Here is a 64563-nt window from a genome sequence, read left to right as displayed (position 1 = left end):
CCATTCTGTGGGCTGTCCTTTCACCATTTGTTTATTTAAATATTTTATTTGTTTGTTTGTTTATTTATTTATTTATTTACGTTGTGCTGGGTCTTAGTTGCTGCACTTGGGGATCTTCTTTGTGGCACGTGGGATCTTTGTTGTGGCATGTGGGATGTTTTAGTTGCGGCATGCATGCAGGGTCTAGTTCCCTGACCAAGGATCGAACCCAGGTCCCCTGCATTGGGAGCACTGCGTCTTAACCACTGGACCACCAGGGAAGTCCCCCAGCACCATTTATTGAAAAGACTATTCCTTCCCCCATTAAATGGTCTTGACACTCTTTTTTTTAAAAATTAATTAATTTATTTATTCATTACTTTTGGCTGCGTTGGGTCTTCGTTGCTGTGCGCGGGCTTTCTCTAGTTGCGGTGAGCGGGGTCTACTCTTCATTGTGGTGCGCGGGCTCCTCGTTGCAGTGGCTTCTCTTGTTACGGAGCATGGGCTCTAGGCGCGCGGCCTTCAGTACTTGTAGCATGCGGGCTTGGTAGTTGTGGTTCGCGGGCTTGGTAGTTGTGGTTCGCGGGCCCTAGAGCGCAGGCTCAGTAGTTGTGGTGCATGGGCTTAGTTGCTCCGCGGCATGTGGGATCTTCCCAGACCAGGGCTCAAACCCCTGTCCCCTGCATTGGCAGGCGGATTCTTAACCACTGCGCCACCAGGTAAGTCCCGTCTTGACACTCTTGTTGAAAATCAATTAACGTAAAGGTGAGATAATTTCTAGTTCTTATTCAACTTTTTGTTTTCCCCTAAGTTTATAATTACCTCTTTTTCAAAATATAATTTTCTATGTATCTAGCTCTAATTTTTTCCGCACATCGCATCAGACTTGAAAAGTACTTGTTCATATTCTTTTTCAAATATTTAAACATGTCAGATGCTTTACAGGTTTTTTCCCCCCCTCTGGAGACTGTCCTGCAGTTTCCTCCTTCTCCTACTTCAGTCAGGACAGGTTGTTTCTGGGTCTGTGGTGTAGCTTTCATTCCAAAGATTTCCTTCACCAGTTTTGTGTGTGGATCCAGCATTCCATTCCCTAGCTCTGCTGCCTTTCTCTTTCCTGCTTACCAGAGCACATCTTATAGTAGCCTACTTGGAAAGAGAAGTAAAAATGTTCACTCCTTGCATATCTGAAAGATGTCTATATTTATCTTATATTGGTACGTATTGGTCTTATATTCGTTTGGCTGGTATAGAATTCTAGGTAATGATCATGTTTCTTCAGAATTTTAAAGGCACTGTCACATCATCTATCTTTTAATACTGTATTGAGTTGCCATTCTCATTCCTGTTCCTTTCTCTCTCTCTCTCTCTTTTTTGGGGGGCCACGTCATGTGGCACGCAGGATCTTATTTCCTGACCAGGGATCCACCAGGGAAGTCCCTTTCTCTCTTTTTGAAATCTTTTTGGATCTTCTCTTTTCCCCTAATATTCTGAGATTTTACAAAGATGTGTCTTGACGTGATTCTTTTTCTTTCACTGTGCTAGGCACATAGTGTACTATGTAATCCAGAAAGACTTGTTCGGTTCAGAAAATTTTTCTTGTATTTCGTTTGTAATCTTGCTCTCTCATACTTTTCTCTCTTTTTAGAACTCCTATTAATCAGATATTGAACTATTTGGCTTGATTTTCTAATTTTCTTACTTCCTATTTCCATCTTTGCTGGCTCTTGCTCCTGGCTCTTTGCTCCTTATTTGTTTCCCATTTTTGACAAAATCTATTTTTCTTGGAACCGTATCTGTGGAAATTCCCCAAGGCCTAGATTGAAGATCAGCTCATCCAGAGATGATCTGCATTGTTTCGGCTGGTGCTTGGTGGCACTGTCAACCTGGAACCATTTTAAATTCTTGCTATTTTGTTTTTCGGACCAACAAGGCATTCGGGCAGAAAAGTCACAGCTTTGATGATAAATTATCTGCATATATTTAAAAGAAAAAAGAAAAGATCTCTAGTAGGCACTTAGATTCCAGATGAGCAAATTTTCTATGCAGTCCCCTAGGGGCAGTTCAGGTGTTAGCATATTTTAAATCCACTCTTACATGAGGATATAGTCTTCTGGGGTTCTGGTGTTATAGTGGGGGCCTTCTATTAGATTTCCAACCCTATGCAGGCCCTGGGTTCTGTCTCCTATGCCACAGTGGCACCCTATGAGGTCACCATGCCTAAATTCAACTTTTAAGCAAACGCCCTCAAGGCAAAACAAGCTTCAGTGCTCAATTTACCTCTCCAGGTACCAGCTTTCACTTAGTTTTTTGGTCCTTAAATAGTCTATTTTCTTGCCAGTTTACACAAATGCATTTTTTAAATGATCTATTAGGCAAAGGACCTAGAATAGCTAAACCCATTTTGAAAAAGAACAATAAAGTGGGAAAAATAATTCTACCTTATATTAAGGTTTACCATAGCCACAGTAATTAAGATAGCATGTTATTGGCAGAAGGACAGACACATAGGTCATGGATCTGAATAGAAAACCCGGAAACAGACCTGCACAAATATGCCCAACTAATTTTTGACAAAAATGCAAAACAATTCAATGGAGGAAGGATTGCTTTTTCAACAAACAGTCCTGGAGCAATTGAACATCCATTGACAAAAAAAAGGAACCCCGACCTAAACGTCACACCTCATACAACAATTAACTCAAGATGGATTATGGACTTACATATGAAACAAAACTGTACAACTCTTAGAAAATAAAATAGAAGAAAATTATGAGACTCTAGGGCTAGGCAAAGTGTGACATCAAAAGTGATGCATTAAAGGACAAGTTGATAAATTGGATCTTAAAATTAAGAACGTTTCCTCTACAAAAGATTCAGTTAAGAGGATGAAAAGACAAAAGACAGACTGGGAGAAACCACTTATCTGACAAAGTACTTTATCTAGAATATTTAAGGAATTGTTAAAACTCAAAGGTAAAAGAAATGAACAAGCCAATTAGAAAATGGGCAAAAGACATGAACAGATCTTTCACCAAAGAGGATATATAGATGGCAAATAAACACATTAAAATATGTTCAACATCATTAGCCATCAGGGAAAAACAAAAATTAAATCCACAATGATATATCACTAAATAACTATCAGGATGATTAAAATTTTTTTTAAAAAAGTGACAACAACAAATGCTGGTGAGGATGTGGAAAAACTGGATTCCTCATGTGTTGCTGGTGGGAATCTAAAATGGTGCCGTCATTCTGGAAAAGAGTTCGGCAATTTCTTATAAAACTAAATATGCAAAATTACCTTATTACCCGGTAATTGAACTCTTGGGCATTTATTCTAGAGAAATGAAAATTTATGTTCATGCAGAACTGTACATAAATGTTCATAGCAGCTTTAATTTGTAATAAGCCCAAACTGGAATCAGCCCAAATGTCTTTTAAGCAGGTAAATGGTTAAACAAATTGTGGTATATCTGTACCACGGAAATACTACTCAGCAATGAAAATTATTTATACACACAACTTGAGTGGATCTCGAGGATATTTAAAAAAAAAGCCAATCTTAGAAGGTTATAGACTGTCTGAGTCCATTTATATAACAGTCTTGGAATAAAGGTATAGAGATGGAGAACAAATTAGCAGTTGCCCAGGGTGCGGGATCGGGGTGGGTGTGGCTATACAGGGATAGCACAAGGGAGCCTGGTAGTAATATAATAGTTCTGTAACCTGATTGTGGTGGTGGTTACAGGAATCTACACACACATTGCATAAAACTACACACACACACACACACACACACATGCACACACACAAATGCATGTAAAAGAGGCAACATCTGAATAAGCTCTGTGGATTGTACCAATGTCAATTTCCTGGTTTTAATATTGTACTGTAGCTAAACAAGATGTTACCATTGGGGGAAACTGGGTGAAGGGGTACAGGGGAACCGCTCTGTACTTTTTTTTTTTTTGCCACCTCATGTGAATCTGGTGGCCATTTAGCCATTCATGCTGCCTGAAACAATTCCTTCCATTCTGTTTGTCTTTGAGGGTTTATAATTTGTTTTCAGTATTTACCAATTTTCATTTTGATGTAGTTTCAGAAGGGGCATGCGATAAACACATATGATCAATACATTGTGTTTCTAATTGTTTAAAGGTTTTAAGCAGGGTTGTAACATTTGGGTAGACCACCCTGGTGGTTTCTTAGAGGATGGTTATAAATGAGGGCAAGATGAAACAGAAAGATATTATATTTCATTAATTTTAAGAGGCACTTGGCACTTTTTTTTTTTTCATTTTAACATCTAAATTGGGATGTTTGACTATAACTATTAGCCAGAACAGTCATACTGTATTTGTCACACTGGCTCATAAGAATCAAACTTTGCCAAATGGGTGTCTGAGGCTTGGAAGAAAATTCCAGAGACAGAAAAGGAGCATTCCTTTAAGAAATGCTGCATCACCAAAGCCCCTGATGGCATGCACAGAGGACTACATGTGTGGAAATAATGCACATGAGTAAAAAAAATGAATCATAAGAGTCAGTGTCTGAATGTGAAGTTTTATGAACACTGTTACCATGTTACTCTTTTCTGTTTTCCTTTTTATGTATTTTCACGAGAGTGAAGTATGATAAAAATCTACATTTATAGACACCTGCACTTTAAATAAATATAAAATAAAAATTCGAAGTGATAAGAAAGCATTATGTCACAGTTGATTTGCTACCTTTTAACTTATCGGGACATAAAATAATAGTTTTACAACCGAGGGCGTCCAGGTAAGGGATAATAATCTGAAGCAGGACAGTGAGACGAGGGGAGAATCCTTGAAATGCTAAGAAGGAAAAGTTGAACTATTAGAGGACAGGTAAAGATGAACGGGGAGGAAATCTACAATAGTTTCCAGGTTTCTGGTTTGGGCAACTGAATCGATGTAGTAAGCTACCTGGGAGGGTTAGGAGGAGCAGGTTTGGGGAGGGGGAGTTAAAATTAGGATACACTGCGTGAGGGGCTGGTTGGCTGTGTAGAACGGATGAACGGAGCTCTCGTATTTACTTTGGCCACGGGAGCCTGCGGCTCTGCCTTGATGGATTCAGCCTCCTCAGAGCTGTCAAAGGCGGGGAGGTGGGGTGGAGGCCGGCCAGGTCCGAGCGCCAGCGCAGTGCCTAGACTACCGAACCTCCGCCGCTCCCCGGGCTCCAGAGTCCAGGCCATAGCGAGCCGGAGCCCGCCCCCGCCCCCGCCCCCGCCCCCGCCCCCGCTCCCGCCCACCGCTGTCAGCGGAAGCGGCGTGATTGGCTGGAGACGCCGGCGCCGGCGGCCGCGAGCGGGCCCGGACTTAAGGAACTGCTTAGCGATTGGCTGGGAGGCACCAAAAAGGCCTAATTCAAATTGTTGGAGCCGCCCTTCCAGGGAGCGGGCGCTTAGTTCCACCCCGCCCCGTCGCTTAGTTAGACAGGTACGCAAACCAGAGCTGTATTGATCAGATCCTTCCGGCACCGCTCCTTACCCGAGTCAGGATGAGAAGAGAGCTGTGACTGGCAGATTTTCAGGGGCGGGCACTCTAGGCCTTATCCGGGCTTCGCTTCGGGACTGGCACCTGTCCTGGGCGTGGATTGGGCCGCAGCGTTGTCAGCGTGATCTGGGGGCGCGGCCAGCGCTAATAAAGACGAGCCGGGGCTGCAGGTGCAGTCAGTTCCACCGCAGCTAGAGCTCCGAGTGGCGGTCTGGAAGCGGAGCTCGGCGGTGCGGTCGGCTTCACCGCAGTGTTCCCCGGCCGGGTGTCTCGCCGCAGCCTCGGGAGAGGAGACGGACCTCTCCTCCTTCTGTCAGAGACATGTGAGTTGACCCTGGTGTGGGGAGCGCGACACCTTGCCAACTCTCACCCCTTGCCAACTCTCACCCCAGCGCCGGACTCTGCGGGACCGAAAATGGCGCATTGCAGCAGCTGCGGCGACGCGGGGAACCACCGCCGCGCGCCGTCCGCAGGCCGAGCCACCCCCGGGGAGGGGAGGCAGCACCCCATTCCTGCACCAGCCGCAGCCGGCACCCCATGGGCGGGGCAGGGGCGCGGGGGTCCCACATTCATTGCCCCCCTCTCCTCTCACCTGCGGGGCTCCTCAGTCGAGTCTCGGGTGAAGGTGGGGCGCGGAGACACCCGGGAGGGGGCTCCAGGCCCTTTCTTGTCGTTGATTGAAGCTGTGCTTGGGGCCTCTGGAAGAACAGTCATGGGTGCACCTGCCAGTTAGTAACTTGGGTTGCTCTGCAGTCTCTAGCTTTGTGTACGCCCCTCACCCCGACCGTGACGAGTAGCCCCCGCTCTAGGTAGTGAGCAAAGCTCCAGAAACTTATCTGCCAGTTCTTCGGCGCCAGGTGAGCAGCTCACAAAGACTCAAGGGGCAGTGGCGTGTGATTCCAAGCGTCCATTCATCCCAAGGCCACCCGTATAGGAGTTTTCCTGTCATTGAGTCTTAGCCAAGTACTTGGAAGAGAAATAGAGCTAAGGATCCCCCCCTCCCCTCCCCGCCACCTTCCCTCAGTACATTCAATTTAGTCTCTAATCATCAATTTAGTCATCTGACCATGGTCACCGCATCCCAAGATCCTGAGGGAGAACTATAGCTAGACAAATGAAGAACTTCCCTTTCTTTCTTGGAGTCCTGGCCTGGTCCTAGATGTATTTGTGTTGCTTCTCTTGGTGACTAAAAGGGAAAAGATTTACTTACGTTACATAAGGGTTATAACTATCCCCGGATATGTTACTCCTGCGTGTTCCCAACTCCCAAGAAGTAATAAGTGAAATGGTCCCTTCAAATGCTTTATAACGATTTCCCTTTTTCTCTATTTGATTTCTACAGTTTTAACTGTATATGATATTCTATGCGTTTTGGCCAAGCCCTAGGATTCCTTGTGTTTTCATTTTGGGAGGGGGAGCCTCTTCAGTTGACCGGTTCCCAGTAGCATCTATGTGGGATGAAAGGAAGGAGATGGGGAAACCGTGGTGACTAGAAGGGCATCATGAGGTCTCTGACCTTAATCTTGTCATTGGTGCCACCAGCCTGGACTGCTTCCAAGACCAAACACTGGCTACTTCCTACTCCTTGAATTTTCCACTTTCACCAGAGAACTAGATTGTGTGGCACAGTAGTAGCATAGGAGTCTGGTGGCCGCCATAGTGTTGTATCTTTCCTTTGCCTCCTTTGTGCCTTAAAGGGCAATGGGAAAGCAATTCTTTTAGCCAAGATGAGTCAGGTGTAATCTGCTAGTATAACCTCTCTGAAGGGTTATTCTCTTTTGAGACTGAAATTTACTTACTTAGAGAGGAGGAACTTCTGGGTATTAGTTCTATTGTGAGTAGTCAAGGCTTTTCCTTTTTGGTGACTTTGTGATGGTTTCATCCGTAGTGCATTTACTCTTGGACTGCTCCTATGAGGTAGGCTTTGTGAGATTCTGCTTCTGTTTGAGGAGTTCTTATTGTAATTTCTTTTCTCTATCAAATTGCAGAGATCTCTCTCCTACCTGTGACTTCTTCCTTGGCAGGGAAAATCTCATGCCTTAGGTTAGACTTCAGGGAATTCTTGAGAAGGTGAATTTAGCTTCCATGTGTTGGGACGTGGAGAGGAGTTTATTTTGAGAATCCCACACTGGATTATTCTCCCCTAAGGCTAAGGGAAAGGGAGTACGGTCTCTGTGCCTAGCAGTGTAAACCAAGATTTCTAGTTGGGACATCAGGAGCTAGGAGAGTCTCCTGAGACTGGATGCCAAATCTAAAAAAGGAAGGGACAGGCTGTCTCTGGTGCATGTACACTGAGGACCATTTCCAATATTTTTGCTCCCTGTCTATGCTCTTGGAACACTTTCACAATTGACACAATTGCTTTGGGCCCCAGTTCTATCTAAGTGAAACCCCAGTCTTCTCTGCCAAAAAACAAAGCAAGCAAACAGTCCTGACTCACTGCAACTACAGAGGCCTTTGGTGATTCTCCAAGTCGTCCTTACAGTGGCCACGGTATACTAATCATTGCATGAAACAACCAATAACTGGCTCCCCTTCAGCAGAGTCTGTCAGCTTGGCCTTTCTTTTTATATTCAGACTTTGCAAAAAAAGAGTTGTTCAGTCTGTAAGCTTGTCCTGAGTGTTGAGTTTTTTTTGTAGGTAATTCTCCTGGATTGGAGTTTTCCAGTTTGACTTCATGTGAAAAAGGCTTCCGGGAGGCAGAGAAATGCCATTTAAGCCAAGACTGGCCCACTTGTCCCTGTGGCCATTGTGCCAGAGGATGTGTTTGAGTTTGGGTCAGAGGATAGCCCAAACGAGAGCTCTTGATGCCACCCTGGATGTCGCTGAGCCCCATGTTACAGGATCTTTCATCTTTTGCTTTGGACCTCTGTGCTGCATCTCCCCACTTGGTATTGCCAAGGAGCTGGAATCCCTTCTACTTGCATATAGCCGTATCACCCTTGCTTTGGTGATAGGGGTGAGAACGTATGTGATTCCTTTCTTGTCTTGGTCACTCTGTGCACTTCTCTCCGCAGGTCTGCGGCAGCTCAGCCACCCACCGAAGGGGCAGAAGGGGCTGCCCCAGGTGGGGGTCCCCCTGGCCCTCCTCCTAATTTGACCAGTAACAGACGACTACAGCAGACCCAGGCACAAGTGGAGGAGGTACGTGGATAGCTTTTTCTCTAAGGGTTTCCAAGTCATGGAAGTTGGGAAACTTCTCTTTAAATAAACTTCTCTTTATCTAGAGGGGCAGCTAAAGGTTCCGGGAGACAGGGTACCCCTTAGAGTTAGGCAGGGCAGACTTGCTGTTCTCTCCCCGGCTCTGGGGGAGCTTAGCCGCTTTGCTCCTGCGCCCTGCTCAGGTGGTGGACATCATGCGTGTAAATGTGGACAAGGTCCTGGAGAGGGACCAGAAGCTGTCAGAGCTGGATGACAGAGCCGACGCTTTGCAGGCGGGCGCATCACAATTTGAGAGCAGCGCTGCCAAGCTAAAGAGGAAGTATTGGTGGAAGAACTGCAAGGTGAATGTTCTTGTCCTTTCCCCCTTATTTTCCTGGGTCTCAACACATAGGAGGCGGGAAAACCCTCAGGTTCCACAATCCTTCCCTCTCACGATCTGTGCCCTGCAGGACTCTTGGGAGGCAATCTGGGAAGCCTCCTTCTTGAGCTGCATTACCCGAATTGGCCACCAGGGTACGCTAAAGTGCTCAGAACCACTAACTGAGGGCCAGGGGAGACCTTGAGGAGTTTGGAGGGGTTAGTCCAGCTGCCTTTTCTCAAAGGACCCCGGGAAAAATTCTTACCTGACCCTTCCTGAGATACACCGACATCGACACAATGGCTGGGGTAGCTATATATTTAAATACCTGCAGCTTTTGGGAATGAGCTGGACACTTTTTGATGAAAAACGAACCAGTTGACTAAAGATGCGAAGTCTGCACCTGCTCTGGCGTTCCTTTAAAAGCCCCCGGGCAACAGGAACTAGGAGACAAGGAGCAAGCTGCAGACCCTCTCGTGTTTCTGAGAAGCTCCAGCTGTGGTGCAGGGGTTACTGTCTGATGGGGAGCACGAGGGGTTGGGAGGCCTTCAGCTGTCCTGGGGGGCGTGTGGCTTCTTCCACCGTCCGAGTCCCTGGTCCTGGCTCCTGCCTCCTTCCCCAAATCCAAGGGCTTGTTTTTTGTCAATGTCTCCTCAGATGATGATCATGCTGGGAGCCATCTGTGCCATCATCGTGGTAGTTATTGTAAGTAAGTATCGCTGAGGTTGCTGGTTGGGGTGAAGAGGTGGGAAGGTCCCGGCGTCACCTGCCTGCCTGCCTGCCTGCCTGGGGAGTGGGGCTGCTCTGACTGAGGTATGGAGATCGTGGCCAGGGAAGCACCATCTGGTGCGGGAGGGCGGGAGGGCAGAGGTGAGGGACCTCCTCGGTGGACAAGCCTTCACTCTGCAGGACTGTGGGGGAAGGTCGTGGCTCCTGTTCTGAGCAAGTGGGCTGTGCTTCTTCTCACTGGCTTGGGTCAGAGGGAGACCGTGGGGATGGGACACCTACAACTACACCTGAATGTCCAGTAACCTGATGTAATTTGCCCTCTTGTTTTCTCCTCTTTCTCTTTTCCATCTGGGACTTCCTGACTCCTGTGTCCAGTCTACTTTTTTGCTTGAGAATGTGCCACCCCTTCCCTGTTCTCCATTGCCATCCAAACTCATGTCCCTGCCCTGCTGTTTCTCCCCAGAACTTCCCCATCTGCCTTCCTCCATCCCAGCCCTGCTTCTCCATCGCCCACTCCTCCCCTTGTGTTGCTTTCATTTGCGCTCTGTCCTGCGACACTGGAAATGCTGCTTGTGGTGCAGTCTTGAATTAACTACCCGAAGAACAACAGCTGGGATCTCCTTCCTACCCTCTCATGTTCTCTCAGGTTCCCCCAAAGACAAAAGGAGTTGGAGGCCAAGGGATGGGGAAAGGGGTGTAGCTGAGGTGACGTGCTCAAGAAGGGGCCAAGACTGGGACGAGGAGAAGAGTGTTGTGCCCATGGTGTTGCCAGAAAAGGCCAGGCTGCTGGCCGGAGGAGGCTGGGAGCAGCTGGGAGGATGCCCCCTCACCTCTCCTGTGCCAGGCCTGCAGAGGAGCCTGGGCCAGGCCCAAAGTCCAGCTTGGTCCTGGTGCAGGACTCTTTTAGAAAGTCAAACCTGTTTTTCACAGTTATTTCCCATCTGTTAGTCCAAGATCTATGTCTTCAGGGATCTTACAACCTTTTACTTTGTCCTCCAGAGACCTGGAGAACACGTATTAATAGCAAAAATATCAGGACTCTCGTTCCCATCCTAGAAACAGTCCCACAAGCTCATACCTGGAAGGGGCTCTTGTCCACGTTTTCTACAGCATTCTGTATTGCTCGTGAAGGCATCAAATAATTTCATTTAGCCAAAGTTTGAGCCTCTCAATTTTAGTTACTGGCGTAGATAATGAGAGAATGCCCGTTAGTTATAGAGAAACAGCGAGTCAAGGGCCTAATCTGAAAATACCAAGCTTGGAGGAAGCCACTTCTCACCCTCTTGTTACAAGCGTCCTGTACCTCCCTTGCTGTTGATGGAAGAGGATGAGATGTCGGAGGGTAGGAGCCCTGGACCCTCTGGGAGCCCTTCCCCCGACACCACCCCCGTGTACTTGCCAAAGGCAGGGCTGAGGAGAGAGGCCCTTCCTGAGGCCCGGCCGCTCCTGAGCGGTGGGAGTCCGGTGCCCCCGCCAGCCTTGGGGCGGACGTGGAGCCGTCAGCAGACGGGCCTGCTTGTTGACTGCTGTGCCACCACGGCGCCTTCTCGTCTGGAGCGGCCCCTCTGTTCTTCCAGCAGTACGTTCCCCTTCCAAAGCACCCCTGAATTCCCTTTGCCTTCCCCCTCTTTGCATGGTTTGTGGCACAGACAGTGGGACCTGGGGATGGAGCTGCTCAGCCTGTCTCGGGGGCCAGTGCTGGGTTTCAGGAAAGGGCACTCAGTGGGACAGACCCCGGTGAGAGGGGAGGAGGGCTGGCTGGGAACAGAACGGGGACCACCCCACGTTCCTTCGTTCCTTCCGTCCACCAGTCCACCAGCAGGAGGCGGCTGGGCCAGGCTCGCTTTCCACGCAGCAGCATTTCGTTCCGCAAAACCATCCTTCCTCTCCCTTCGCCCTGTTCCCACATTCCCTTCGTCCTGCCCCAGGGTGGGACGGAAGAGCTGGACGAAGGCAGTCTCTGTACCCTCCTAACGGCCAGAGGCCCCTCGAAGGCCTCCACCCTCCTCTGGGCTCCCCTTGCCTAATGCAGGGGGTCACCGCTGGAGAAGAACCACCACTGTCCTCGATGTGTCCCAAGCCTGGAGCAAATCCGCCCTCTTGGCCCGCCCCGTCACAGGAATCACTTCTGCGTTTCTGTGCCATCTGTCCCAGGTGTAGTTGGCTTTGCTCTTCTGGGGACGGTAGCCCTTCTACTCTCTTTCTCACCCTGCCCTGTACCCCCCTCTTCTGTGTCTTTGCCGCCCCCCTTCCCTCCCACCACCCATGTGCATGAGCAAATATGCAACTAAGCCTGGGGCTTGGCAGTCACGCGAGGCCGGGTCTCCTCGGCCCCTCTTGGGTTTGCCGTGGGACGATGTGGCGTCCCCACTGTGTCTGTCATCCCCTCTCTGTCTTTTTTTCTAACCCCAATCTCCTACTTGTACAGAAATAACAGCTGTACTTCCACCAAAGGCATGTGGCGTATTTACCAATTTCCTGTATTCTGAACAAAGGCAAAACAACAATACAACTTCCTACCACTAAACCGACTCGGCTGTTGTTTGGGTTGGGGTGAGTGCAGCAGGGCGGAGGCGTCTTGTTTCTCTCTGGTTCCTTTCTGATGGTGCCCTGCGCCGGAAGGGTGGCTTACGGGTGCTGTCGGTCTTCTCGAGATTCCACAGCTGGGTGCTGGCAGAGGAAGTGGTCTCCGCTCTCAGCCTCCGTGCCCGAAGCAGCCCAGCTCTTCAGGTGTGGGTGACAGGAAGCCACGGCAGGAAGCTGAGCGGGCATCTCACGGACAGACACCCGCAGATCTTCTTAGACATCTGCCGCCTCCTCCCTCCAGGTCCTGGGCCAGGCCCTGAGGAGGCCCCCAGGGGACACGCTCTGCTCCTCACCGTCCCCATGCATAGCCATCTTCTGCCAAGTCCCACTGTGCTGACCAGGCCCGTTTGAAAATGACTGAAAGGGGAGCTCTGTCCCCTGCGGCCAAGGCAGGGGTGTGTGCAGGTGTCCTGAAATGCCCAGCAGCTGTCCAAAGGTACAGGAGCTTAACGGCAGCTCAAGGTTACCCTGAGCGACTGGGGGAGGGGGGCCCAGGGCCGCCTCTGAGGGTCTTCGTTTCACACCTCAAGCACTTTGCCAGCCAAGCGGCGGGGCGGGCCCCAGTGTGAGGAAAGACAGGAAAGTGGAAAAGCTTTGCTTCTGAGGACATGAGGGCTTTTACTGGGACAGAGTTCAACGATTGTGCGTGGCCCTCCAACCCCCATCCTGTTCCACTGTCCCTCATCCGCTCCTTTCTTAATTTTTTTCTGCTATATTGTTCCTACCACCGCGCCTCAAACCTGGCTCATGTTTTAACCTCCACCCAGACCTCCTGCCTTCCTGCCACCCTCTCACCTCTTCACGCTTTCTCCCTTGGGTGTATCAGCCCAGGGCATGCAGTGAAGGAAGGCAGAGGCCTGCAGAAATCCAGCGCCACAGTCAGTGATCTGTGCCTTCTTCGTATCTTTCTCGGGGCCTCTTTGAGCTCTGGGACTCAGCTTCTGGGAGAATGTGACTCTCTCTTATATCTAAGGCAGGAGAGTGGCTACCCGGAGTGCCTCGGGGTCCTGGCAGGCCTTGGTGAGGTAGCTAGGAGATAACGGGAGGGAAGGAAGTTGGTGTCAGGGGGGGTAAGCCCAGGAGCTGGGGGCTGGGGGGCCAGCTGGAGCTCTGGATGCTTGCGTTTCATCCCTGGTCTGGGTGTGGCGGCACTTAGAGCAGCTGGTCTCCAAGTGAGTTCGGTCAGGGCCAGAGCCAAGGGTGCGCAGGCTCACTCTTACCTTGGCGTCTCTGCAGTCCCAGGAACAGCAGTGCCAGGAGGAAGAGGCTGCTGGCAAAAAGGACTCCAAAGGCCGTCCTCTGCTCTGTAGGGGACAGAGGTGTGGACGGGGATCAGTGGCGGGAACCATACCGAGCCCTCATGTGCAGCGTCTGCCCCGGCAGAAAGGACAGGGCGCGCGCGCCTGCGTTCAAGCGTCCCTGGCCGAGGAGCTCCCATCAGCTGTTTTCCTGCTCTCACCCAGGAACCAGCACACGGTGGCGCTGGGGCCTGCTCGGTGGACGTCCGTGTGTCACTCCACACAGAATCCTCTACCTCTTCCCACCTCAGGACAACTTTTTTTCAAACGGCTTTGCACGGGAGATTTAGTTTAGATTAGCTGGTGATAGTTAAACTGGAATTGTGTAAACCACTGGGAATGATGTAAGCTGAGGCAAAACCCCAGTTTCGGGGAAGCTTACAGTCTCATGAGACACCAAGTTAGGCATTTCGAGGTGCCGACTCTTTATGGTGTGGGACCTTTCGAAGACATTCTGTGGCCTCGGGATGAAGTTCCCGCTTGAAGGCCTGCTGTTATCTGCCCATCGGTAGCAGGAGCGGGGTTGAGGCTGTAGGGGAATCGCCTATTTTCCACATTTTCTGTTTGACCATTTCCTAGGCAGGTGACCTTGGGCAAATTACTGAACCTCTGCAAGTATCAGTTACTCATCTCTAAGATGGGAGGAGTGAGGACCTGTGGAGGCCCACATCTGAGGGCTCAGTGCCCTGCTGGCTTGACGCAGACGCTCAGCGAACACCATCACCTCTCAAGCTTCACGGCCACAGCCCCCTTTCCCCACGCACCCTTGCCTCTAGCCGTGCAGGCCCCCCAGTTCTTTCTAGCCTGTTTGATAATGAGGCCTTCACACATGACGTCCCTTCGGTCCTGGTGTTCCCTGCCCCTGACCCAGCTCAGCCGGCTTGCAGGCCTCCCCCGGGTCATCTTCCCTGACTGCCTAGTCTGTCCCTCCCACTGGGCTAAGCTCCTCGAGGGCAGGATGAGGAATTGTTCAGCCTTGGTCTCCAGCTCTCAGCAGTGCCTGGTACCCCAGAACTCGGGGGGTAATAAAGTCTTGGAGGACGGGGTGGGACCTCTGGAGGCTGTCACCTTGGGAAAGAAGCAGCCGACACTGTGGGAAGCAGAACAAGGCCAGAGGGCAGGAGCCGTGAGCCCAGGTGTGGTGGTGGGGAAAGGAGGGCACTCCCATACCTGGTGGGGCAACCCAGGTGTTGGCCCCCAGGGGCTCCTGCAGGGAGACGTGGGTGACTTGGCAGGTGTAAGTGGCACCCACAGAGCCAGGCTCTGCCGTCAGGGAGGAGGAGATGCTGTAGGTGCCTGCCATGCTCTGCCGGAGGTTGGAGAAGGAGGCACCAGAGACTGGGGCCGGGGCTCCACCCAGCTCCTCCCGGATCCACGTCACAGTCACATCCAGAGGGTAATAGCCAGTGACACTGCAGAGGAGGGTGGGCGGCAGAGCTTCGCTCGCCAAGCTCAGTCGTACTTTGGGGGCAGCTGGAAGAGAGGAGGAGAAGTAAAATCCCACAGGCATCACCGGGGCAGCAGAGGAGCCTAGAGCCTTCTCCTGCTGCACATAAGAGCAGGCTGTGGAGGTGGAAGTCCCCTCCTCAGTGAGGTGGCAGGCGGCGGGGGGACAGTGGTGGTGAGGGGCCTGCCTGGATGCACGACATAAGGGGGTAGGATTCCCACAGGTAACTGAAAAACAACAGCAAAACCAACTAAAGGTTGGCTTGCTTCTTAGCATCACCACAAGCCAGTGATGTTAGAGGCTGTCCTGTTGAGACAGGCCTCCCGGTCGGGCCGGTCCCACGCCTCTCCTCGCTTTGCTACTGCTCCTCCTTTGGACGTGGCCCAAAAGGACGGGGGTGACTGGAGGCAGCCGGCCAGTGCGGGGCAGCAGGATCCTGGGCTGGGAAACTTCTCAATGGAATTATCTAGAGCCCGACGGGAAACTCCACCTGATGCCATCTGCGCTTCTAGGATGCAGACGGCATTCAGGCTGTGGGAATGCAGTCTGCCTCTCAGGAAAGCGCCCTTGTGTTTGATCCCATTCTGGAAGACACTCTCAATAGGTACATCCCTTTCCCCCTCTTCCCGACATAACTGAGTCCTGACCTCACCTTGGACGTTGAGCTGGATGATCTGTTGAGCTCGGTACAGGGAGGTTGTGATCTCGCAGATGTAGGTCCCCTCATCCTTCAGAGTGAGGCTGGGTAGGGTGAGGGAGGCGTCCCCAGCCATGAGCAGCTGCTGAGGCTCCAGGGTGGCGCCCTCCCGCTTGGCCTGCCCCTGCCCCTGCCCCTGCCCCGTGGCCCAGCGGTACACCAGGTGGCCACTGCCCTTATGCTGCCGGTGCCACTCCACGCTGGTGATGCCCAAGCCTGGTGCCATGGAGAAGCCACAGTGCAGGGAGGTTGAGGACCCCAGCAGGAGATTCAGGGACGGGGTCTGTGTTGTCACCTGGAACTCCACTGTGGGAGAAAGAGGGTGATTGTGGGCCGCTCTCTCCTTGAGGCCACCTGATCTCTGAGCTGTGGCAGGCTCGGGGTGTGTTGAGAGGCAGCATGCATGCGTGGTACTCTTAACCATTTTGGAGTCACTTACCCCTTGCACAATCTGATGAAAGTTACAGACCAGGCAAATACATATGCAAAATTATGGCTTACTGGGACTTCCCTGGTGGTCCAGTGGTAAAGAATCCACCTTCCAATGCAGGGGACGCAGGTTCGACCCCTGGTCGGGGAACTAAGATCCCACATACTGTAGGGCAACTAAGCCCACGTGCCACAACTACAGAGCTCGCGTGCCTCAATGAGAGAGCCTGAGTGCTGCAAACTACAGAGCCCACGCGCCCTGGAGCCCACGTGCCACAACTAGAGACAGAAAACCTGCATGCCGCAACTTGAGAGAAGCCCACGCACCACAACGAAGATCCCGCATGCCTCAACGAAGACCCCACATCCTGCAACTAAGACCCAATGCAGCCAAAAAAATAAAAGAAAAAATTTTATATAAATTTATAAAAAATTTTGGGTTACTGTTGACCCTCAGGTTAAGAACTACTGGAGTGGCTTCCCTGGTGGCTCAGTGGTTAAGAATCCGCCTGCCAATGCAGGGAACATGGGTTCGAGCCCTGGTCTGGGAAGATCCCTCATGATGCGGAGCAACTAAGCCCATGCGCCACAACTATTGAGCCTGCACCCTAGAGCCCGCGAGCCACAACTACTGAGCCTGCACGCCTAGAGCCCGTGCTCCGCAACAAAAGAAGCCACCGCAATGAGAAGCCCCCGCTTGCCGCAACTAAAAGAAAGCCCGCGCGTAGCAACGAAGACCCAACGCAGCCAAAAATAAATTAAAAAAAAAAAGAGCTACTGGAGTTGCAGTCAGCTTTCAGAAGCCCGGCTCTTCCATTTAACTCCCTCTTTGGCCTGGGCAAGCCCCTCAGTGTTGCCGACCTCATCTGCTTAGAGCAAGGCTGCTGAGGAGACTAAAGGAGACAGAGCTTAAATACACAGTGGTGGTGTGTGAGCCAAACGTGCTGAACCCCAGACTAATGAGGAAACAATCGGACAGGTCCCAATGCTGGGACATCTACAAGGCAGTGGCCCGGCCTCAAAATAGTTCAGGCTCTGAAGACTGTTCTGGAGTAAAGGAGGCTGAAGGGACGGGACAACTAAATACAACGTGCAATCCTTGTCTGAATCCTGGACTTCAAAAACCAAACCAAACCCCCCAAGGCTATAAAGAACACTACGAGGGCAACTGGAGAAGTTTGAATTTGGACTTCATATTTGATAGTAGTATTGTATCAATTTTAAAATGCCGTAAGTATGACAATCAGGGGCGGCCCCAGCCATGGTGGGGGAGGTGAGGATGGTCCGCCCTGGCAGGCAGGCAGGAGTGTTTGATCACTGACATGGTTCATAACTGCCAGTGTAGGCTGACGGTGAGGATACGTTCGTCCATTATCTGCACACTGCACCCCCCTTACTGCCTGCACCCCGGGTAGACCACTCCCCACCTTGGGTTGCTGCCGAGGCGATGGTGTTATGATTATGGAGAACATTCATGTCTTTGGTTATAAACTAACACATGCTATGCATGGAAGCATTTGGGATGAAGTGTAGAGATGTCTGCAGTTTACTTTCAATTAGTTAAGCGGAGGGCAAGTGGAGAGAAGATGAGGGAGGGGGAAAGGATGTGCAACATGTTAACAACTGGTGAATCCAGGTGCACGGTATACAGGTGTTTATTATTCTTTCACCTTTTTCTGTAGGTTTGAAATATCCCAAAATAAATGGGGGCAATGCCTAGCTATGCTAGGACTACGGTTGACACTGGACAGACATGAGGACCCCTTTTTTGATGTAGCAGGATAAATTTAGGTTGGACCACAAAATAATCTGAGTGTTCTGAAGCTTTCTAAGGATACAAGGGTAGGCCCCTAATCTTCTCTGGATGTGGTTGTCTTTCTTGGAGGCAAAATATTGGATTCCATGAACTTTGGAGAAACCTATCATCATGTTCTCAATTTTCTGTGCCCTCTGAGATGTGCAAGGTTGGAGAGAGCAAGGACCAGGTTCTACTGATAGGAGATAATGAACAAATTCTGCGGGCCTGTGCTCTCCTCTCTCATCTTGACCAGGCTAGCTGTTCCCTGGGAAAAGCTGGCACTCTGCTCACTGAGACAGCTGTGGACAGCATATGCAAGTAGAGCATCACATGCCTTATTTCCTCAAGTCACCTGGCCAGGTGAAAATTATCCCCATTTGGGGTCTTTAGGAAGAAAGGACTGAGGCCTAGGGGACACCCTGAGATGACCAATGTGCACGGAGGTGGACTTGTCCCCTTCCTTCTCCTACTATTCCCCCATTTCTGACCCCTTTAAAAAAATTAAAACTTTCTTTCTGCTACTTTTCATTTTCTCACCTTCAGTCCGCACAGTCCCCTGGGGGCTCAGGGGCAGTTTCAGCATGGGATGCAAGACAGCCCCATTCTCAGCATCCCCAAGGGTCTTCATCACCATGGAGATACTAGGTCCCTCTCCAGGCACTAGCACGTTAGTGATGAACCAGGCTGCCGTCTCCACCGTGGCCTTGGGCCTGGCCTGGAGAAAATAGCGGGAGATCTCACAGGTCACCTCTTTGCCGCTGCAGTCAGCATGGAGCAAGGCCTCGGCCTGGGGAATCCGTATCAGGTTCACTGGGGGAGAAGAGGGCAGCACAGAGATGGAGCTGGATAGAGAACACCTGGGCTGATGGGAAGCAGGTGTGGGTGGGTGTCCTCGGGAACTGGGCTCAGGAACTGGAAGGAGCCCAGAAGGACTGGGACACAGGGTGGAGGGCTCTTACCTGAGGCCTCGAAGGTAATGAGTGGGTCGTCCTCGGCCAGTGTGCCCCCTTGGAAATCCGTGAGGCCTTCCAGCGAGCCGTCGTCCGGCACTGGCACCTGCTTCAGCACCAACAAGGCCTTCACCATGTTCTCACTGCTGGCGAAAGCTCCACGGTGCCCACCTTCCCCCATCAGGAAGCAGTCCAAGATCACGTCCACTGCCCGCCACTGCCTTTCTACTGCAGGGAACAGGCTGGGATGAGCACCCTCTTGCCCAGAAAGTTACTTCTATACTTGTCGAGTCATCAAGGGGTAATCTTCCCCGTTCCTAGCTGCCTCTGCGTCCAGCTCTGATCCTGTTTTACCCAGAACCAGCTTTCTGCGAAACACCTGCTTCTCCAGGTACATACTTCTTGGTGTGAATTATTTAAAGTCCTGATTTCCCTTGCTCAGAGGGATTTAAGAAGCTTATTTCCACCTATCAGTGGAAAGCTATCTCTTCAAAGGAATTCTCAGCAAAAGCATATAAATGAACAAAACTGCATTGGGAGAGGAGACGGGCTTGGATGCTAGGGCGTTGGCAGCCGTCTCAGCTTCCCAGTCAGCCCCCAGGGGTCTGCTCGCTCCGTGCTTTTTACAGGTGGCCTTCCCCTCCCCCACCTCTGGGGAGCACCTACCCCCCTCCGTGATCTCCTAGCTAGGGGCCCCCCTTCCTCTCCTGAAGGTGTCTGCTCCCAGGCCAGCTCCCTCTCCTGTAGGCCAGGGGGCCCACCACATCCACCGAGGCGGCCCCTCATTCCTTCGTTTGGCCCTTTCCCCAGAGTTCTCAGTCTCTCTCCCCGGCACAACTGGTTCCTTCCGTTACCAGCCGCCCAGTCTTCCGCCTGCTGGGCTTAGAAGGCGATTGGAAGCCATTCCCGGCCCCTTTCCCCTTCTGCGACCTCGGGGAGGGTGGCTACCTGATGCTTCTTTAACCCGACACGCCCCACCAGCCAGCCCCCCGACTCACCGGCGTCTGCTGCCCCGGAGAGAGCCAAGCAGACCAGCAAGCACCACCCCTCGGAGCCCATGGGGGCTGCTCTCAGGCCCTCCTCCCCCGCCGCCCCTCCTCGTGCCCCGCGCCCGCCAGGTCCGGGCTGGAGAAGGGGCTCCAAACACGCCTGCCTGGCCGACCGCCTGGCCCCGTCAGTCCTCTCCGCCTACTTGGCTTTCGCTTTCACTTTGAGGAAGTGTCACCGAGGCTGCCTTGGCCTCCGGCTGAAGCCATTGGTGCTGGAGCCAGAGTCTGCTCACTGTTCTTTCCTTCCACCTTCTCCTCCGCAAAAAAAATCCCCCGGTGATTTCAGGACCTGACTTCACCGCGTGCGCCCTTTTGCTCCCGACCAGCCCCAAGAAAGTCGAGATAAGGGACGGGAGGCAGGGTGGAGGAAGGGAGGGACTGACAACAGACTCAGCTCCCAGGTAGCCGTGACCTTTCCCCACTTTCTGTAGGCGCCTTACCTGCCCGCCCCCGCCCCTGCCCCCGCCCCAACCCGCGTGTGCCCCAGCGCGCCTGCGCGGGAGAAAGCTCCGCCCTCAGATCGCGGGTCTGCGAGGAGGGTGGGTGTGGCTTGCGTGGGGAGACTGAAATCTCAGAGCTGGAAAGCTGCAGGCGCCTCTTTATTTTGTCGAGTTTCTAGGTCAACGGTACACCACGTGGGCCTACCGTAGGCGGAAGTATGTCTTCCACCTGGAGCCCTAGCCCTCTTGCAGCACAGGGGTGCAGCTGACACACTCGGGCTCCCGCTTCCCGCCCCCCACCTCGTTCCCCTGGGTCCTCGCCACTGCCAGTCTCGAAAAGGCACACAGGACAGTTTCCCAAGTCGGCACACACGAAAGGGTCCCGATGAGAGGGTAGTGCTGAAATTGGAGGTGCCGGCTCTCGATCCCCCTGGATGGCGGGTGGGTTGAGATGGAGGCTAGGACTTGACTGCAGTGACGGCCCCCCTCCGCCGAGCGCTGGCTCAGGGGTAGGAAGCGGGCTCTGGTTTTCGGTAATCCTCCTGAATGGGGATGGCACTGCCCTCCTCCTCCCTGGGGCAGCTGTAAGGACAAGGCTCTGCAGGCGCCACTGGACCTTCTCTCGTGTCTGAAGAGGGAGAATCAGATGAGTGTTGATCGGCGGTGGAGGATGCGTGAAGGGAGAAGAGGTGAGCAAAGGCGGGCTGTCAGGAGGGCCCCAGCTTAGAGGAGGGGAAGAGAGGCCACAGGGTGCTAAAGATGGAGCTGGAGAGATTCAGTGAGGTTCCAGATAGGGAGGCAAAGCCGAGATGGTGGGGTGGGGTGCAGAAACCTGAATTTTGTCTCTTACTTAATCTATATTTTCTTTGTTGATGGAGGAACAGGGCTCCGACTATGGTGAAAGCAAGAAACATTCCAGAGAGGAGCACAAAGATGCGGATGCAATCCGTGCTGCACAGGGACCTTTGGGCTGTGATGGGATGGGCAGGGGTCACAAGGGGGTTTGGGGGAGGGCCTAGCCCTTGACTCCCCTCAGCCCAGCCCTCTGTCACCCCTGCCTCTCCCCTTTCCCCACCTTCCTCCCCTGCCCCCACCATTGGACCACGTCCTTTCCTAATCCCTGGACTCTGCTTCTCCCTCTTCTTACCCCTGTTCCTAGGAGCTTTCTGGCTGGCTTCCCTCCTGGACCCTCCTGTGTGCATTCTCTCTCTTGGGGTGGGGAGTGGGGAGAAAACTCACGTGACCAGTGGGTAGAGAGAGTTGGGGCAGGCAGCCACCTGGAATCAGCCAGAGTCCGCATATGCTGGCCTGTCCTGGCCTCTGGTATCTCTGGAAAAACAGAGACAAGATGGGCAGCCGCAGGGGGCCCCAGAGGGCACAAGGCTAGGCTGAAGGCCTAAGCGAGCCTGGGGGTGCGAAGGCCGAGACAGGCGGACGAGGCAACGTATGTGGGGCTGGGCATGGGGGAGGCGGTGCTGGTTGGGGTGTGACCCTTACCCCCAGTGACCAGACAGAGGGTTGCCTAGAACTTACCTTCAGTATGAGGTGAGTGGGAGGGTTGTGGGTGTGGGCCTGGGGCCTGGGCTGGACCAACACACTCTGTACACTCCTTGTCCCTGCACTGCCAGCCCTCAGGGCAGGCACACTCCGAGTTGGCGGTGAGGGAGCAGTTTCGAATGAGAAGACCTGGCGACAGAGGAGAGGGAGGGAACACACAGGGTCCACTGGCTTAATCCCCTCCCTCGCCTCCCAGGCCTGCCCCTCCCCCACTGTCATCCAGTGCCTTTGTCATTTGTGTTATTGTTATTCAAGAAAAACTCGGACCTTTTAGAAAATTCACGGTTCAGAAGTCGAAACAGCTTACATGATTTTTCCTCTCACTCACTGATGCTTTTAGAACTTCTTATTGAAGTATACTTATAGAGAGGTATGCATGTCACAAGTGTAAAGCTTGAGAACTGGGACGAATTGGACTCACAGGTGTAACCAGCACCAGATTAAGAAACAAGATGACCAGTCGTGTTCCTTTTTAGTCACTAACACCGTCCCCACCAAGAATAGCTACTGACTTCCTAACACCACAAGTTGGTTTTGCCAGTTTTTGAACTCTATGCATGAATCAAGCGCGTGTGCTCATTCGTGCCTGGTTGCTTTCACTCAGCTCTTTGTGAGATTAATCCAGTGTTGAGTGTGATTGCAAATCGTTCATTCTCACTGCCATCTAGCGTTCCCCTGTGTGAATACAACACCATTTATTCATCCGTTCTACTGTTGGTGTGTGTTTGGGTAGTTTCCAGTTTTTAGCAATTGGAAATGGTGCTGCTGTGGTCCCCAATAGGTTTTTAACTTTACTGATATCCTTTGCCTCTAAAATATAATTTGTATTCAAGTGTAGAGGTCAGGTGCTGGGTGGCTGCCAATCGGTGATACTGGGGGAGGTAGGTAGGAAGGACGTCGCATGGGTTTGGGTTCATGGGTGTTTGGGGGTGAGAAGAGAAGTGTGACTCTGGGGAAGGTGGCACCCGGATGTGGGCCAGGCCTGAGTGGGAGCCTGGTGGGGCAGGGTGCACTCATGAGAACCCAGGGAGAGGAGCCCTGACAGGTGGGAGAGGGGTGCAGAAAGGGACGTCTGAGGATACCAAAGACTACCATCAACCCTCCCAATTTCTTTAATGTGCGCCTTTTGTCAGGAAAGGGTGTAAATTCCTTCTCATCTTTATGCCCCTGTGGCATCTCCTTTCTGAATTCTGACTCATGGTTGCTACTAGAACTTGGTTTCCTTGTGGCTCACCAGGAATTGTGAGCCAGCCTGGATAAGGATCTGCACAGGAAGAGCAGTGATGGAGGAGGGAACGGTGGTGGTGGAGATGGAAATAGGTAGGGAAGGTGAAGAAGATCAGGGAGGGTATCTGCCCAAAGGGATGGGAAGGGTTAAAGAAGGCGCTGGGATTGGTTAAAAAATGAGTGAAGTACCATTGTTTTCAGTGGAGTCTACAGAAACCTGGGAGCTCTCTTCGCCATGTACAACCTGTGCACAGAAATCCATGCTGATTGCAGGCACTTGTCCATCTTACAGATGGGAATACTGAGGTCCAAGAGGACCAAGCCCATTCAGCCTCTTTCCAGTGCCCTGGAGTCCTGCAGCCAGGTGCTGCCTGAGTGCTTCAGGGATCTGTGGGCTGAATCTCACAGAGGAGGATCGTGGGCTGGGCTGGGCTGGAGCAGAGTGGAGGGAGCTCCGACTGGCTCAATATTAGGAAAAGGCCTTCTACTGGGGCCTGCAGAGTGAGTTGGGGAGGCTTTGACTAAAAAAAAAAAAAATCCCCATCTTGCCCAGATTGTTGCCAAGAAGAGAGAAGCACCCATGAACAGTCATATCTGTAAGTTAAGTAGACTGAGGAATGCCTCTGGTGTATTTCTTATGTTGCCGTTTGACTGATTTGCAGCAACAAACCCTTGTATTTATATTCAAGAATACAGTATTAAAAGGCCTAGTCAGTCATTTACAGGCGAGTAATGTGGTTCAGCTAAATCGTCCTCAAAAGTGTCCTGCTGGAGAATATTTGTTCAAAGGGGCCACTTTAGATCTGCTGATCTATGTACACTTGTACATACATAGTTTCTAAAATTCTAGCTAAAACAGAGAAATGATGAAAGTGTTCATAACCCAGCTGCTGATATTTCATTTCTTAGTTTTAAAAAAGATGAAATTACAAAATACATAAAGACACAAGCCACATACACATTCATTCTCCTGAATTGGCTTTTGGACAAAAAGAGGGCGTTATCCACTGACTGGGATTGTTATGTCCTTAGAAAGGTGTATTCCAATTTCCAGGCCAATGTGCACTCTGAGATACGGCCCGTCCATCAGTGGGGAGAGGCTCGTCTAAGATCTCGGCTCCTACAGCAACTTCCTACTCTGTATTGTCTTGATCCTAGCCATAGACCCCTTCTCAGCAGACCCTCAAACTCTGCTGGCCCCTTCCCTGAATCACTTCACAGCTCTCCCTACCACATCAACACACACCGCCCAGGGCGCCCCGTTTCCCACCACGGGCTCCACTGGCCGTAGCCTTGAAGCAACTGAAGCTCCTACTTGCCCCCTCTTTGCTTCTCCATACCCACTTTGCTCCCCAAATGCTTGCCCATCTCACCAGAGTTACAGTGCCGGCAGCTCTCACAGTGGGGCCGGGTATGGTGGTCTGGTGAGAAGGAGACCCCCGGTGTACACGGATCGCATTGAGTAGCCTTTTCATGCTGGTCACATTCCTTCACCAGGAACGTTCCTGTGAGCAGAGGTCCAGGGTCAAAGCCCAAGGAAGGCCGCTCCCTCACCCTCTTCAAGGTGCTGCCTCCTGGCCTCTGCAGGATTCTGCTCCTTGCTTGAGCTCAGACTCCCTCTCTGCGTCCCTCCACCCCAAGCCTGGTCCTCTCTCTCCATACTCAGCTAGACCCTGGCAAGGCCTCCTCTTACCTGGCTCGCACATCTGGCAGCACCGTTCTCCCTGAGCCAGGTAATGCTTTTCCGGACACCTCTTGGAGGCTGGGGTCGCTGAGAGCACTGCCAGGGGCCCCAGAACCCACAGCCAGCAGGGAGGTGGCCGGGCCATGGCTACTGCCCGGGGAGCTCTTCCCGCCCTGGCTGCCGACTTCGGGCCTTGGGGGAGCTGGTACCTGCCCAGCCAGGCACTGGTGCCTCTTCTTTGCACCTCCCGGGCCTGTTTTCTTGGAGTGGTCCCCGAGTTGGGTGGCAGGCTGACCTTTGATGCAGTTGAAGTTCTACTGTAGCTGTTTCTCGCTCAGGCAGCTACCGCCACCCCTCCCCCTTTCCCATGCGCTGGGTGCTGGGAGAGCATTAAAGGGGAAACTGTCAGAAGACCTGCTCTCTTCAAAGACGCCCCCAACACGCCAGCCGCTCCGTGGCCTCTGTCTCTCTTCCGCTCGTGAAGAATTTAACTCTGCCTGCAGCTTTTATAAAACGTTGGATGCACAGGGACACGCACGCTCCTATTCAAGCACCTGCACACGAAGATGCCCATGTTGCCCCCTGTTCACAGCTGCGTGTCCCCACGCCTCTTCCCACACCACTTCTTACACCAAGGTCAGCGGTTTAGGGAAGGAAGGGAAACCAGAACTGAGTGCGGGTCCGCAGACTCTTATCTGAAACTCTTGGGGATGGGATACATTCAAAATTTTTCAGATTTGGGAAGAAACCAGCATCACACGACACCCTCACGGGGCTGGAGCAGCGCTCACCACCAAGCACAGCGTTTCTGCAGCAAAACTGTTGACTCTTTCAGTGGGGTGGATAACAGCTATAGCCAGCCTCGCATCAACTGACGTCTGGTTTCACGGCCAAAAGAGTTTGCTATGGGATTGATTGTTCAGAATTGCAAACAAGGGACTTAAACCTGTGTCTCCTCTCTGTCAGGCTGTGTGCTAGGAGCTCACACATGATTGTTTAACCTTCCTGCCAGCCTGTGGTACAGGTGCCACCCATTCCCAGCTGGCCTCCCTCACCATACTATCATTTTTTTTTTTTTTTTTTTTTTTTTGCGGTACGCGGACCTCTCACTGCTGCGGCCTCCCCCGTTGCGGAGCACAGGCTCCGGACAAGCAGGCTCAGCGGCCATGGCTTACGGGCCCAGCCGCTCCGTGGCATGTGGGATCTTCCCGGACCGGGGCACGAACCCGCGTCCCCTGCATCGGCAGGCGGACTCTCAACCACTGCGCCACCAGGGAAGCCCACCTTACTGTCATCTTTGTCCTCCCCTTCCCACCTCTGGCTGTGTTCGCCATTGGTCCTGGGGCACCTGGGCGTCTTCTCTCCCAGCCTTGGGCACTTGGGATTAAATGTTGATCCTATGGTCATTGTTTCCCTATTTCTGTGGTTCTCCTGGGAAGACTGACTTGGGGATATTGGAAATAGCTGGACTTTCCCCTCTTTGAGTCCCAGGAACACCTGGGTCATACAGCCCACCCACCGCCCCCCCCCTCTTTCCCCAGAGACTGGCTTGTTTCTCCAGGCCATTTTTTCATTCAGGGGCTTTGCCATTGTTTCCACACAGCTCATAAAATCTCACACCCCTGGGGCTCCTCTGTTAGATCTGTTCTCTGTCTCATTCTTCGGTTTCCTTTCTCTTCATTTTTTCCATCCTCCTGTCTTTCCCCAACTTCCTCTACTCTTCAGGACGGTCCCCTCAAGTGGGAAGCCACACAGGGGTGTGATTTGAAGAGTTACTTGTGCAAAACCATCCTTTTGGCGATATCTGGCCGGGTGCCTGAATTCCCTCCTCAGAGAGCGTTACCCTTGGGACCTGAGGATTTTGCTGTCACCAACAGTCCTGCCCGCATTCCCAGATTATGGTCTATATCTTCACTGTTAGTCTTTTTTTTCAGCCACACGGCTTGTGGGATCTTAGTTCCCCGATGAGGGACTGAACCCAGGCCCTTGGCAGTTAGAGCTCAGAGTCCCAACCACTGGACCGCCAGGGAATTCCCTTCACTGTTAGTCTTAAACTTCAAGGCGGGCATGGAGAGACATGTGGGGATGCAGGAGACCCTGGAAGGATGATAAGGTGTTGGGGACCTTTAGGGAGAAACTTGCCAAAGGGGGAATTGAGGATGCGGATAGCTAACAGCCTCTACAAGACCCTGGGCTCCCCCACGGGGGGTCTCCGTTCTCTGGGTCAAGGCCCATTCCCTCCTCTACTCATCACTTCTCTGGGCAGCTGGGGGGAGGGTAGGAGCAGGGTCTGCCTGGCTCTCCTGGAGAACCGCTGGCCAGGAGGAGGAAAGCCAGTTTTCTGGCCCTCTTTTCTGGATGAGTGGAACGACTTCATCTGCCTTCTGTGCTTTTTGCACCAACTTCTGGTGGGCCTTGGCCTGTCCTGGGCTGGCCCCCTGGACTGGACAGCCTTTTCTCTTCTCTACAGACCCTGCAGGTGCAGCCTGCTAACCTCTCCCCACCAAGTCCTCCACCATCACTTTCTCTTTGGGGTTCAGCTTCTCCCACTCCCGGCTGGGCCGAGATACATGGCCTCTTCCCAGTAACTCCCTCCCTTTCTTGCATCTATGGAGACAGGCCCACGGAAGCCCTTCACCTCTGACAAGTTTCATTAGTTTTGAGAAGGTAATCTGGAGCAGGGGAGGTAGCCTGGATGTCAGCTGGGGTCCCCTTGCTCCTTATCCCTAGACAAGACACCCCGCGTCTTCCGGCCAGGGCAGGTCCCGGGCAGAGTGGGAAGAGGCAGTGCTGTGGACTTGCACGGATTCCAGTGGGTCCGGTGTGATGGTCGCTTCTCTCTTTCAGCTGAAGCCTTGTGCCTGCCTCTCTGCTCCTGAGAATTCCCGTACCTCTGCCCCGCCACAGGCCCCAGGTTGGGGACACAGGGATCTCTTGAATTTTCCTCTGAACCAACTATAAGCAGAAATCTGTTAGGTGTGGCAGAATTTTGCTGAAGCTTTAGATCTCATAAGGATACAAGTTAAATTGCATTTTGGATATTCTGGTTCTTAATGGTCCTTCCCACGAAGCAGTAGGTGCACCGAGCATCCTGGCTGTCCTCTCTCCTCCTTTAGCCACAGACCGCCTTTCAGAAACCTGTCCGGCAGCATCCCTCCACTCTCTTCAGTCCCTCATCCCCACATCAGTCTTGGCCCTTTATAAATCTGTAAGCAAGTCCTCAGCGGAACTAAACTCTCCCTTAGAAGGAAGTTCTGTTCTATTACATAGGCATCAGAAATCGTATTCCCCAGTCTCATCAACCAAACCCTTAGTTTTTCTAGTCGTCTTTGTCTTCCACTCCATTCCTTCTTCTCCCGACCCCCCAGGCCCCCAACACCTTAGATACTCCTTCCCAGCAAGGCTTTGAGAAACCAACTAGGCAGGACAGTGGGGTGGGCTGCTTAAGGGTCTGGGTGCTCACATCCCAGCTCTGTAGTTTGCACCCCTGGGACTCCTCAGTCTGGGTGACACAGGGGACTGACCAACTCTCGGCAGTTCTTCCAACCTCTGACCACTTTTCAGTATCTCAGTCCCAGCTCCTACTGTCTCCCAGCATGTAAGGCACCTACTACATATGAGATGGTCCATCCTCAGCTTTGTTCCCTGGCAGCTCTATCCACAATTATAACATCGAAGTTTTGGAGGGCCCAAGGCCACACTGACCTAGTAAATTCCACTCCTCGTCCATTTGACAGGTATTTGTTGCATGTCCATTGTGTGTCAGGTCCCATCTAAGTAATGGGACACAATGATGAAAAAAAATAAACAACTGGTTTCTGCCCTTGTGGAGCTGACGCAACAGTAAGAGGCAGACATTGATCAGGTAATCTCTAAGACACATGTGAAGTTCTTAGCGATGGCCATTATGGCCGCACCGTGAAGGGGAGAGTCAGGGTGCAGGGATGGGAGGGCTGGCGGGTGTTTCAGCCAGGAAGTAAGGTTTAGCTGAGGTATGTGGGCTCTGAGCTCTCACCTACTTGAGAATTGTTTCTTCCTTTGGTTTGGGTTTCCAGACACCACCCTATTCTTCCTTTGACCACTTCTCTTCTTTTGATCAGTGGTAGTTTTTCTTTTCTTAAATACAGATTATATAAAATAGGGGTGATCTGTCCCTTGAAGGCTTGGTAGAATTGTGTGTGTGTGTGTGTGTGTGTGTGTGTTTATTTTGAGCATAGGTTTTTCACTACTGATTTCAGATTTTCAGTTTCTTCTGGAGTCAGTTTTGGTAGGCTATATTTTTCTGGAAGATTGTGTATTTAATCTGTTTTAGATGTATGGCCATAAATGTTTAAAATCACCACTAGATCTGTAGTTATTTTCTCTCCCAATATTTGTTTATAATTTCTCATTTTTTTCTTGATACACTTTGCCAGAAATAAGTCTAATTTATTTATTCCTTCAAAGAACCACCTTTTGATTTCATTATTTCCCTTTTTTTTTTTTTTTTTTTTTTGCGGTACGCGGGCCTCTCACTGTTGTGGCCTCTTCCGTTGCGGAGCACAGGCTCTGGACGCGCAGGCTCAGCGGCCATGGCTCACGGACACAGCCGCTCCGCGGCACATGGGATCTTCCCGGACCGGGGCACGAACCCGTGTCCCCTGCATCGGCAGGCGGACTCCCAACCACTGCGCCACCAGGGAAGCCCCTATGTCATCCTTTTTTTATGTAAAAAATTAGAAGTGAAAATGGAAAAAAATGTTGAACGATTATTGATAAGACTCAAATTCCCTCTGCTCGATCTCCTCCCCTCAGCCCTGGTCCTGGTCCTCTCCCTGCTCCCTCAGGGGTAATCACTGTTTCAGGGTAGTGGGGGTTCTTGCAGAACTTTTTCTAAACAAATTATATGTGTGTGTTTTATTATTTAGGAACGTTCATGGCCCCAAATGAGGGAAGACCCCTTTCCCTTGTTAGGCTGTTGTTAATAAACAGATTCTTTTTTTATAGCGGGGAATGAAAGTTCAGACCCCCCAGAGACAGACATCTATCAGCAAAAAGAACAGATGGATTTTTCCAGTGAAGTCCATTTTATTTCCTACTTAAAATATTATTAAGCAAAAACGAAATATTTCTCACTCTCTTTTCACACCCTCTCCTACTGAGGACCCTCTGTTTGAATTTCTCAAAGCAGGGAAGACCTCTGGTCTCCAGGGAGGTGGGCGAAGAACCTCTTGCACAGCCCGTGGTCACTACTTCTCCCCGGTGAGGGGCTTACCCCCGCCTTTTATAACTGAGATGGTTGTTGGCAAGGACACCTAATTTTCGCTTTCCCTTTCTTATTTGGGAATGGGAAGGTACCTCTGTTCTCTAAAGGAAATACTATACAAGCCGGCAGTAATTCTCCTAACACAGAGCCAGAAAGAAAGCCTACGGAACGAATCATGCGTTGGTTCTCTGTACTCGTTAAAAATGATCTCTTGGAAATGAAACAGCCCAAGCCTGGCAGTTCCATGTTCTTCCCGTGTTGCTTTTAAAAGTCCATCTTTTTCCAGGTAAAGAAAGGATTGTTAATTGGCCTGGTACCCCAGCCTGCCGGGAAGAATTCTCCAAGGGCCCCGCACACTTGCGTTTTGGGTTGTGCTTTGTTTTTTCATAAATGTTACATAGTACACATCCTTCTAAAATTTGCTTTTTAAACCCAGTAATACGTCTTGGAGATCATTTCACGTTATACATGTAGAACTACTACTCATTTCGATAGAGAATGGATGTATGTAGGCTTTTTAGCCATTCTCCTGTTTATGAATACTTAGCTTTTCCCCCAGCATTTCACTATTACAAGTGCTGTCGCATAGCATCTGCTACTTCTCTGTGCTTGTGAGAGTGTCGCTTTAGAATAAATTCTGGGCACTGGAATCGCTGAGTCATAGGGTATGCACATTTTTCACTTTAATAGGTGCTGGCGAGTTGCCCTCCAAATTGGTTCTACCATTTCACACATCCAACAGCCTTGAGAAGAGAGCACGTCTGCTCACATCCTGCCAGCCTTTCATATTAGCAAACCATTTCAGACGATCGACCTGGAGGAAAACGCTGCCTCACTGTTGTTCAGTGTACATCCTTCTGATTACCAGCGAGCCCCAGCGTCTTTCCCTGATCGCTGGCCGTTTGTATTTCCTCTTTGTGACTGATATCTTTTCTCCCTGGGTCACCACCAGTGTCCTCAAGTCCACTCTCGGCTCTTGCCTACAAAAATCCTGTTTCGGGGGCTTCCCTGGTGGCGCAGTGGTTGGGAGTCCGCCTGCCGATGCAGGGGACACGGGTTCGTGACCCGGTCTGGGAAGATCCCACATGCCGCGGAGCGGCTGGGCCCGTGAGCCATGGCTGCTGAGCCTGCGTGTCCGGAGCCTGTGCTCCGCAACGGGAGAGGCCACAACAGTGAGAGGTCCGCGTACCGCAAAAAAAAAAAAAAAAAAATCCTCTGCTTTGGGACCCAACCTGCAGGGCCTCTGCCAGTTCCGTGGATCCCTTTGGATGTTTGCCATCCGCTCTAGGGGCTGAGACAAGCCTCCCTGTGGTGGGCGAGATCACTCCTATCCTCGCTACAAACCTCCAGAGACTTCAGATCTGCGCGGAGTTGGTATCCCTTACCTCATTTGCAAGATGCCAGTGGGACTCAGGGAACCCCCAGACCCTTCTGCTTCAGCACCAGACGCCTCCCTACGACTACACTTTCTTCTGGCCCAGACTGAAGGGCAACTTGGTGCATGTTGACTCTTTAAAAATTGAGATAAAATTCAATGTTTTAAGCGTTTTATAATGTACAATTCAGTGGATTTTAGGATTTTTCCCAACGTCGTGCAAATAGCCCCACTATCTAATTCCAGAACATTCCCATCTCCCCTAAAAGAAACCTCAGACCCACTAGCAGTCAGTCCCACTCTCCCCCTCCCCCATCTCCAGGCAATCATTAATCTATTTTTTAAATATATTTATTGTATTATTTATTTGGCTGCGTTGGGTTTTTGTTGCTGTGCACGGGCTTTCTCTAGTTGTGGTAAGTGAGGGCTACTCTTCATCGCGGTATGCGGGCTTCTCATTGCGGTGGCTTCTCTTGTTGCAGAGCACGGGCTCTAGGCACGCGGGCTTCAGTAGTTGTGGCATGCGGGCTCAGTAGCTGTGGCTCACGGGCTTAGTTGCTCCGTGGTATGTGAGATTTTCCCAGACCAGGGCTTGAACCCATGTCCCCTGCATTGGCAGGCGGATTCTTAACCACTGCGCCACCAGGGAGGTCCCTATTAATCTATTTTTGATCTGTACGGATTTGCCTATTCTCACCATTTCATATAAATGGAGTCATACATGGTCATCTGACTGGCTTCTTTCACTTTAGCATAATATCTTCCAGGTTTATCCATGTTGTGGCATGATTCAGCTACTTCCTGATTTTTATGGCTGAATAATATTCCATTGTACGGATATCCCACATTTTGTTTATCCATTTATCAGTTGATGAACGTTTGGGTTGTTCCCACTTTTTGGCTGTTATGAAGGATGCTGCTATCAACATTCATGTACAAGTTTTGTTTGAACCTATGTTTTGAATTCTCATATTCCTATGATTGGAATGGCTGGGTCATATGTTGATTCTGTGTTTAGCTTCTTAAGGAACTGACAAACTTTTCCACAGTTTGAACCATTTGAACCATTTGACAATCCCACCAGTGGTACATGTAGTTTCTCTACTTGTTTACCAACACATGTCAGTTTCCGTTAAAAAAAATTATAGCCACCCTAGTCGGTATGAAGTAGTACCTCACTGTGGTTTTGATTCACATTTCCCTAAGACTAAAGATGCTGAGCCTCTTTTCATGTACTTATTGGACATTTGTATATCTTCTTTGAGAAATGTCTATTCAAACCCTTTGGCCATGTTTAAATTGGATTATTTGTCTTTTTTGTTGAGTTATAAGAGTTCTTTATATATTCTCGATGCTAGACTCGTCAAATATGTGACTTGCAAGTATTTCCTCCGTTCTATGGGTTGTTTTTCACTTTCTTGGTAGTGTCCTTTGTTACACTAACATGTTTAACTTTGATAAAGTCCAGTTTTCTATTTTTCTTTTGTTGCTTGTGATTTTGGTATCATATTTAAGAAGTCATTGCTAATCCAAGGTCACACAGATTTACACCTGTTTCTGACAGTTTTATAGTTTTATTTCTTTGATCTATTTTGAGTTAAGTGTTGTATATAATTTGAGGTAAGGGTTCAACTTCATTCTTTTGCCTGTGGATATGCATTGTCCCAGCACCAGTTGTTAAAAAGACTATTCTTTTCACATTGAATGGTCTTGGAAACCCTTGTCAAAATCAACTGGCCAGAGATGTATGGCTTGATTTCTGGACTCTTGAGTTTATGATCTGTATGCCTATCTTTGTGCCAGTACCACACTGTTTCGATTACTGAAGCTTTGTAGTAAGTTTTGCAATTGAGAAGTGTGAATCCTCCAACTTTGTTCTTCTTTTTCAGGATAACTTTGGCTATTCTGTATCTCTTTCATTTCCATATGAATTTTAGGATTAGTTCATCTATTTCTGCAAAACAAGGCAGTTAGAATGACAGGGGTTGCATTGGATTTGTAGGTGAATTTGGGGAGGATTGTCATCTTAAAAATACGAAGTCCTGGGACTCCCTGGCGGTCCAGTGGTTAAGAGTCCGCACTTCCACTGCAGAGGGCACGGTTTCTATCCCTGGTCGGAGAACTAAGATCCCGCATGCCATGTGGTGTGGCAAAAACAAACAAACAAGCAAACAACCCCCCCAAAACAAACCGAAGTCCTCCAATCTATAAGAACATAGGATATTTTCCCATTTATTTAGATCTTCCTTGATGTCTTTCATCATTGTTTTGTAGTTTTCAGTGTACAAGTCTTGCACTTTCTTCATTAAATTTATCCCTAAGTATTTTATTCTTTTTGATACTATTGTAAATGGAATTGTTTTCTTAGTTTCATTTCTAATTGTTCATTTTTCATGTAACACTTTGACTTTAGAAGGAGGCAACTGTTTTCTCCACAGAGTTGGAACATGATGCTTTGGGGGGTAGGTGTGTTACAGTTACATCCTGCGGGCCATTGCTTGGGGTTACCTGTGACTTATCTGAGGTCACAGATGGAGAATTTGATTCTGTGATGCAAAGGGAAACTTATCTGACTCATCTTCCCCACACTTCCTTTTCTTCTAATGTCTCCCTCTACTGGGAGGGGAAGAGAGTGGTTTGGTGACAGGGGCCTCCCCATCTCTCACAGCTGCTTCCCCTGACCTTGGGTGCCTCTGATGGAGTTCCTGAAGGTCGAGGGCTGTGGCAGCCTTCCCCCTTACGTGTGAGTTAGTCCACAATCCTTCCTCCATTGATGGGCATCTTGCCCATAGAGGAATGCTGAGGGTGACAGGCAAGGTCCTGGAGGCTGGTAGGGTCAGAGGAGTCTGGGGAGGGAGTATAGCGATCAACCAGATGGTGAAACTCTGAGATGTGGAGGGCCATTCAAGGTAAATCTGCTGCTTGGACCACGTCCAAGGCCATCTCTCTGCTTGGTCACTTGCTAGCGGGTCAGTTGCTCAAGCTGTGAGTCTGTTTCCACTGTAACATGGGATGCTGATGCTTACCTCACAGGGTGGATGTGATCTGTTCAGTGTGATAACATGGGGGCACACCCTACACAGGGCTTGATGCAGAAGGTCCCAGTAAATGTTCCTTGGAGTATGGTTTGATTATTAAGCTCTTTTCCTTCTTGGGGTTGGGGCAGTGTGAGAGCTTGGGATTCCTGAAGTGGTACAGAGCTCATAGTGGAAGGGAGAAATCCAGCAGGAGGAGGTATATGGGACAAATCTCACCTTTACTAGAGCTCAAAATTAGCAATGGGAGCTTTAGGTTGGGCAATGGGGAGGCTTCTGTGGCTGAGGAGACCCCATCACATTTTCACACTGATGGAATGGGATAGGCTGGCTTGGTACAGCTGCAAGAAGAAGGATATTGCAAACATGTGTCTCTTGATACTTGAGGGCACAGAGTAAAAGTCTATGCATAGTTATTGGAATTAAAAAATAGTTTATTTAAGTAACCAAATTCAAAATCTAGTTTCCCTTATGCTCTTTAAGTTCAACTTATACATTTTGTTATTCTATTATGAATATAATAAAACTTTTAAATTCTTACTTATTACTTTTCTTTAATTTCGACCTATAGATTTTGTTTGACTATTTATAATAGAGTAAGACTATGATATTCACTTGTGTGTGTGTGTGTGTGTGTGTGTGTGTGTGTGTTTCAGAACACCTTTTCTGGCGAATTATTTTTTTTTAAACATCTTTATTGGAGTATAACTGCTTTACAGTGGTGTGTTAGTTTCTGCTTTATAACAAAGTGAATCAGTTATACATAGACATATAACCCCATGTCTCCTCCCTCTTGCGTCTCCCTCCCACCCTCCCTATCCCACCCCTCTAGGTGGTCACAAAGCACCGAGCTGATCTCTCTCTGCTATGCGGCTGCTTCCCACTAGCTATCTATTTTACATTTGGTAGTATATATAAGTCCATGCCACTCTCTCACTTCGTCCCAACTTACCCTTGCCCCTCCCCATGTCCTCAAGTCCATTCTCTACATCTGAGTCTTTATTCCTGTCCTGCCCCTAGGTTCTTCATAACCACTTTTTTTTTTTTTTTTAGATTCCATATATATGTGTTAGCATACAGTATTTGTTTTTCTCTTTCCAACTTTCTTCACTCTGTATAACAGAGTCTAGGTCCATCCACCTTACTACAAATATCTCAATTTCGTTTCTTTTTATGGCTGAGTAATATTCCATTGTATATATGTGCCAGATCTTCTTTATCCATTCATCTGTTGATGGACACTTAGTTTGCTTCCATGACCTGGCTATTGTAAATAGTGCTGCAATAAACATTGTGGTACATGACTCTTTTTGAATTATGGTTTTCTCAGGGTATATGCCCAGTAGTGGGATTGCTGTGTTGTATGGTAGTTCTATTTTTAGTTTTTTAAGGAACCTCCATACTGTTCTCCATAGTGGCTGTATCAATTTACATTCCCACCAACAGTGCAAGAGGGTTCCCTTTTCTCCACACCCTCTGCAGCATTTATTGTTTGTAGATTTTTTGGTGATGGCCATTCTGACTGGTGTGAGGTGATACCTTATTGTAGTTTTGTTTTGCATTTCTCTAATGAGTAATGATGTTGAGCATCTTTTCATGTGCTTATTGGCCATTTGTCTGTCTTCTTTGGAGAAATGTCTATTCAAGTTCTTTGCACATGTTTGAGGGTTTTTTTGTTGTAGTTGTTTTATTTTGTTATTGAGTTATCAGAGTTCTCTCTATAATCTGGATATTAATCCCTTATCAGATACAGGGTTTGCAAATATATTCTCCTATTCTGTGGGTTGCCCTTTTACTCTGTTGATAGTGTCCTTTGATACACAAATTTTGAAAATTTCCATGAAGTCCTATATATATATATATATATATATATATATATATATATTCAGATTATTTTCCATTATAGGTTATTACAAGATACTGAATATAGTTCCCTGTGCTATACAGTAGGTCCTTGTTGTTTATCTATTTTATGTATAGTAGTTTGTATCTGTTAATCCCACACTCCTAATTTACCCCTCCCCTCCTTTTCTCCTTTGGTAACTATAAGTTTGTTTTCTATGTCTATGAGTCTGTTTCTGTTTTGTATATAGATTCATTTGTATTATTTTTTAGATTTCCACATATAAGTGATATCATATAATATTTGTCTTTGTCTGACTTACATCACTAAGTATAATATTCTCTAGGTCCATCCATTTTGCTGCAAATGGCAATATTTCATTATTCTATCGTATATATACACCACATCTTCTTAAGCCAATTGTCTGTTGATGGGCACTTAGGTTGTTTCCATGTCTTGGCTATTGTAAACAGTGCTACTTCCCGAGAGATTTTTGATTACTGATTTAATCTCCTTGCTAGTTACAGGTCTATTCAAATTTTCTATTTCTTTGTGGTTTAGTCTTGGTAAGTTTTGTGTTTCTAGGAACTTATTCATTTCATCTAGGCTATCAAGTTTTTTGGTGTACAATTGTTCATAGTACTCCCTTATAATCCTTTTCATTTCTGTAGAATAGGTAGTAATGTCCCCATTTCATTTCTGATTTTATTTTGTTATTATTTTTGTTGGCCGCCCCTTGCAGCTTGCAGGACCTTAGTTCCCCAAACAGGGATCAAACCCGTGTCCCCTGTAGTGGAAGCACAGAGCCCTAACCATTGAACCACCAGGGAATTCCCTCATTTCCGATTTTAGTAATTTGAGTCTACTCTCTTTTTTCCTTAGTTCATCTAACTAAAGGTTTGCCAATTTTGTTGATCTTTTCAAAGAACCAACTTTGGGTTTCAATGATTTTCTCTATAGTTTTCCTGTTCTCTATTTTATTTTTCTTTGCCCTAACTTTTTTACTTCCTTCTGCTAGCTTTGGGTTTAGTTGCTTCTTCTTTTTCTAGTTCCTTAAGTTGTAAAGTTAAGGAACTAGAAAAATTGATTGATTTGAAATCTTGTTTTTTTAATGTATAAACAATTCACTATAAATTTACCCCTTAGTACTACATTCACTGCACCCCCAAAGTTTTGGTATGTTGGGCTTTCATTTGCATTTGCCTCTAAGTATTTTATAATTTCCCTTGTGATTTCTTCTTTGATCCATTGGTTGTTTAAAAATGTGTTGTTTGGGCTTCCCTGGTGGCGCAGTGGTTGAGAGTCCGCCTGCTGATGCAGGGGACACGGGTTCGTGCCCCGGTCCGGGAAGATCCCACATGCCGCGGAGCGGCTGGGCCCGTGAGCCATGGCCACTGAGCCTGCACGTCCGGAGCCTGTGCTCTGCAACGGGAGAGGCCACAACAGTGAGAGGCCCGCGTACAGCAAAAAAACAAAAAAACAAAAAAAACCCCTCATACGTAGAAAATGGACTTGAGGACACGGGGAGGGGGAAGGGTAAGCTGGGACGAAGTGAGAGAGTGGCATGGACTTATATACGCTACCAAATGTAAAATAGATAGCTAGTGGGAAGCAGCCGCATAGCACAGGGAGATCAGCTCGGTGCTTTGTGACCACCTAGAGGGGTGGGATAGGGAAGGTGGGTGGGAGACGCAAGAGGGAGGAGATATGGGGATATATGTATATGTATAACTGATTCACTTTGTTATAAAGCAGAAGCTAACACACCATTGTAAAGCAATTATACTCCTATAAAGATGTTTAAAAAAAAAAGAATTGGGAGTTTGGGGTTGGCAAATGCAAACCATTATATAGAGAATGGATAAGCAACAAGGACGTACTGTATAGCACAGGGAACTATATTCAATATCCTATGACAAACCGTAATGGCAAAGAATATGAAAAAGAAGGTATATATATGTATAACTGAATCACTTTGCTGTACAGCAGAAATTAACACAACATTGTAAACCAACTATACTTCAATTTAAAAAAAACCCTACTATTTCCTTACTCATCTTTTTTCTGCTTGTTCTATCATTATCGTGAGTGGGGTATTGACATCTCCAGCTATTATTGTAGAACTGTTTATTTCTCCCTTCAATTCTGTCAGGTTTTGTTTTATAAATTTTAAAGGTCTGTCATTGGGTGAGTGTATGTTTATAATTATTATATCTTCTTGCTATATTGAACCTTTTATTTTATTTAATGAATGAATTGTATACTTTATTTTATTTATTTTAAAATTAATAATTAATTAATTTTTGGCTACATTGGGTCTTCGTTGGTGTGCGCGGGCTTTCTCTAGTTGAGGCGAGCGGGGGCTACTCTTCCTTGCAGTGCACCGGCTTCTCATTGTGGTGACTTCTCTTGTTGCAGAGCACGGGCTCTAGGGCTTCAGTAGTTGTGACACATGGACTCAGTAGTTGTGGCTCACGGGCTCTAGAGCGCAGGCTCAGTAGTTGTGATGCAAGGGCTTAGTTGCTGCGTACCATGTGGGATCTTCCTGGACCAGGGCTTGAACCCATGTACCCTGCATTGGCAGGTGGATTCTTAACCGCTGAGCCACCAGGGAAGCCCTGAACCTTTCATTAATATATAATGACCTTTGTCTCTTGTAACCTTTTCTGATTTAAAGTCTATATTTTTCTGATATTAGTGCAGCCACTCCTGCTTCCTTCTGGTTACTCTTTTCATGGAATATCTTTTTCCATCCTTTCACTTTCAGCCTGTTTATGTCTTTGGATCTCAAGTAAGTCTCTTGCAGATAGCAAAAGTTGGATCATGTGTTTTTTTGTTTTGGGGGGGTTTTTTTGGTCATGTGCTTTTATCCATTCTGCCAGTCTTTGTCTTTTGACTGGAGAGCTTAATCCATTTACATTTAAAGTAATTACTGGTAAGGAGAGACTTCTGCCATTGTGCTACTTGTCTTCTATATGCCTTATAGCTTTCCCCCTCCCCATTTCCGCATTCCTGTCTTTTTTTGTGTTTAGTTGATTTTTTGGTAGTGAAATTTTTATATTCCTTTCTCATTTTGTTTTGTGTATATTCTATAGCTATTTTCTTTGTGGTTACCGCGGGGATTACATTTAACATTCTAAAGTCATAACACTACAGTTTGAATTTATACCAGCTTCATTTAAATAACACACAAAAACTGTGCTCCTTTACAGCTCCATTTCCACATCCTTTTAGTTGTTGATGTCACAGAATTACATTTTACATTGTGTACCCCAAAACATAAACTAATAATTCTTTTGAATGCGTTAGTCTCTTAAATTATGTAGAAAACAAGACTGGGAGTCACATATCAAAGTTTCAGTAACACTAACTTTTACACTAATAATTTTTTTCTTTAAATGTATTAGTCTCTTAAATCTTATAGGAAACAAATGTGCAGTTACAAACCACTCTTACAATAATACCAGCTTTTATAATTGCCCATATATTTACCGTTATTGAGATCTTTATTTCTTCATATGGCTTTAAGTTACTGTCTAGTGTCCTTTCATTTCACCCTGCAGGACCTCCCTGAGCATTTCTTGCAGGGCAGGTCTAATGGTCATGATCTCCCATCGCTTTTGTTTGTATCAGAATGTCTTAATTTTACCCTCACTTTTGAAGGACAGTTTTGCTAGCTGTAGTGTTCTTGGTTAATATCTTTTCTTTTAGCACTTTGAATGTACTGGCCCACTGGCTTCTGGCCTCCGAAGCTTCTGATGATCTTATTGAGCATCCCCTGTATGTGAGGATCTGCTTTTCTCCTGCTGCTTTCTTTCTTTTTCTTTTTTTTTCTCTTTTGGCCACACCCCGCAGCTTGCTGGATCTTAGTTCCCTGACCAGGGATTGAACCCACGCCCTTGGCAGTGAAAGTGCTGAGCCCTAACCACTGGACCACCAGGGAATTCCCTGCTTTTCTCCTGCTGCTCTCAAGACTCTCTCTTTGTCTTTGCCTTTTGAAAATTTGATTATAATGTGTCTCAGGGTGGGTCTCTTTGAGTTCATCTTACTTGGAATTCACTGAGTTTTCAGCCATTATTTCTTCAGTTATTCTCTCTGCCTCTTTCTTCCTCTCTTGGCCTTCAGTTAACATTAGATTAACTGAAGTTGAAAAATCTAAATTCCATTATCTACTCCATTTACAACTATAGTCCACCAAATTCCTTTAAATAGTTTAAATTGAGTATCTAAATTTCACATATGATTTCTTTTTAAGTATTTAGATGTATGAGTGGATGGGCTTATGACCCTAACAAGAAAATATTTCCTAAATACTTAAATACTTTTTGTAAGTCTAATGAATGTTCAGCTATAGAGAATCATAAGTTCCCTCAAACTTTATAATTGTGTCAACACTTTTTACTCCCTTCAACTTAGAATCATTCATTGAAAAAAATTATACAGGACTTCCCTGGTGGCACAGTGGTTAAGAACCTGCCTGCCCATGCAGGGGACATGGGTTGGAGCCCTGCTCCGGGAAGATCCCACATGCCACGGAGTAACTAAGCCCGTGCGCCACAACTACTGAGCCTGCATTCTAGAGCCCACGAGCCACAACTACTGAGCCCACGTGCCATAGCTGTTGAAGCCCACGCACCTAGAGCCCGTGCTCTACAAGAGAAGCCACCGCGATGAGAAGCCCGCGCACTGCAACGAAGAGTAGCCCCTGCTCGCCACAACTAGAGAAAGCCCGCGCACAGCAACAAAGACCCAATGCAACCAAAAATAAATAATAAATAAATAAAAATTAAAAAAAAAATTAATTAGAAAAAGAAAATCAATTGTACATTTTAATAGAATAATGAGGCTAATTTTATAGCTCTCCCATGCTAAACTCTTTTAAGTATTACAAAAACTTTAAGCAGTAAATATACACAGATTGTCCTAATGATGAAAATGTATATGAAGCTTAGCATGAGTTTGATTTGCTTCATCACTTTTGGTTGATATCAGTTAACGTTTGACCGGAGAAGCAAAACTGCTGTGAGTGACATGGAATAAGGAACTGGTGAAGGGGGTCTGTGGATGTCTGTTTCCTCTGTTTCTGTCTGTGGTAGGCCTGAGATCACCACAGGTCATCTGGGAAGACGTTCTGGCTGTGAGTGGGGGAGAGCTTGGAGGGACCAAGTGGAACCTGCGTCTGTCCCTCACCACCTCCAGGTTGGATGATTTGGGTGGTCTGCAGAAGGACCTGGTACCCTCTGCCATGGAGAGGCACACATGCCTGGCTGAGGAGTCGGTGCAGCTGAAGGAGGAGACCTGACGGGAGCTGGAGGCCCTGCAGGATTGGCTGCTACCTGGGCTGAAAAAAGTGAACCAGCAGAACAGCTGTGATGGGTAGGGGCTGGGGCGGCCTAGCGCGCACGCTGACCTTCAGAGCAGCGGCTGCTGCTTCACGTCTGCCTTTCCACCTTTCAAACCTCACACACATTTCTCTCCTGGCCAGCCTTAACCTGGAACCACACAGGGAGGGAATTCCAAGAAATGTGGTTTCATCTTAGCTAAGCTGACACAGTGCAATGCCACCACGTCAATTCCAAACCTTCCTGGAGTTAAAAGGACACCTGTCCACTAAGGGAGTAGTTTTACTATCTCAAGCGGACAGTGTATGACCATGATGTGTGATTGCCATCTCAAGAAGGCTTAAGTTCTCTATTTGCCAGAGACTTGAGGCTGGGTTGCTAGACCTGGGGCCAACGTACATCTAGGTGAGTCTTCTCTATTGGGTACACTAAGTTCCCGGAAATGTTTTAACCTCCATTTATAAATTTAATATTTTTGATTTTTTAAAGATATAGATATTGCATTAAAAAAATAAAATACAATAAATAAAATAAAATCACATAGAGGCATAGAGGCTGATGGAAAATCTAGGATTATTCCTTCATCTCTTCAATCTCATTCCGATTTTCCTTCAAAGCCTTAGTTATGATTTAACCTCCAGATACGCTTATAGATTGCATAAATATAATCCAATCTCTGAATACCTATTAACATACTATAAAAATTGATATAATCTATTATAGGATATGAAAATAAAATAAGTATATTCTTCAAAGAATTATTTATCATTCTATAATTAGCAAATTTCTGAATATTTCTTTAGTGTTATTGTGCTCTACTTAAATTATTTTTAATAAAAGAAGTTCAAAAAAATATTTTGGATTTTGTCTAAGTCCACACCCTTCTGATGGGTTTAGATTTTCATCCCGCCTTCTGGGGCTAAAATTGCACCCTCACTAGAGTACACGGCAGCCTGGGATCCCGACACAAGCTGGATTTTTGGTAACTCTTCCCTTAGGGCTCAGTGAATACTGGATGTTTTCCTTATCCTGTCTGAACAGGTCACAGTTAGCTAGAGGTGTTTTAATGATGTCCATGGGCATCTGCACACCTCTGCAGGGCTCTGTTCACAACCCTGAAATCACGCTAAAGACTGAGCCTTGGGTGAGGGCCCTGCAGGCCCAGGAGTAACCTGGGGAGTGGAAAGCAGAAGTGTGTGCTATGATCACCTGGATCAGGATCTTCGCAATTCAAATTACATGTTCCAGGCCGACCCCAGGGAGGTACGTGGGGTCCAGGGTCACCTCTAGGGAAAGGGCTGAGGCTAGCAAGAACATACGCAAAGTTTACATCAAAAGGAGCAATGAGGCTTCCTGGGGGACACTGGGTGTGGGTAGAAGGGCTTTGTAGGCCGGTTGTATAACCAGGAGCTTCAAGCTTTGGCTCAGGGCAGGAGAAGCTTCTCTGAGCAGAGGCAAGAGGTTCGTTGTCCCATCTGTCTGGGCATTAGGTGCCCCCTTGTGGCGGAATAATGATTCTGTCTTCAGAGGGTCCCATGATTCTCAGGAACCTCTGGCTCCAAGGCCATTGCTGTTAAAACATAAGGGCAGGGATGCCAGACATCTGCCATCCCCCCAAAACGTCCCTGTGTCTGCAGAGCAGGCGGGTTTCAGCAAGTCCCAGGGATTTGGGGAAGCCCCTGAGGGAGGGCCCCTGGAATGGCCAGATGGACTCAGTTCCAAGGACTCCAGTCTATGGCTGTTGAGGAAGCTGTCTTTGGTATGACCCCAAAGAGTATTATCTGATCTTAAAAGCCCTTGTACTCCCCAGCCTATTTTATCCCAGACTCTAGACCAGTGGTTCTGTCTCAGCTTTTCTGGGTCAAGGGGCTCCTTTGAGAGTCTGAAGAAAGATATCGATCTCTCTTTGGAAAATGCACACGCACACAATATTGTGAATAGAGTTTCAGGGAATTAGTGGACGCTTTCGGGATCCAGGAGATAGTCTGTAAAAGCCCCTGCTCTAGACCTCTGCTTCCGTTAGCTTCTCAGAAGCTTGATGCGCTCGAATAGATTTGCTGCCTTTCTGGGGAAACTGACAATGTCCGCTTAAGGAAAATATCTCTGATCAGGGAGGAAGAACTCAGGGTAAAATTTCCTCTCATGAGAGAAGTAACTTTAGCTTCAAAGAGGCTAAAGAGCTGCCTAGTGGAGAGAAACAGTTGTTCCTTTTGTGAAAATATCTGAGAAAGGTACATACAGAGATAGTTAAGGTACATAATGAGATGGAAGACAATCTACTCTCTGGAAGGGTTTCCTATAGCAGTTCCTCTTAAACTCTGCTTCAGATGGTCTGAAATGTCTCTGAAAGGGCTCAGAGGCAAGACAAAATATTTAAGAGGTTCAAAAAACTCCCAGTAGCCTGCTTCTAGAATAGAACTTAAACAAATTGATCCATGTTCCTTTAAGGTGCGCCTTTAAAGGGATTTTCTTTTGGTTGGATTCTATTCATCGACTCACCAGCCATTTACTTAATGCATATTGGAAGAGAGAATTCTAGAGTTGGTAAGAACTTCAGGCATCTCTCATTCTGATTCCTTTATTCTCAGAAAAGCATCATGGGGACCAGAGAGGTAAAATGTCACTCATTTATTCATTCATTCAAGTTTACAGATCACTTCCTATGTGTTAGGAACTGGAATTTGTATGACGAATAAAGATGATCGCTTTAATGGAAGCTATTCCAAAAGCAGAAGCTTGGCCAAACCCCCTCCTACATCTGCTAGAGGAAGATCACAGCGGAGGTAGGGGTTGAGCTGAGACCTGGTGGATGAGTAGGGGGTTGTCAGGTGGGCTAATTGTGTTTGTTCCAGGCTTTGGAAACGGTGTGCAGGTTGGTCCGTGCAATATGGTGCCAGACCAAGGGATGAGAGGGGCCTGAAGCCCAGCCTGCCCTCCGCTGGTAAGAGGAGGTCCCTTTGCCTAATTTTCACAAAGGCACGGTATAGACTCCCGGTCCTGAGATGTGGGCAGAAGCACAGAAATGTACAAGAGCAAGGTGTGCTCTGAGAAGTATTAGTTCTCAGAACCATAGCTCAGAATTGCTGGTATAAAAGCAGACGGAGAGGTGATGAGTCTAGCCAGGTAAGTCTGGACAGGGGTCTGGGCAGGTGAGTGAGGCCACCCTTCCAATCAAGTTATGGAATAGTTCCATTATGCAATGATGTTCCCTGGTGCCGGTTTCTAATCTACCTCCCTCAACCCCCTCATCTAAAATTAGATGACACAACCATCATTCTAGTTTTAATCACCATAGATTAGTTTTGCCTGTTTCTTCTCAGGCTCTATCCACCACCCCACACTGACCACGCACCTCATGAAAACCTGTGTTTAAAAGCCAGTTAAATGTGGATCTCACCCGTGTTTTCCCTTCTTTTAAGCATTAAATCTCTTCCACTTTTTGCCCTTTGGGGCACTCTCCAATGTATTCAAGCAACTATTTTTAATATTTAAAAATATCTATCTATAGATAAAATAAATATCTATCTATTATCTATCCATCTACCTATAGATAAATATAAATATTTATCTATCATCTATCTATTATCTATCTACCTATAGATAAATATAAATATCTATCATCTATTATCTATCTATCTATCTAACCAAAACAAGCTATTCTGCCATTATCAGAACATGGTTTGATCTTTTACCAATGTTGTCAAACTTCAGCTAATCTGTATACAAGAATATTGAAGAACTAGTTGGCTGTTTTCTGGACTAGAAAATTCAGACAATCCTGGCAGAGTCTAAATCTTAAAGGGAAACCAGCCCGTGCATCCATCCTTCTAACACACTTAGATTCACTGAGCACTTATTGGCATCAGGCAATTTTGCTGGAAGCAGGAACGTCTGAGGCACAATTCCCACCTTCAAGAACCTGACAGTCTAGTGAAAAACCAACCCACAAACCAACACTGGTATGGTGTCTAGCAGTTTACGAAGCACATGCGCCGTCACATTTAATTTTCATTGTTCACTTCTGTTGTTTCCCCCACTTTACAGATGTGGAAACTCTGACCATAACCCCTGATTTCTTGCTCAGCTGCTCCCTCTGTGCCTGTTCTTTACTCAGGGCTGCCAGTCTACGACCTCATCTGCCTGGTTTCCAGCCATCAACTCCCTCCATTTTCACTTCCCTTTCTGTCCATCTTAGATCCTACACTATTTCTGTCTCTCTCTTGTCAACACTATAAAACCCTGACCTCTTTGTTTTTTTTTTTGGCCACTTGGCATGTGGGATCTTAGTTCTCCGACCAGGGACTGAACTCGTGCCCCCTGCATTGGAATCGTGGAGTCTTAACCACTGGACTGCCAGGGAAGTCTCTCCCTTGCCTCTCTGACCTTTAATCAAACCTTTGTAGAAATACCCCAATCCTGGATGAATGGAACTATTTCTATCTGCATGTGTGCAACTGGGTTTCTGAGCACCACGGGGCAGTCCACAAGTCAGCATAGATCAGTACTTCAGTTTATCACCAGCTGAGTCCCCAACTCTGCCTGGTGACCCTGCTACGTCCTTCTGGTCAACCTGCTCTTTCCCTCCCTGCAATGACCATTCACGCTTCCTCTATTCAAACTTCCTAGCACTATCTCATTTTTTCATTCTCAACAGATAACTTGGCATCCATCTTTGCCAAAAATCCAAACACTACCAAATTAACAAATACACGTGCATTTGCACACATCCTCACCCTCCTCTCCCCTTACAACAGACAAAGGTCCCTCCTCTGGTCTAAGGCCAGCTCCTCCACATGTACTCTGAACTCCATTTCTTGCGGTCTGCTTAGGAACCTTCTGCTATTGATTATTCCCTCCCTTCGGAGGCTCCAACCATTTCTTCTCTACTGGCTCCTTCCCCCAAACTTTAAAATATGCTCAAGCTTCTCCTCATCTTAAAAAAAAAATTTTGGGGGTTTCCCTGGTGGCGCAGTGGTTGAGAGTCCGCCTGCCGTTGCAGGGGACACGGGTTCGTGCCCTGGTCCGGGAGGATCCCACATGCCGCGGAGCGGCTAAGCCTGTGAGCCATGGTCGCTGAGCCTGTGCGTCCGGAGCCTGTGCTCCGCAACGGGAGAGGCCACAACAGTGAGAGGCCCGCGTACCGCAAAAACAAAAAAACAAAAAAACACTTCCGCTCAATATTGTTAAGATTTCAGTTCTTCCCAACTTGATCTGTAGATTCAATGCAATCGCAATCAAAATCCCAGCAAATTATTTTGTGTATATTGACAAACTGACTTTAAAGTTTATATGAGAGGCAAAACGACCCAGAATAGCCAATGCAATACCAAAGAACAAAGTCACAGTACTGAAACTTCAAGACTTACTATAAAGCTATAGTAATCAAGATACTATGGGATGAGCGAAAGAATTAACAAATAGATAAATGGAACAGAATAGAGAGGCCAGAAATAGACCCACACAAATACAGTCAACTGATCTTTGGCAAAGGAGCAAAGGCAATTCAATGGAGAAAGGAGAGTCTTTGCAACAAATGGCACTGGAACAACTGGATATCCACGTGCAAAAAAATACGTTTAGAACAGACCTTACACTTTTCACAAAAATTAACTCAAAATGGATCATAGACCTAAGTGTAAAATTCAAAACTACAAAACTGCTAGAAGATAATATAGGAGAAAATCTAGGTGATCTTCGGTTTGGCAATGACTTTTTTTATTTTTTGGCCACTCCGAGAAGCTTGTGGGATCTTAGTTCCATGACCAGGAATTGAACCCAGGCTCCTGGCAGTGAGAACCCCAAGTCCTAACCACTGGATGGCCAGGGAATTCCCTTGGCAATGACTTTTTAAATGCAACAGCAAAAGTACTATCCATGAAAAAAGTTTTGATAGATGAGACTCCATTCAAACGAAAAGCTGCTCTGTGAAAGACAGTGGTAAGAGAATGAAAAAACAAGCCACAGACTGTGAGAAAATATTGGCAAAACACAAATCTAGTAAAGGACTTGTATTAAAAATATACGAAGAATTCTTAAAACTCAACAATAAGTAAACAAACAAGCCAATTAAAAAATGAGCCAAAAAGGGAATTCCCTGGCCGTCCAGTGGTTAGGACTCTGTGCTCTCACTGCCGAGGGCCTGGGTTCAATCCCTGGTTGGGGAACTAAAATTCCACAAGCCATGTGGTGTGGCCAAAAAAAAAAAAAAAAAAAAAAAATAGGCAGAAAGATCTTTTAGCAGACACCTCACCAAAGAAGATATAGAGATGGCAAATAAGCATATGAAATGATGCTCCACATCATACGTCATGAGGGAAATGCAGATGAAAACAACAAGCTACTATCGTACTACATACCTATTAAAATGGCTAAAATCCAAAACATCGACAATACCAGTCACTGGGGAATATGTGGAGCAGCAGGAACTCTCATTCATTGCTTGTGGGAGGGCAAAACGGTACAGCTACTTCGGAAGACAGTTCAGCAATTTCTTACAAAGCTAAACATAGCTTTACCGTATGATCCAGCAACTGCAATCCTTGGCATTTCCTCAAAGGAGGTGAAAACCTGTGTCCACACAAAAACCTGCACATGTATGTTTTAGCAGCCTTATTCATAATTGCCAAAACTTGGAAGTAACCAAGATATCTTCTATAAGTGAAAGGATGAATAAACTGTGCTACATCCACACAGTGAAAAATTATTCTGCAATAGAAATGAGCTATTGAGCCACAAAAAACATGGAGGAAACTTAAAGCCATGTTGCTAACTGAAAGAAGCCAGTCTGATAAGGCTACATACTGTATGATTCCAACGATATGATATTCTGTAAAAAGCAAAACTATAGTGACAGTAAAAAGATCAGGGGTTGCCAGGGGCTTGGAGAGAGGGAGGGATGAATAGGTGAATCACAGGGGATGTTAAGGGCAGGGAAGGTACTCTGTGTGATAGTGTAATGATGGATACGTGACATTATACATTTGTCAAAACCCATAGAACTGTACAACACAAAGAGTGAACTGTAATGTAAACTATGGACTTTAGTTAGTAATAATGTATCAATATTGCTTCATTAATTGTAACAAATGTACCACTAATGCAAGATGTTAATAGTAGCGGAAACTTTGTGTGTGGAGGGGGAGAAAGCATAACTGGAAACTCTCTGCACTTTCCATGCAGTCTTTCTGTAAACCTAAACTTTAAGAAATAAAGTCTACTAATTCTAACAAAACAAAACAAAAACCACCTTTCTTTAATTCTATGCCCCCTTCCAGCTATTGTCATTTCTCTTCTCCCATCATAGCCAAACTTCTTGAAAGGATTTGTCTAAGTTAATACAGAAAATAATAATTCACATTTGTTAAATTCTTACCATGTGCTAAACACTTTATGTAGACCGTTGTCTTTACTCCTCACAACAATCCTATGGCGTTGGTAGTATTTCTATAGATTTAGATCTTGAAGTGCAAGAAGTTGGAGTTACTTGGCCAACTTCACATCATTAGTAAGTGGTGGAACCAGTATTTGAGGACAGGCTGCTGGACCTTAGAGGTCGTGCTCTTCAATCACTCTGCTCAGGGGCTCCATTTCTCTCCAGGGTCTCGGCATAGCATGGCCCTATGGACACCATTAAACTGTAGTCTGTGTACGTGGTGCCTCCTGGGGTATAATCTGAACGGTGCTTCTGCAGCTGTGCCATGTGGTGGCCCTGCTTACCTCCCACCCAGCCTTCATCTCACTCCATCCCCATATCTTCATTGGACCTACTCTTGCCGAGGTCAGTGACTACATAAATCCAATGGACACTTTCCAATCTTCATCTTATTTGACCTCCCAGGAGCATCTGACATAGTTGACCACTCCTTTCTGTTTAAAACACTTTTTTTTTTCCCCAGACAGCATATTTCCTTGGTTTCTTCCTTCTTTCACTATTCCTCTTCTATCTGACCATTAAATGTGGGAGCTCCACAGGGTCTTGCCCTAAGTCCCCTTTTCTTGTCACCTTCCTACATGCTGTAGGTGATCTTCTCTTATGCTTCAGTTATCATCTGTATATCCAGGACTCCCACGTGTACATCTCTAATCTATTCAGCACCACATTTGATGGTCTCACAGGCACCTTATACTAAAATGGTCAAAACTGAATCCTTTGCCATGCTTCACTCAAACCTGTTCCTTTTCATCGTACTGTGTGAAATACACATCCTAGCAGGAAATTGCATAAGCATGTATGTATAGTTTATGAATAACTATAATGTGAGATGACTATGTAATTACCACCTAAATCCAGAGATGGAGCATTACCGGAAGCTCAGAAGTCATCCATCCTCTTCGATCATAATCAACTTCTTCCTTCCTAGAACAATGACTACAATCTTTGGTGGTGATCATTTCTTGCTTCTTGTTATATTAGCTTTACCACTTATGTATGTATGCCTAAACAAGGTAGTTTCGTTTTTTAAACTCTATGAATGGAATCACACTGTATGTTCTCTCTTTTGCTTTTTTCTCAACAAAATGTTCATGAGATTTATGCATACTGCCATGTTTCACCATAGTTCATGCATTTTCAGCACTATATAGCACTCCATTGTGTGTCTACACCATTATTTATGATGGTGAACATTGGGTTCACTTCCTGCTTCTATTGACCCCGGTGTATGTGTATACTGGTAACCGTATGCGTGGGTCTCTCTGGGTATATACCCAGGAGTGGACTTGCTGGGTCAGAAGGTGTTGTCAGCTTTACTAGACAATGCTAAACTGATTTCCAAAGGGACTGAAGCAATCAACATTTCCTGGACTTTACGTGGGAGTCGCAGTTGCTCCACGCACTTGGCAACATTGAGCACCATGTATTGTCAGAGTTTTGAATTTTTGCCAGTCTGGTGCATGTGGTTTTATTTGTGCCTCTCTGATGCCTAACAAGGCTGAGCACATTTTTAAGTGTTTACTTGCCATTTAGATTTCTTTTTCGGTGAGGCAAGGATTTAAGCTTTTGCCATTTATATGTCTGCATTCTCACTGTCTCTTAGATTGTTTTTCTGGGTAATTCCCTATTATCTTGTCATTTCTCTGGTACTTTTTCCTTGATTAAAAAAATATGTCCATTATTTTTAGTTTCTTTCAGCCAGAGGTTTGTACTGGAAGACTTAGTCTGTTATTACTAAAAACTGGACTTCTGTTTTCTTTTAAAAAGTACTTTTAGGGCTTCCCTGGTGACGCAGTGGTTGAGAGTCCGCCTGCCGATGCAGGGGACACGGGTTCGTGCCCCGGTCCGGGAAGATCCCACATGCCGCGGAGCGGCTGGGCCCGTGAGCCATGGCCGCTGAGCCTGCGCGTCCGGAGCCTGTGCTCCGCAACGGGAGAGACCACAACAGTGAGAGGTCCGCTTACCGGAAAAAAAAAAAAAAGTACTTTTAAAGAAATATTTATGGCATATAAAAAAATGTAGATAATAATATAACTAATCACACATGTAGCCATGACTCAGCTAAAAAATGAAACATTGCTTGTAAAATTGAGGCCCATTTGTATATCCCTTTCCCCTCTCTTTCTCCCCAAGATAATATCCTGAATTTGGTTTCATCATTTCCATGCATATTTTAATAATTTTCTACAAATATCTTATAATATATATATATTTTGCATGTTTCTTAACTTCATATAAATGGTATTAAACTATGTGTCTCTTTTTACCAACTGGCCTTTTTTTTTTTTTGTCTCTGCTGCTTATCAACATGGTAAATTTCAAACACAGATGTATATATGTTATATATACGTATCTGTATATATATATATATACAACATAATAGTAAAAATGAAAGAACTAAAGTTACATGTATCAACATTTTTTTACTATTTACTATATTACTACATTTTACTACTGTATTTTGGCTGCCTTGGGTCATCGTTGCTGTGTGCAGGCTTTCTCTAGTTGTGGCAAGTGGTGGCTTCTCTTGTTGCAGAGCATGGGCTCTAGGCACACGGGCTTCAGTAGTTGTGGCACGCAGGCTCAGTAGTTGTGGCTCATGGGCTCTAGAGCACAGGCTCAGTAGTTGTGGCTCACGGGCTTAGTTGCTCCGCAACATGTGGGATCTTCCTGAACCAGGGCTCAAACCCTTGTCCCCTGCATTGGCAGGCGGATTCTTAACCACTGCTCCACCAGAGAAGCCCTGTCTTTTTCTTACTGATTTTTTTAAAGCATTCTGGTTACTAATTCTTTGTCAATTATATGAGTTGTAAATATCTTCTGCTAGTCTGTCCTTTATAGTGTCTTTCAAAGGACAGAAGTTTTACATTTCAATATAATCAAATGTATTAACCCTTCACAGTGTTCTAGTTCAGTAAATGACATCATCACCCATTCAGTGCTCAGGCCACAAATCTGGGAGTCATCCCTGGCTCCCTGCTTCTCCCTTACTTTCCACATCCAATCAGTTAGCAAGTTCTATTTACTCTACTCCCCAAGTATCTCTAGAGTCCATCTTCTTCTTATCCCCACTGCTACAAGCCTTGTCCAGGTGACCATCACCTCCTTCACGTATGACAGCAATGGGCTCCTCCTGACATCTCCACACCCTTCCTCTCTTGCTACCAATAAATCCATTCTCCCCACTGTAGTCAGAGTAGTATTTGAAGTTGCAATCTGGTGGTGATCATTTTGAAATATATAGAAATATCGGATCACTATGTTGGGCACCAGGAACTAACATAGTGTTGTGGGTCAACTGTACTTCAGAAACAAACAAGCTCATAGAAAAAGAGATCAGATTTGTGGTTACCAGAGGAGGGGGAATTGGATGAAGGTAGCCAAAAGGTACAAACCTCCAGTTATAAGGTAAACATTAAGGATGTAACGTACAACATGATAGATGTAATTAACACTGCTTATGTTATATACGAAAATTGTTAAGAAGGTAAATCCTAAGAGCTCTCATGACAAGGAAAAACATTTTTTTTCTATTTCTTTTATTTTGTATCTGAGATGATGGATGTTCACTAAACTTATTGTGGTCATAATTTCACGATGCATGTAAGTCACGTCACTATGCTGTACACCTTAAACTTGTACAGTGCTGGATGTCAATTATATCTCAATAAAACTGGAAGGGAAATAAATAAAGTTACATAGCTGATCATTTTATTCTTCTGCTTAACACCCTTTAGTGGACTTCTGATCCACACTGAAATGCTGGCAGGAGTATTGCTCCCATCTGCACAAGAAAATAGCTAGAAAAACTGCACACGACTTTTCTTGATCTCATTAGAGAACTGAGGTCATAGGACAAACAATTAACCCGGAATCTAGAGGGTGACAGGCACCTGCATGGAGAAATAGGAACTGTGATTTGCTTACTTGAGAAAGAGGATTAAACTAGACTTTTTAACAATTTAATTAATTAATTAGGCTGTGTTGGGTCTTCGTTGCTGTGCGCGGGCTTTCTCTAGTTGTGGTGAGCGGGGGTTATTCTTCGTTGCAGTGTGCGGGCTTCTCATTGCGGTGGCTTCAGTAGTGTGGCATGCGGGCTCAGTAGTTGGGGCTCGCGGGCTCCAGAGTGCAGGCTCAGTAGTTGTGACGCACGGGCTTAGTTGCTTCGTGGCATGTGGGATCTTCCCGGACCAGGGCTCGAACCCGTGTCCCCTGCATTGGCAGGCGGATTCTTAACCACTGCGCCACCAGGGAAGTCCCTAGAATTTTTTTAAACAAATTAGTAAAGGCCTAGGATTGACTATTGAGAGAGTGTGAACCCCCTGGGAGCTATAGACACAGAGGGGTTTACATTCCCTTTCAGGCTTTTCCTTCAGGAGCCCCACCGGTCACCCACAGGAAGACAGTGGAAATGGGGGAGGGTTCTGAGAACTGCCCCTCCTCCCCGCTGCTGGCTATCACTGTTAAAATTCCACTCCTCTCAGACTTCATCTGCTCAAAGGTCATCAAAACCTGTAGGCTGAGAGCACTGATGGAAATCCACTGAAATCCGGGAAGGGGATCAGGGAACAAAAGAAGCTTTTCCTTTCAGGGAGAACAGGAACACATGCTGGTCGCAGCAGTGCATCTGGGGAAGAAGGGGGAACACTCGTGAGGGTCACTGGTTCATAGTGGACCCAGGTTCATAGTGCCTAAGACTGCCTGCCTAAGACTCTGGTGATAACACCAGAGAGCACGAATCCTCCTCTACTTCCCACCACCGCATGAGCAAGCGTCCAGTCAAATTAACAGAAATACACCTGGGAGAGCTTGCAAGAGACAGACTCTCTGGGAAACAGCACAAAAGGAAGATGCAAAGCCAAGTGGGGAGACACAAACAAGGTACCATGAAAGGAACTTGAAGACCCCAGTGCACTGCAAGTAACCGTAGCAAAGGAAACTTCAAGCCCAGTCCAACTCCTGACTAGGTGAATGGAAATGAAACCTCACAACTTGGATTGGGACTTGAGCCCGTGGGCTGGGACTCAAACCCAGCCAAAACCCAGACTGGGACTTGAACCCACTGTCTTTTAGCTAAAATCACACAGCTGGTCTCAGGACTTAATGAAACTCAGGCGGGAGAGGCCCTGCAATATGGGGGTGGTTAGTTTTCACAGGCTGGGTAATTTCCTAGGCTGATGACTGGGAGGATTATTTCAATTATCTGGGGGAAGGGGTGGGGATTTCCAGGAACTGGGCCATCACCCACTTTTTGGCCTTTCATGGTTGGCCTCGGGGCCTGTGGGTGTTTCATTTAGCACGTGCTAATGTATTACAGTGAGCATATAATGGGGCTCAAGGTCCCTGGAAGTTGAATCTTCCACCATCTTGGACCTAGTCGGTTCTAACCAGTTTATGTCATATTCTCAACGACTATGTCATTCTTTTAGGGTTGTCCTGCCCCCTTCCCTCCTGTTTCAGAAACCCTGAGACTTAAAGGACTGGCAGAAGGAAAAGAAATGCTCATCTTCAAGCATAAAAAATATGTACATCAGTATCTATGGTGTTATGCAGCATGTCCAGATTTCAACAAAAAGTCACAAGGCACACAGGAAGGACGGATAAGACACAATCTGAAGAGACAAAGAATCATCAGAACAAGACTCAGATATAATATCAGATGTGGAATTTAAAATAACTGTGATTAATATGTTAAAGGCTTTAATGGAAAAGGTAGACAACGTGCCAAGATCAGATGGATGATTTCAGAAGAGGAAACCATAAGAATCAAATGGAGGTACTTAAAATAAAAACATAGTAACAGAAATGAAGAAAGCCTTTGACAGGCTCATCAGTAGACTCCGTACAGCCAAGAAAAGGACTAGTGGACTTGAATATAAGTCTATAGAAATTACCCAGAGGAATACCAGGTACCACTTTATGGTCATAAATTTGATAACTTAGATGAAATGGACTGATTCTTTGAAAGACAAAGACCAAAACTCACTCAAGGGGAAACAGATAACCTGAAAGAAATCGAGTTGATAGTTAAAAACCTTCCAGTAAATAGAACTCCAGGCTGAGATTATTTCACTGATCAATTATACCAACACTTAAGAAAGAAATAATACCAATTCTACACAGTCTCTTCCAGAGAATAGAAGAGGGAATACTTCCTCACCAATTTTACAAAATTAGCTTTACTATAATATCAAAAGCAGACAAAGAAATTACAAGAAAAAAAACTACAGACACCAGGATTCCTCATAAACACTGGTGCAGAAAATTAGCTTTACTATAATATCAAAAGCAGACAAAGAAATTACAAGAAAAAAAACTACAGACACCAGTATTCCTCATAAACACTGGTGCAGAAAATTAGCTTTACTATAATATCAAAAGCAGACAAAGAAATTACAAGAAAAAAAACTACAGACACCAGGATTCCTCATGAACACTGGTGCAGAATTCTTCAACAAAATATCAGCAATCAAATCAAGTAACATGTAAAAAGGATAATATCTTTGGTTAAACGTTCATAAATCAATCAATGTCATACTTCACATCAATGGACCAAATAGGAAAAACCGTATAATCATTTCAGTAGATGCTGAAAAAGTATTTGGCAAAATTTAAAATTCATTCGTGATAAAATCTTCCAGCAAACTAGGACTAGAGGGGAACTTCCTTAACCTAATAAAGAATATCTATGAGCAACCCACAGGTAACATCAAACCTAATGGTGACAGAATGAATAAAGTTCAGGAGCAGGACAGGATATCCTCTCTCACTCCAGTGACATAATAAGACATATGTGTTCGGTCTCTGCCCCCAGATCCTGACACAGAGCTCCTAAAACCCTCTGTAATTTCCTGAGTTATAGGGCTGCTAGGAGCATCTTTTGTTCTATATTTGGTCTTTGGTTCCTGGCAGGACTCCTAAAACCCTTGGGATTTCCTAGGTGATATGAGTGTCATTTGTTCTAACGAGGTGACTCTGGGTGGGCTCCTGGGTGACTTCAGGATGGGAACTGTTCACCAGAAAGACTAAGCCATGATTAGCAGCTTGGAACTTTCAGCCCTACCCCCCCCATCCCCCCAGGAAGGGGAGAGGGGCTGGGGATTGAGTTAGTCATTGATTATGCTTACATGATGAGAACTCCATAAAAATCCCTAAACCATGGGGTTCAGAGAGGTTCCACGTTGGTGAACACATCCACGAGCTGGGAGGGTGGTGCTCCCCAAGCTCTGTGGGGACGGTACCGCCTGTATTCTGGACACTTCCAGACTTTGTTCTATGTACTTCTTTATCCGGCTTCTCATTTTTATCTTTTATAATATCCTTTATAATAAACCTATACTAGTAAACAAAGTGTTTCCCTGAGTTCTGTAAGTTGTTACAGCAAATGATGGAACCTGACGAGGGGGTCTTGGGGACCCCTGATTTGTTGCCACGTTGGACAGAAGTGTGGGTAACCTGCTAACTCTGGGTGCTTAGTGTCAACACTGAGCTAAATTGTAGCACACCCAGCAGGTGTGAAAACGGAAGGGTATCTTGCTGTGGAAAACCCACACATTTGGTGTCAGAAGTGTTGTGAATAGAAGCAGATCCTATTAACCTCTGTCAGAGAAGTGGGATTTGCTAAAACAGCCTTGGCTCATGGAAACTTGTGGTTTGGGAAAGAGAAGCATGAAAGGGTGCAGGATGAGGAAGCTTTGATCCCGGATGGCTACCTAGTCACGCATAGTCTGAAACTGCCGCTGTGCTGTGATCAGTTACCAGTGGGATTTAGCAATGGTGGTAGACTCAGTTCCCAAGGAGTTGGCTTACTGGATACATAAGAAATGAAAAACAATCAGAAGCATGCTAAATACACAGTCCCTTAGTTATTGTTAGCTGACATAGTGAAAGTGAAAGTAAAAGCGAGCGCTGCAGACTAGATGTTGGACCAAACTCAGACTGAGGTCAGTCTGAGCTTTGGCCACCGGCCTCAAAGCTGCTCCCAAGGGAAAAGTTATGCCAGGACAACAGAAAACACCGTAAGTCCTCTGCTTATGGAGAAGGTAGACAACATCGGGGGGAGGACAAAACGAACAAGCTACTGAAACCAGGGAGTAGAGTGAGAAGGAATTGTCTCGTTTTGTAGACTGGTATCATCAACTTCCTAAAGAACCCTTACTGGGATGGATTGTGGGAGTATTTAATTTGGGGGCTGTGTCTTTGGTTTTGATGCTGCAGAGTGGAAGAGTGTGTTGGGTTGACACCGGACCACTGTTGAACAATAATCACAGATGGCTGGATGAAAGCCACTGTAAAGTGTGTTTATCCTGAGAGGAGGGACTACCCAGCTCCCCCTATAAATGCCAAGTGGAACACCCCAGATGAAGCAGCTTATATGCTTCACGTACAAGCCCTGCAGGACCGGCTTTGTGATGCCCAGGATATTCACCTGCTGATCATACTTATTACCCAGGTCATAGGAAATGCTGTGATTAAAGGGACCCCTTTAGTAGGCACACCTCATATATCCTTCCTGCTGCAAAATTGGACGACAATCCCAGAAGCCCTATCAGACTCGCGGTCTCAACTTCCTTGTGTGATTCTTACTGATATCAAGACCATTAAAGTAATTAACAAGAAAATGGGGTGAGACAGAGGGGAACGTCCAGGGCAGTCCCATCGGGGTGGAAGTCTTGAGATGGTTATTGAGAAATGAGGTGAATGATGGTGGACTTTTAATGGTGTTGAAACAAAGCTGTTGATAAATTCTACTGAAGGTTGGGTGGACCAATGGAATCCCCTGCTGGTCTCCCAACATTAAAAGGCCCTAAATTAGTTTGTTCCATTTACCCGATTTTGTAGGAGTTTTGAAAATCGGAAGGCAAAGATTACGAAGAGAAATGTGTGGGGCAGTGCTTAGCTTAATCGAGGTAAAGATTGGTGGAGAGGCCAGGGTCTTCTTGTTCCATCCCCCAACTGGGGACTCAAGGCCATATGCATGTGAGTGGATAAAATGGCTGGGATGGGGGAGGAGGCTCTTCTGGGCTTGACAGGAGAGCCCTATGCACCTGTTGGTGAAGTCATAACAGGGCTAAGATTAGATTAGGAGGATATGCAGATGCCATGATTGCTGGAGTTAAGGTGAAAGTTTGGATGAAAATTGATGTTGATGGTAGTTCCAAAACAAAGGGAGTAAGTATCCTGTTGGAAAGCCGCATTAAGACTGTTGGATAGAAAGACTGATAGAAGAGGGCCGTCTCTCATTGCGCTGAATTTCATGCTGTTTTCTAGCAGTGATGAAAGAATTGAACAATGGTAAACAGCCCCTATGTCTGGCTTTTTACAGACTCATGGGCAGTAGCCAATGGCTTGGCCATAAGGTCAAGGTAAATGGGCAACGGAAGACTGGACTGATATGGGGGTGCCTGTATGGGGCACGACCAGGTGGAAATCACTCTGGGAATGCCCATCAGAAGAACCCCTTCCAGACTGAGAAGGTGATTGGAACGGGCAAGCAGACCTTCTGATGCACTCCCCTGAGGGGGCCACCTGGGTCAATGAAGTGAGCAGACATGTAGGTGGTGCAGCAATGCAGGATGGGCTGAATCTAGACAGAGTCCTCTTCACATTCTGAGGCACAGAATGCCAACAGGAACTGTCCTCTCTGTCAACAAGAGAGACAGACTGCAGAACCCAGAGACGACGCTGGGGAGGATTCCCCAGGGAAGGCCCCACGCAGAGCTGGCAAGTGGATTGCATTGGACTAATGCAGGTAGACCTGGGGGGCTATAAATGGGCCTTAAAAGGAATAGACACTCTGGACTAGGCTTTGCACACTCAGTGGTAGACATAAACGTCCAAAATACTGTGAAAGAATTGGTACAGAAGATAATGTACTCATCTGGGCCGCTGAGCTCCATTTCTTCAGACCAAGGGATGTACTTTACAGTCCATCAGGTCCAACGGTGGGTAAAGAGATATCACATCAAATGGACAAACCGTGTTGCGTTTCATCCTCAGAGTAACGGTCTAATAGCAAATTGGAACAGGTAGATGAAACATTTGCTATCTAGAACGCGGGAGATAACGGCATGAGGGGCTGGCTTACGTGCCTCCCTGAGTGTGCACTCACACTCAACATGAGGGGGGCCAAGGGGGAGTCCCCTTGGATAGATTCCTCCAATTTCCTGGGGGATCTGGGAAAGGGGGTGGGGGAGAATGCTGGTGACACTATACAGCTCTTCTCCATATCACCACTACTTGCTTTTATCCTGTCTGCTCCAGTGGTCCCAGGGCCAGGGATACAACGGTGGGTGCTGGAAATGGGGATTACCCCTACGCAAGAAACTGTAACTATACCTTTAAACTTTTATGCCAGAATTCCTAAGGGCCTGATAGGTAACAGTGAATGCTGCTATGTTGCCTAGTGGTGGGAGCAGCCCACTAGTTCTGTACCTGTGTCACCTTCCCCTTTACGAATAATGGGAGTGATTTGCTTTGTCTGGGGGACGGCAAATTATGCTCGGAGACAGAGATTGTCTTTGCCAACAGTTTAGCACAGGACTGCAGGAATCATAATTTCACAAGGCAATAGCGTACAGTATGATGTCTCTTAATAAGCCAGTAAACTTACATACTCCAAACAGATGATAGATTGATTACACTATGTTTTCCAGGACAGGGGGAGATGAAAGGAATAAAGTCCAAATTTAGTTTCAAGGTTTATTTTTATACAGGTTGGTACTCCAGGGAGACACTTGACCAACCAAGAGCTGACTTGCAGCTGCCAGCGCAAAAAACGAAAGTCCCTTATGCTAAAGCATGTTGCTAGGGAACAAAGGCACCGGCGTCGGGGCAGGTTGGGCTGCTCAGAGGGTTATCACTCCAGGGGCGGAGGGTTATCCCTCACTCCAGGGACCGTGGCTCTGCTTGCGACACTGCCTACGAGGAGTGCCTCATCAATACAGGAAGAGATGTCCCCTCTCTTCCTGAGACTGCTGCGGTTTTAATGCCACTGCCCGCCGAGAGCAGCCTGGCCACGGCAGGTGCAAGTGTCTCAAAATTGTCACAGAGCTGGATCAGCAAAGGGTCGCTTTTTCCCAGACCGAACTCTGGATAATCCTCACACACTCTCAGTATTTACGGTCTAGATGTCCTCCTGCCATAGTTGCTTCTCCACGTGTTCTTACTGATAAGCCCCCAGCCGGGCCCCTCAGCGATGGAGCTGAGTGGTTATCAAAGACAATAGATGAGAGATTGACATCCTGACACAATGTACTTCATTCTTACATCAAAGCAACTTTACTTCTTTTTTAATTAATTAACTTTTAGCTACGTTGGATCTTCATTGCTGCGCGTGGGCTTTCTCTAGTTGTGGCGAGCGGGGGCTACTCTTCGTTGTGGTGCGCAGGCTTCTCATTGTGGTGGCTTCTCTTGTTGCGGAACACGGGCTCTAGGCGCGTGGGCTCAGTCGTTGTGGCTCGCGGGCCCTAGAGCGCAGGCTCAGTAGTTGTGGCGCACGGGCTTAGTTGCTCCATGGCATGTGGGATCTTCCTGGACCAGGGCTTGAACCCATGTCCCCTGCCTTGGCAGGCTTATTCTTATTCCCTGCGCCACCAGGGAAGCCCTGGCCTGACTTCCTGACTCCATCTGGAACCACTTTCCCCTCCATCCACCAGATTGTAGCCTAGACTTAGAGGTGCCTAATTCCTCTAATGTCCCAAGGGCCAAGGACCTTTGCACTAGCTGTTCCCTCTGTCTGGAACATCCTTCCTCTTGCTCTTCAGCTCAGATGTCACCTCCTCAAGAAGGACTTCCATGACTACTCAATCTCAAGTAGCTGTAGGGTGACTGTCACTTTCCCTATTTCAGTTTGCAGTATGATACTTATTGTTCCTTATTTTTTAATTTATTTTCATTATCTGCCTCATCTCATGAGAGAAGAACTCTTTTTTTCCAGTTCGGAAGGAAAGGTTTATTCTTTGATCGAAGAATGGAGAGGTGTGAGCTCCTGCTCTAGAGGACACACTATTCCCCGGAACTTTGTCATCTTAGCTCTGTATCTTCGATACCTAGAAGAGTGCTTAGCACACAGTAGGTGCTCAGTGGGTAAATATTTGAGATTTAATGAATGAATGAGTACCTCCATGCCCGAGCTCTTTCTACCATCACAATTGCCTTCCCAGCTGTTGGCAACCACAGGCTCCTTGAATCTGGTTTCTCCACAGACCACTTAGAGTCAGTCTGTTCAGAACAGTAGCCGCTAGCCACACATAGCTACTTAAATATGAAATTAAATTAAAGTAAAATTTCCGTTCCTCCACACTAATCACATTTCAAGTGTTTGTCAGCCATGTGTGTCCAGAGGCTACCATATTGGACAACGCAGATAATACTTTTTATCATAACAGAAAGATCTATTGGACAATGCTGATAGACCTCTATGAATAGGACTAACCCCAAAGGGAAGGTTTCGGCCTCAAGCATGATTGCCTTTTGGGGTCTTGTTGCTCTGAAACGGCTTCTGTATAAACCATCCTATTTGACTAATAAGACATTTTATCAAACAGGTGTTTTGAGGGTCATGATTTGAGGACCTCAGAGGTATGCTACTTGGAACGAGTAACTCTTTTCATAAGTACATAAAAGTGAACAGATACCTGGAAGAAGATGTCTTAACATAGAACCGTATGACTTTGTGCTAAGAAGTGTGATGGGGGATGAGTTAAGAATGGGTTGGGGAGGGTGAGTAGGCGGCAGTCCTAGATATTAAACTAAATTAACTCTAACGTATAATTCCTTTAGGGTGGATTGTTACATTAGAAATGCCTTCAGGATGGACCTGGAGACTGTCATACAGAACGAAGTAGGTCAGAAAGAGAAAAATAAATATCGTATATTAATGCATATATGTGGAATCTAGAAAAATGGTACAGATGAACCTATTTGCAAAGCAGAAATAGAGATAAAGACGTAGAGAACAAACATATGGACACCAAGGGGAGAAAGGGAGGGGTGGGATGAATTGGGAGATTGGGATTGACATATATACACTACTATGTATGAAACAGATAACTAATGAGAACTTGCGGTATAGCACAGGGAACTCTACTTAATGCTCTGTGGTGACCCAAATGGGAAGGAAATCCAAAAAAGAGGGGATATGTGTGGACATATAGCTAATTCACTTCACTGTACAGCAGAAACTAATACAACATTGTAAGGCAACTATACCCCAATATAAATAAATAAATAAAACCAGAAAAAAGAGAAAAGAAATGCCTTCAGCTACGAGACCAATAATGTAGACCAAGCTCACTTATGAAAATATGAAATAAAATCTTAGCAAACAGAATCCCAGAGCTACATGAAAAGAAAATACTTCAAGATCAAGTGTGGTTTATTCCAGAAAGTAAAGATAGTTTAGTATTAGGAAACTTATTTATGTCATTCATCAGATTAATAGACTTAAGGGGAAAAGTAGTGAATTGTCCTTGTAGATGCTCAAAAGACATTTGTTTTCTTCTCACAAAAACTCAATATCCATTGTAATTTAAAAACTCAGTGAAATGGTAAGAGATGGATATTTCCTTAGCATAATAAAGTAAATATATCTATTTCAACTCCTGCTTAATAGGGACATACTGAAAATATTTCCATTAAAATCAGTATCAAGACAGCAATGTCCATTAATTACTACTACTATTACTACTGAACATTCTTCTGGAGGTATTAGGCAATGCATTTAGACAAGATTAAAATATATCAGAAGCATAAAGTTAGACAGCAGAGATTAATTTCACACTTTTTATAGTTGATAATCTAAGAGAATCAACTGAAAACCTATTTTAGTTGATAAGAGAATTCAGTAGGTGACTGGGTAAAAATACAGAAATAAATTCCATTTCTAAGGCACTTACAAAGATGAAACATCTAGGAATGAATTTAAGAAATACTCAAGAGCTATATTTTAAAAACATTAAACACTGAAATACTACTGAGAGGAATAAGAGGAATCAACAAATAGAAAGGCATATCATGTTCTCGAAAGGAAGGCTCGCACCAGAAAGACATGAGGGAGTTTCTTCTTTTCTTTTCATTTCTTTTTTCTTTTCTTTTCTTTTCTACTAGATAAACTGATGTTCATGTGGAAAAACAAATAAGAAAATATGGTTGGGAGAATTTTGAAAAAGGAGGTTAAAAGGAGCCCCATAGATATTAAGATATAAAGCTAAAATATATAATTGGAAGACTGTAGTGCTAGCAAACTAAAAAACCAGATCTAAGAAAGAGAATTGAAAATCCAGAAGTAAATTCAAATTCACACACAAATTGAGTTTATGATAATGGTAGTGTTTTAAATTAGTGAAGAAAAAAATCATTGTTCAATAGATGATTTGGGGGATAACAAGATAATATTTCATAATTATCCAGTAGAAAATGGTAAGAGAAATGAACAGTTAGTGGAAAATAAGTTACAAATGACTCTTTAACATATGAAAGTGTTCAGTCACAATGAAATGAAAAACTTTACTCACAATAAGAAATGCAAATAAAAATGACATTGAGATACCATTTTTCACCTTTCAGATTGGCAAAGATTAAAATGTTCGCTAGCACAGCAAGGTTGGTATTTGTGTATGAAAATGGCACTTATAAACTGCTGATGTTTAATCTCTATGGAGGACAATTTGGCAATATTTATCAAAATAAAGTATATGTATCTTTTGACCCCCAATTTTATTTCTAGCATTTTTTTTTTTTTTTTTTTTTTTTGTGGTACACGGGCCTCTCAATGTTGTGGCCTCTCCCGTTGCAGGGCACAGGCTCCGGACGCACAGGCTCAGCGGCCATGGCTCACGGACCCAGCCGCTCGGTGGCATGTGGGATCTTCCCAGACCAGGACACGAACCCGTGTCCCCTGCATCGGCAGGCGGACTCTCAACCACTGCTCCACCAGGGAAGCCCTCTAGCAAATTTTTGACAGCAATACTTCCACATGTGCAAAACGACATAGGTTACTGTAGAACTGTTTTTAATAATAAAGATTGGAAATTAATTAAAAATCATCCAAGGGATCTAGTTAAATGGTGCAGATATTGGGATCCCATACAATGAGATACTATGAAGATATAACAATTAAGGAGGATGTTTTGATACCCATATGGAATTATGGCCAAGCTATTTTGATAAATGAAAAAGCCAAAAGGAAAAATATGCAAAGAATTTGCTACCATTTGTGGAAAAAAAGGAGGAAGTTATATATGTGTATATATTTGCTTGAATATGCATAAATCAGTAACAGTAACAGTAACATTGGTTGCTTCCAGGGAGGGGACACCTTGCTGGTTGAGGGGCAGTAGTGAAAGAGAAACATTTCACTGTTTACTCTTTGATACTT

The 64563-nt window shown here is 46.5% G+C and overlaps 3 protein-coding genes across 5 annotated transcripts; 1 reads left to right on the top strand and 2 right to left on the bottom strand.

Moving 5' to 3' along the window:
* The first annotated feature begins 5685 nt into the window (after window positions 1–5685).
* On the top strand, window positions 5686–13301 carry VAMP1 (vesicle associated membrane protein 1). Of its 2 annotated transcripts, none has more exons than XM_082665592.1 (5): window positions 5686–5824; window positions 8519–8645; window positions 8846–9004; window positions 9679–9730; window positions 9931–13301. In XM_082665592.1, coding segments are annotated over exons 1-5 (462 nt in total). In that variant the 5' UTR covers window positions 5686–5822; the 3' UTR covers window positions 10053–13301. The 2 variants fall into 2 exon arrangements, with proteins under 2 accessions (XP_082521718.1, XP_082521719.1); XM_082665593.1 differs by having other exon boundaries at window positions 10126–13296.
* On the bottom strand, window positions 13229–20449 carry TAPBPL (TAP binding protein like). Of its 2 annotated transcripts, none has more exons than XM_082665590.1 (7): window positions 19954–20449; window positions 18965–19183; window positions 18543–18815; window positions 15734–16084; window positions 14805–15107; window positions 13557–13640; window positions 13229–13365 (listed from the first exon to the last, which is right to left on the bottom strand). In XM_082665590.1, exons 1-7 carry the CDS (start codon window positions 20012–20014, stop codon window positions 13322–13324), a joined length of 1335 nt encoding a protein of 444 aa, XP_082521716.1. In that variant the 5' UTR covers window positions 20015–20449; the 3' UTR covers window positions 13229–13321. The 2 variants fall into 2 exon arrangements, with proteins under 2 accessions (XP_082521716.1, XP_082521717.1); XM_082665591.1 differs by having other exon boundaries at window positions 18965–19180.
* Window positions 20450–20616: 167 nt separating this feature from the next.
* On the bottom strand, window positions 20617–25057 carry CD27 (CD27 molecule; the record flags this gene model as incomplete). Its single annotated transcript, XM_082666635.1, has 6 exons — window positions 20617–21072; window positions 21295–21414; window positions 21684–21773; window positions 21978–22130; window positions 24602–24733; window positions 24922–25057. 6 exons carry the CDS (start codon window positions 25055–25057, stop codon window positions 20948–20950), a joined length of 756 nt encoding a protein of 251 aa, XP_082522761.1. The 3' UTR covers window positions 20617–20947.
* Between the last annotated feature and the right edge of the window lie 39506 nt (window positions 25058–64563).

This window comes from Grampus griseus (assembly GCF_964374135.1).
Source record: "Grampus griseus genome assembly, chromosome: 11".
Classification (NCBI taxonomy): domain Eukaryota; kingdom Metazoa; phylum Chordata; class Mammalia; order Artiodactyla; family Delphinidae; genus Grampus; species Grampus griseus.
The sequence above is the reverse complement of the archived record's forward strand: the minus strand, read 5'-3'. Positions and strand labels throughout refer to the sequence as shown.

Bases quoted from the DNA above. Each gene is read 5' to 3' on its own strand.
- VAMP1 (XM_082665592.1), top strand. The intron at 8,646-8,845 runs GTACGTGGATAG...CGCCCTGCTCAG, and splicing joins CCCAGGCACAAGTGGAGGAG to GTGGTGGACATCATGCGTGT. The intron at 9,005-9,678 runs GTGAATGTTCTT...ATGTCTCCTCAG, and splicing joins ATTGGTGGAAGAACTGCAAG to ATGATGATCATGCTGGGAGC.
- TAPBPL (XM_082665590.1), bottom strand. From the start codon at position 20,014: ATGGGCTCCGAGGGGTGGTGCTTGCTGGTCTGCTTGGCTCTCTCCGGG. The intron at 16,085-18,542 runs GTGAGAAAATGA...TTTCTCCCACAG, and splicing joins GGGGACTGTGCGGACTGAAG to TGGAGTTCCAGGTGACAACA. The intron at 15,108-15,733 runs GTGAGGTCAGGA...CCTCTCTTCCAG, and splicing joins CATCCAGCTCAACGTCCAAG to CTGCCCCCAAAGTACGACTG.